This window comes from Sycon ciliatum, chromosome 13, assembly GCF_964019385.1.
Source record: "Sycon ciliatum chromosome 13, ocSycCili1.1, whole genome shotgun sequence".
Taxonomy (NCBI): domain Eukaryota; kingdom Metazoa; phylum Porifera; class Calcarea; order Leucosolenida; family Sycettidae; genus Sycon; species Sycon ciliatum.
The window spans coordinates 6243009-6314509 of record NC_088655.1 but is presented as its reverse complement, the minus strand read 5'-3'; the positions used below and the strand labels follow the sequence as shown (position 1 = coordinate 6314509).

General features: G+C 50.8%; 6 protein-coding genes across 6 annotated transcripts in view; 1 reads left to right on the top strand and 5 right to left on the bottom strand.

Moving 5' to 3' along the window:
- Positions 1-700: 700 nt before the first annotated feature.
- LOC135829103 (uncharacterized) lies at positions 701-1111 on the top strand. The gene has a single exon (XM_065341510.1). It carries the CDS (start codon positions 701-703, stop codon positions 1109-1111), a length of 411 nt encoding a protein of 136 aa, XP_065197582.1.
- A 3203-nt stretch (positions 1112-4314) lies between these two features.
- LOC135829102 (uncharacterized) lies at positions 4315-5505 on the bottom strand. The gene has a single exon (XM_065341509.1). It carries the CDS (start codon positions 5503-5505, stop codon positions 4315-4317), a length of 1191 nt encoding a protein of 396 aa, XP_065197581.1.
- Positions 5506-38777: 33272 nt separating this feature from the next.
- Positions 38778-42320, bottom strand: LOC135829101 (uncharacterized). Its single transcript, XM_065341507.1, has 5 exons — positions 42138-42320; positions 41532-41998; positions 40611-41184; positions 39155-40552; positions 38778-38783 (listed from the first exon to the last, which is right to left on the bottom strand). The coding sequence occupies exons 1-5, from the start codon at positions 42318-42320 to the stop codon at positions 38778-38780; spliced, it is 2628 nt and encodes an 875-aa protein (XP_065197579.1).
- Positions 42321-46941: 4621 nt separating this feature from the next.
- Positions 46942-48129, bottom strand: LOC135829100 (uncharacterized). The gene has a single exon (XM_065341506.1). The coding sequence runs from the start codon at positions 48127-48129 to the stop codon at positions 46942-46944; it is 1188 nt and encodes a 395-aa protein (XP_065197578.1).
- Positions 48130-69975: 21846 nt separating this feature from the next.
- Positions 69976-71016, bottom strand: LOC135829098 (uncharacterized). Its single transcript, XM_065341504.1, has one exon. The coding sequence runs from the start codon at positions 71014-71016 to the stop codon at positions 69976-69978; it is 1041 nt and encodes a 346-aa protein (XP_065197576.1).
- A 274-nt stretch (positions 71017-71290) lies between these two features.
- Positions 71291-71501, bottom strand: part of LOC135829097 (uncharacterized) — a 1239-nt gene continuing 1028 nt past the window's right edge. Inside the window, exon 1 of the mRNA XM_065341503.1 lies at positions 71291-71501. This exon is cut by the window's right edge and continues 1028 nt beyond it. Coding sequence (XP_065197575.1) covers positions 71291-71501 — 211 coding nt within the window.

The window sequence follows — 71501 nt, the reverse complement described above, 5'->3', positions numbered from 1 at the left end:
CTGTGTGACGCTAGGCAAACGACTGTGCAAGCGTCGACTATTAGTTCAATGTGACAACGAAATGGTCTGCACAATCTGGCGCACAGGAATCTCAAGGTGCCCAGAAATCATGGCACTTGTCAGGATTGCGTTGCTAGCGGCTGCCAAGCATGACATGGTTGTGTTTTTAGCACACATACGTGGTGTTGACAACGTTCTTGCTGACCGTTTGTCCCGGCTGCAGGTCGAGAGCTTCCGGAAGCTACATCCCCAGGCGTCTCCTGTCCCCATGTCGCTAGAAGTCCAGCAGCTGACATGCCTACTGACCACACCATGGGCCTTATCCTTGCGGGAGTGACAACAAGTACCGCCCGGCCGTATGCTGCCGGCGTGACAGCATACGAGAGGTACGCCAGCCTGTACCGTGTCGCGCCATACCCCATTCAGGCCATCCGCATAATGGATTTCCTAGCATACATGCCATCCGAGTGCCGGCTGGCAACTATCAAGGTCTACCTCCATGGCCTCCGGCATTACTTCGTGGTCAACCACCTGTCGTTGTCCCCGTTCCAGGAGGGGCAACTGGACCTGCTGCTCCAGGGTATCGCCCGCAACTAGTGCAACACCTCCATGCAATCCAGGGCTTCCTGTCGCACTCCGGTCTATCACCAGCCGACCAAGCCATGCTCTGGAGCGCTATCACACTCACTACTACGCATTCATGCGAGACAGCGAGTACGCATCTACCGACCCGCAGAAGATGTTGACGCAGGAACGCGTCTGCATCCGGGAAAACGCAGTGAGGCTGGCTGTCCCATTCTCCAAAACAATGCAACTGGGAGAGGGCAGCAATGTGACGGTCGGCGCCACCAACAATAACACCTGCCCGGTAGCCGCATTGGGGAAGTACGCACAGCTGCGCCCCCAAGTACTGGGAGCCTATTTCCGCTACCAGTCTCGCCAGCCGCTTCGCCCCTCGGACATGAACGACTTACTCCGCCGAGCTCTCCCTAGCCAGAAGATCTCCAGCCATAGCCTGCATATCGGTGCAGTAAATGCCGCCGGAAGGAATGACCTGCCACCTTACGTCATCCAAAGGGCCGGCCGATGGCGGAGCAACGCTGACCTCTGATACATCCGTCTGTCAGAATCGGACATGGAGCCAATCGCGAAGGCACTGGTGACCGCGTGAGTACATGCACCGCCTTCCTAGCACTATCAGCTTCCTGAGTGACGGCACTGCCCTCTTGACACTATCTGCTGTATGAGTGACAGCACTTCCCCCTAACACTACTCGCTATAGGTCGTGGTGACCACACTGCCCCCATAAGCACTGCTGGCAGCAGGAGCGTCTGCACTGCCCTCCTTGCACTCCTCTCTGCACGAGTGCTCTTGCTCTCCCGTGCTGCTCTCTGCATAGTTGATGGCACCTGCCCTCTTGACACTAACTGTTGTAGACTCAAAGTTATGTCCTTGAACATCGCTGTACACTTTCATGTAGTTTCCATGTTAAGGTCAGCTAGATTGGGCTCACGCCTCCCCCAGCAATTTCATTTTTCGGTGGCATTCAAATGGAGTGGGTGGCTGCAAAGCACCCCGTAAGCCTTTGAGCTGACACCCAACTCTAAGTTACCAGCCCCTCTGCATTCGCCCAACCATGCAGATGTTCGGGTGTAAGCGTAACCCCGTTAGCAGCCTACTTACGCATCTGTTCTACCATGTGGAAGTGCGGTGTAAGCCTAACCTTGTTAGCGGTCCCCTCCACATTCGTGCTATCATGTGGTGGCCTGGGTGTAAGCCTAACCACATTTCCCCACATGAATTCCAGTCTAGCCTAAACCTTGTCTTCTATATTGTGTGTGCAATGGGATGTTAACCCTTGTTTAAAGAGCCACAGGTAGCCCTTGGCAGATCATGCTGGCATAATCTTCGGAGTTTGCCTAAAAATAATGCCCTGCAATAAATGGACTTTTGAGACCAGAGAGTTAGCATAACCTTAAAATGCTGGCCGAAGATTTTTCCTCCATGCATATTTAGGCATGTTAAAGGAAATAACCTGATGAAACTAGGCCAGCAGTGAAAGGGTTGATGGGGTGTTGCCCGCGCTTATTTCCAGCTACTCAGGGCCGTCCCTCGGCCGCAGACTCTTGTAGAAGCTTGGCTCCGCCAACTTTCTGTTCTGGCAGTGTCAACCCGGCTGACCCTGAATCCTCTCTCGTACATACTTGGCTCCACCAACATTCTGCTTCGGCCGTGTCTACGCATTTCTCTCCGTAGCCTCTCCCTCCGATGGCCAGCACTCCCCGTACCGCAAGTTGCTGCGTGTTGTAGTTAATGTGTGTGTATGTGTGTATGTGTGTGTGTGTGTTTGTGTGTGTGTGTTTATGTGTGTGTTTTTGGATGTGTGTGTGTGTGTGTGTGTGTGTGTGTGCATGCATGCATGAGTGTTTTGTGCGCATGCATGCGTGCGTGTGCATCAACATGTGTATGACTGTGGGTATGTGTGTACATGTCTTGTCTTTAATTTTGCTGCTACTTCCAGAATGGGAACACACCATTACATGATGCAGCACGGAAAGGTCATGTTTCCGTAGTAGAATGTCTTCTCACTTTCGGACATTCGTTGGAACGAAAGAATAATGTAAGTCAGATTATCCATGATGCATGCTCGTTTTTATGAGCAGAAAGAAGAATTACGCAGGTAAATACTTTTTTGCGAGTAAACTTCCGTGCCTTCTCTTCATGTTGTGACACACCTTCTCCCGTACATTCTCTCCTTCCGCATCAACAAGGTATTATAGCGGCACAAGCAAATGAGAGCAAGAACAATGACGTATGTATATGCATGATGTATATTGGTCACGTATTAATCAGCGTTGTTTTTAGCTATTCTGCTTTGACCCGGTTTTGTCACTACATTGCTGATCATAATTCATTGTGAAAATAGCGTAGGACAAAATGTTCCGAGTTATGACCAACTGTCCGCCAACGTAACCAGACCTTATACAGTCAGCGAGTGTGACAATTTTTTATTTTATTTACAATGAACACAGCTCACAGGCAAAGGCAAAAAATTGAATAGTGGGCTTGCACACGGTCGAGTCTTGCAAGATGGGATCGGGCTTCTTAAATCCAGATGATGGGGCAGTACTCCATCACTGGGCGCACAAAAGCATTGTAAGCTTGGATGCAACCGGGCGCCTCTAAAAGATGGAAAGCCTAACACAAAACGCCGAGTCGCTGTGTTGCCGGGAGGGCTACGGTACAAAGGTGGCGCCGGAAGGTAAGCTGACCATCAAAACTGACGCCCAAGATTTTGAGCTCCACTTGTTCCCTCAGGTTAGATCCGTTGAAATCAATCTGTGGCATGTTCCATTGGGTGCGGTGGACGCTGACAGTCAGTGCTTGGGATTTGGCTGGTTCAAATATCTATCTTCCATTCTTGACCCCAGAGGGAGATGGTGTTGACTGCTAGCTGGAGGACTTGGGTGGTATCTTGTTGGATGGTGGGGGTAATGTTGGCATGCAGTGTAGTGTCGTCTGCAAATGAGGCTAGGTCAGCACCGGCTGGTAGGTGGTCCTCGCAGTCGTTCACGTATATGAGGAAGAGATTCGGACCAAGAATACAGCCCTGGGGGACTCCAGCCTGAATTGGGAGCCTTGAGGATGTCTGGCCACAAATGACCATTTGATGGTAGCATTCACTGAGGTAGCTGCTGAGCCACTGGTGCAGTTGCCCACGTAGGCTGTAAACGTTGGACTTGTGTAGCACACCGGGGTGTGATTAGCGATCAAACGCCCCGGCTTTGTCAATGGCGAGTATGCGTGCTGCGTCTTTCTCCCTGGCTGTATGCAGCCACCGATGGTGGAGGCTGGAAAGGAGGTCGGCTACACGATGGCCATGGCGAAATCCAAACTGTATTGTGGAGAAGACGTTGTTCGACTCGAGGAAATTAGTTATTGTTCTGTTGATAATTGCTGCTCGGGCTCCAAGCTGGCGGTGACGACATTCACCTTCACTGGTAGCGACTCTTCCTCGGTGCACTCTACTGTTGGTCATATTGGCCAGGCGGGACCATGCTGCCAGCTCGATTGATGCAGCTCCTTCAGTGTCGCACCACGACTTGCCAGGTCGGCCGGGTTGTCGCTGCCTGGACAGTGATGCCACTCCATTCCGAGGCCGTTGGATACGTCCTGGATTTCGCTGACCCGGTTGGCGACGTACGTTCGCCAGCGATGGGGTTGGCCGGCGGTCCACTGTAGCATCGTCATCGAATCCAACCAAGCGTGCGTCTCTTTGATAGGCAGGCGCACCTCTCCTGCGACGAACTGCAGCTAGCGACTGCCGACAAATGCTGCCTGCAGCTCCATCAGTGCCAGGGTCTGCTGCTTCATCGGAGCAACCTTGGCTTTGCTGAAGATCAGCTCGCTGACTCTGGGCCACATGGCGTAGATACAGCAGCCGAACCCGCTCTCAGAGGCGTCGAAAAACAGATGTATCACTGCTTCGGCGCTGCAGCTGAGGTAGCGCGGCAGTGGCTGGTGCTGCAGAGCTGTCCTCTCTCCCCACCATCGCCGGATCAACACCTGCATGCTTGCAGCCATCTGGTCATCCCACCCGACAGCCTCCTGCCATAGCTCCTTGAGGAACAGCTCTCCCTGCAGGACGTACGGCGACGCGAACCCGAGAGGGTTGTATAGGCTGGCCACGCAGTGCAGCAGCTGGCGCTTTGTCGTCGGATCGTCACAGTCTGGAGGCACCGGAATGCGAAGCGAATCCTCTTCGCCATTCCAGCAGAGACCGAGCACCTTGCCGCTCGACTGCACCTCGTCATCTCCAAGCGAAACATTGCACTTCCACTTCCGCAGATCCATGCCCGCTGTCTCCAGGGACGCGGTGCCGATCTTCTTGAACTGGCGTGCCGCGTCATTCGTTTGCACGCTGGCGATGCAGTCATCGACGTACAGACTGTCGCGCAACCGGCCAAAGACGTCTGCCTCGGTCGGCGTGGCATGCTCCAGCGCGGACTCCTGGTGCGTCCGCAGCACTGCTGTGAGCAGAAACGGTGAACAATTCACCCCGAACGGCACCCTCGCCAGTCGCCAGACCTGCATCTTGCCTGACGCATCGCTCCACAAAAATCGGAGATAGCGCCGGTCGGCCTCCTTCATACCGATCATATCGAAGGCCTTCCTGATGTCGGTTTGTACGGCGACCGGCTGTTCCCGGAACGGAATCAGCAAGCCTGCCAAGCTCGGTAGTATTGACGGGCCCGGGTCCAGCAGAGCGTTCAACGACTCGCAGCCGGCCTGTGACGCGGACGCATTGAAAACGATGCGCGTCTTCGTCGTCGTGGATTCGGCCTTGAATACTGCATGATGCGGCATGTAGTATCCCGCCGTCGACGGGTCCGGCTCAAGCTCGATCGCGCCCAGCTCACCGTACTCGCACAGAAGGACGTCGTCATACAGCGCCCGCCGGCCGTTGCGGTCGAGCCTTGCCATAAGTCGCAACGCCGTTGCCATGGTCTGCGCATAGTTGTCGGCTGGACGCTCCGCCGACTTCCAGAGCAGGCCGACTTCGTAGTGCTGTTCCTTCCGATCTCCACAGAGAACTGTTCACTCTTGTGCATGGTGTCTGCAGTGAACTGACCCTTGATGGATAGAGGTGCACCAGATGGACCAAGGAGTTTGGTACTGGATGGTGTGAGTACAGGGCGCTGTTCGAGATTCTGTTAGTGGAGTGCATGATACACGATACATCAGCACCTGTGTCGATCTTGAATATCAAATTTGTCGAGCAAACAGGCCGACTTACTGACCAGGTCAGTTGACTGGGAAGGACTGGTGTTGGATGACAGCTCTACCACAACACCCATGAGTGGCGACGGGGATGCAAGGATTCATTTCCGACAGCTCTGGCACCACGCGTGGTTGCTGGAGTGGAAAGACAGACGGCGGCGAAGTGGCCCTTCTTTCCGCATGAATTACACTTGCGACCAGATGCAGGACACGCAGAACGGTTGCTCTTGTGCGAACCAGCGTGGCCACACCACGGACTTGTTGAAGATGTAGTGCCGCTCTTCCTCTGCATGGACGGCGTTAATGCAGGCTTCGATGGAATGTCACTGCGCTGGAGACGACTCCTTGCATCTTGCTGCTTTCCTCCAAAGCGGGATGCAGCATTGACTTGCGGCCTGGCGGCTTGTGCTGCAACGTCTCCGGAGATTTTCTTGGCCTGCCTGGCCCTGAGAACTGCATCCGTGAGGGTGAGTTTTGTGGGCTCAATCTGCTGCAGCTCCTTGGCGACTTGACGATCCAGAAGGTGAGCCACGAGGCGATCTCGAATTCTGTTGTCCTTCTGGTCACCGAAGTCACAGAATTTCGCTACGGCGTGAAGTTTCCGAACAAATTCTTTCACGGACTCTCCTGGAAGATAGACGCACTGTTGGAAAATGGTCCTCTGGTGAAACACGTTCAGTGCTGGCGTAAAGTAAGCGTCCAGCTTCGTCATGACCTTGTCATGCTTGTCCTCGTCTCCAAAGGCGTCAAATACCAGTTGATCGAGGACAGTTTCGGCCTCTGGGGCCAGCCAGTAGAGCAACGTAGAGATTTGTGCTTTCTCGTCTTTCGCGTTGAGCTCTGAGGCGAGGCAATATCCCACAAACCTGCGTTTCCAAGCCGGCAAGGCATCTGGAATGGAGAAATCAAAGTCTGCAGGCGGCGCGAGCTTGGCCATTTCTACTCGAAGTGTAGACCTGGTTGACTAACTTTTGACACCATGTTGTGCCATGCACTGACATAAGGAAGTGGTTTATTTTACAGACAGATGAGTGTAGATAATCATAGTGAAGAGTCAGGGAGGCCATGCCCAGCAGAGCATGGAATCGTGTGTAGCACGGGGGTAGTGTGAGGTCACGTACCGTCTATACATGGCGACAGGCAGGGGAAGGACTATGTCGTGAATGGGTGAAAGGATAACATGCTACAGGATATGACACAAACCAAATGTACAAGCATGAGGAATAAGAAAGATGCATGACGAATTTAGAAAAGGGAAATTAAAGTTGCTGATGCGATTGCGGTTTGTGTAAATCTGCATGAAGAAGTCTCTGCTAAACTTGGTTGGTTCGATTTCCAGTGGCGTACTTTCTTGTCCTGAACAAAACCAATCTACCAACCCACATGGGGAGAACACTCGGGTATGCCAATGTTGCACCAGTTTTTTGTTCATTCCAGGCATCCGTGCTGTGCTTTTGAATTGCCTGTCGTTGGCAGCAGAGGGTTGGGCGTATTTTTGAGGCTTCTTGTATATTAAGTTCTTACCCTATCTCTCATGCCTTCGAACTTATCACAGACAATAACGACATTTTTGGGAGATAGTGTGCTGCTTTGAGTAACTTGTATTGTAATGCAAATGTTCAACAAGCTTGAAAGCAACGCCACATAACTGCCTGCAACTAGCTCGGGAATCCCCGCAATACACTTATAATAGTTGTGAAGTGAAATACCAGGCTATGGACAGCAGCTGGTTAATGAGGAGCCATACTCCTCTTGTAATGACTTGTAATGAGCAGGAACAAGTGAAGCCAATGCCCATTAGGAGGAGCAGAGCTAAATGTTCCAATCTACCGTATGGAAGACGATGTGATGTGAGAAATGGAGGGTGAAAACCTAGCATGAACTAGAAGCAAACAGTTATGTTGACGTTGCATGGATGACATCAGATAAAAAAGAAAGTGAAAGTAAGCAGTCATGCACATGCAAGAACAATGTCATTATGATTGGTGTTGTTGTGAACTACCCCGTCTACACTGGCAAACATGCAACACTCACAGCCCACTCGACATTGGACTAGTTACTTGCTTTTGCACCAGAAGGACTAAAACTAAAAGAGCAAGAGAAAAAGGATAAAGGCTTGTGCACCAAGATGACACGGACAAAATGGCGACCTACGTCATCGTGTGCACGCACAACAGTACTGGAAAATGGAAAACTGTCACGAACACAGTGCGAATTAATAATACAAAGCTCAAGAATAATTGACACGTAGTGATCAACCGCAAATATGTTTGTTATCAAGAAAGGAATAGAGAGAGAGAAAGAGAGAGAGAGATGAGATGGCAAAGACAGGTACTTGGCCAATCTATTACACCTCTCCCTCCAGACGTCACTAATCAGGAACAATATCGCATTGGGCGTCGACGGATAGCTGGGGCATGGAGATCATAGGGTGGGACCAAGTCAATGTCTCCGCCGTCAAATTCCAGGGCGACGGCTTCACTATCACTAGCGTCACTATCACTGTCACTCTTGGCAGGACTCGGCTAAGCGCTGTGGACATCAGTAGTAATGTAAGGCAATTCAAGTCACCCCTCCCTTTACATCCTCAGTGTTCGGTATTACAGGAGCTCAGTCTAGCTTCAGCAGTCAAGGTTGACCACTGTCTCTGCGCCATTGACATGGCTGATCACAACGGTTGATGTTGACACACTCTTCTCCACTTTCCAGCCAGGCTCAAATGGCGGGAGCAGCTTCTGGTGACACCCGGGGCGTTCGAACAGTACTGTATCACCGAGAATGTAGGTTGACTGTTTGCTGCTGCGTGGTTGTGGAGGGCTCGATGCAGACAACTCTCTCTCCACAACATCGCGTACATGGGCAGCCGATCCATTCAGCTTGTTAACCCACTCGCTCACCCCAGGGGCGCCCAGGCACGCTTCCAAAACTAATGACCGGGGCTTCTAGGCTCACATTGCGCACATAGGCGACACTGTTGTCAAAGAATACGACCGGGAACAGTAGTAGAACAGCAGGAGGTCGAGCTCCCTCCTCCAGTCCGATACTTTATCTAGTACTTTCCTCATCAGCGTTATGAGAGTCCGATTCATGCGCTCCACGCCGCCTTGCAACTGTGGGTGATGAACTGCTCCCGTCTTCACACGCACGCCGAACTGGGTGAGGAGGGCCTGGACAAGAGTATTCTGGAACTCAGTCCCGTTGTCCATTCTAGTCTTGTCGGGCGATCCCCACCTGCAGCAGATACTAGTCATGCAGCGCTCCTGCACGACTAGCAGCAACGTGTCGCGTAGTGGCTTTACATCGACCCGCTTGCTAAATACATCAGCTTACACGAGTGCACAGTGGTATTGTCAGCTGCGGTCTGCGCCAAGCTCTAGTGTGTCAACTTGCAGCACACTCGAAGGGCGACTGAAGATATCTGGGTCAGTAGGTGGCACCGTCGCTCCACCGCGTCCATTTGGTGCACAGCACGCTTGCCAGTCATGGCAATATTCTTGGCAGCGTAAGTTCATACCTGGGAAGTAACAGATGCCGCGCAAAATTTCGTACATCACTGTCCAGCTACCGTGCTCGGACATATAATGCGCTTCTTCCACTACACGTGGTATCAGGGATTCTGGGATGATCGACATGGTCACATTCCCGACTGCCAGGAGCTTGAAGCTGCGAAATAACTCTCCATCATCCATAACAAAGCGGGTCTCTGATCCTGTTGAATGGCTTTACCTCGACTCGTTTGCCTAGCTTGACGGCGGACAGTACAGGCATCAGCTGGGGAGATGCTCTCTGCACATGATGTACTTTATCGCGCGTGATGGCTTGTCCCGTTGCATCGTAAACTGCGCTAGCGTTGGGTGCAGTTTAGTCGTCTGGTCTCCATCAGGTCAGTTGTCACTTGTAAATGATGTTCAATGAGCACATTATGCAGGCCTACTACGCGAACACGGCATACATTCTCGGCAACTTCACATAGCAATCCAAATGCAGCCTTGGAGTCGGTAATGAGCTGCATTGATTCCATGCCCCATTCAACAGCCAGTGACAAGCCACGCGTTGCCACATCGAGTTCTGTGACGTTGATGCATTTCCTGTCGTCGCCATCACATAGCCACTTGCCATCCTCAGTGATATCTCCATTGCGTTTCAGCACAACACCAGTTGCCAGGTCAGACGCATCGCAGTAGACTGCCCAGTTGCCGTCAGACGTTGATAGCACACGCCAAACTCCACGTGCAGGATCACCACATGCCATATGCTCAACTACTTCCTTGGCACACCGTACATTGCCTTACAGAAGTGGATCATCCTTCCCAGTAGTTGTGCTTGCCATATGCTTCAAGTACGAACAAACGGGTTGGGGCCAGGCGCATACTGGGTAGTGACTGGTCAGTCGTCCGGTCCACTGGAAGGCGCTTCCCTTTGTCAGGAGAAGCTCAAATGCAAGATGTATGCCATCTCGCCTCAACCATCTGGCTCTGGTAGCAGATGTCGACAGCTGCAATGCAAAGACTCGTGCAGTAGACAGTAGCTCTGGTGGCTTTGTGGGCAGGCTGTAGCGCGCCAGTTCAGCAGCTACTGCTTCTCGTGTCGATGCTGGCGTCAGCACATCATCAACATAATTTTCCACCTCAGGCCAAGGCCGTGTAACATAACTTTCTGGGCAATTGCTAGCCCAAGGCACACTCGCGTCATCACGGACAGCTTGTCACGACTGCCTGTTAGTGTTGAAAAGCAGGATCGATGTGCACTTGCAGGTAAGCCTCGTGTATGTCGACGAGCTCATACCGCTCTCTGACTTTCCGCCATTAACGAATCTTCTCCGTACATGCGGGCGCGTCCGTACCGGGCCTGGACTGGATCAGGATATTCAGGCCATGGTAGTCTAGGCACGGACGTACTGGAGTGTTAGCCTTGTGTGTCTGGCTCTTCGTCAATAGTGGAATGAAGGCTCCAACGCATCCGTGGGTGGCATCATCAAGCTCTACTAGCCAACCTTTATCTACCCACGAGTCCACTTCTGCACAGAATTGAGCCTGTAGACCATCGAACAGATCTCTGCGTGCGTACTGGCAAATGACTGAGCCGATCGGCCATGTTGACGCTTGTCCGTCCGTCCTTCCAGCGCCACTGCTCGGTGTCTTCATCCCACCGGATTAGACCGTTGTCGGCTTCCAGCATTACCCCTATATCATCCTTCGTAACGGTCACATGACATAAGGGGTGTTCGCCGGCACACACGGTTGTTCCTGTGATGCCAGAAGTTGCTGTGCCCGGGCCAAACTTAGCAGGGTTTAACTCACCTGCTTCGTCGATGCCAGCAATTAGGTCTGCGCAGAGATGTACATATGCGCCAACAGCTACGAGTGAATTGACAACACTTGATTTCACATGCACGCGTGGAAGAGACACAGGTCCATCCTGACAGTGAAGCTGGAGGTCTGTTTCAACTAGGATCTCAACAGGGTTGCCATCCAGGGCCACCACTAGTGTCTGTCGGTCGATTCCGTATGAAATTTTGGCGTGCTTGATAGATTTGCACTGTAGTCTTAATTAATTGAGGAGCAAGAAAAGTGTTGTATGAATGCCAAAGGAAACGAGCCAAGAGAAAGAGAAAGAGAAGGAAAAAGCAATAAGGAGAGACAGATGTGTTTATGGAAATTGATAGATACGGTACAGTCCGCTAAGGGACGTTTATGAGCAGGTACACTGAACCTGGGAGACGTATACAAATACGGGGGTGCATAAATAAACTCTACCGTACGGGAAATGTGCACAAGGCAATCTGAGGTCATGCAAACTGTTGTGTTATGTACGGACATAAGGAAGTGGTTTATTTTACAGACAGATGAGTGTAGATATAGTGAAGAGTCAGGGAGGCCATGCCCAGCAGAGTATGGTATTGTGCGTAGCACGGGGATAGTGCGAGGTCACGTACCATGTATACATGTCGACAGACATGGGGAAGGACTATGCCGTGAATGGGTGAAAGGATAACATGATACAGGATAGGACATAGGACTCCCCCTTTTTTCAAAATGTGAAAAAGAGAAAAACACAACAGCTGGGAAAGAAACTGTTATTGAGCAACGGCAAGACAGATACATGTAAGGGTTGTACATAGCCAATCACATAGAACAGAACTATTCAATGTGCGGGCTAGCAATAGCATGACGCCAGAGAGAGTTACATGGTACCGATCAATCTCTGCGGTGGCTGGATGTTGTTGCGAGCACGGAGAGTTGGCTGTGACGTAGACGCAGGCTGTTGATGCGGGACTAGCGCGGCCGGTGGTACTGCTGACACCGGTCCGGGAGGAGTCACTGGCAGAACCAACTTCACAGAAGACCGGATGAGGTGGCAATGTTGTAGGAGCGATCGGTGAGTTGCTCAACCACTGTACCCTTGCGCTTGTCGTCGACCCACACTTTTGCTCCCAATGGCAGAGGGGAGAGCGACTTGGCTGCTAAGCATTGATCAAAGTGATCTTCTTGGCGATGCTTAGCCTCCTGCTCCTTGGTCCGGAGAGCGGTGATGTCTGGCCAGAATGGTTGCAGGAGATCAGGTGGGCACGGAAGATTGGTGCGGAGCCTGCGGCCGTATAAATGTTCGGCGGGCGAAAAGCCGTTGGCCAGGGGTGTAGAGCGATAGGCTAAGAGAGACTGCTGTAGATCACCTGGCACAGGTATCGTCACGGGTTTGGAACCGCGAACGAACTGCCTCTACGCTCCTCGCCACGCCACACAACACAAGAACAGTACAAATTGTTAGAGAGCGTTTTCTCTGACTTCATTTCACAAGGCGACTGGAGAACTCATAATTATTATCAGCCAACTAACACTGACAACGAACGACGGACGACTGACACTGAGACAAGACGAAACAACAGAATATATTATAGTGAAGGCGTACAACGGGGACAAGACAAGCAAGTGTGTACCAACGGGGACAGAAGACGGTGCAGCCGCATGTACGCAGGAGTCGAAAACAGCGCAGCAGCATGTACCACGACTCAGCAGCATGTACAAGAAAGAGACACAAAAGCAGCCACATGAACGACAAAGAGCTACACGTGCAACCACATGTACAACGAAGTGACACAAGCGCAGCCACATGTACAACACAGGGATGAGTCGTTAGGCAGTCTGCACGCCGCGTTCTGCTTTGCCGTTGCTTTGAGGATGCTTTGGGCTGCTGGTCCGATGCGTGATGTTGCACGACAACATAAACTGTGCAAAAGCGTCGAAAGCAAACTGTGGCCCGTTATCGCTAACGAAGATGTCCGGATAGAGTAATGACGGCTCGTGATGTAGTCGACGAGAAACAAGCGACATCAATTTAACAGGAGGAAGAGTCGACGGTGATCAGGTACTGGTGGCCGTCGACATCACAGAGATCCGATGCGATACTCTGCCACGGACGCTCGGGGAACGGAGTTGTCTGGAGTGGCTCTGAAGACTGATGGAGCTGCTTGATACAGGTAGTGCACTTGGCGACGTACGCTTCGATGTCGGCAGAGATATCTGGCCACCAAGACGAGAAGCGGTCACGGGCTTTACTCTTTGTGACACCTTGGTGACCATCGTGCAGCTTCTGGAGGATCTTAGGCTGTAGCACGGACGGAACAACCAGGCGAAAGCCGTGGCACAGGACACCCTGCATGTGAGACAACTGGCTTCGCTCCAGATGGAACGGCTTGAAGTCGTCAGGAATGGTAACAGGCCAGCCATGGATCACGTAGCGCATCACACTGGATAACACGGAAGCCTTGGCTAGGTCAGCGAGAACGGACGGACTTGTGAGATCTTCGGCAGTAGTTGATAAAACCATGCCTATGTCGTCTTGCAGAACATTGTGAACTGAAGCCGATGCTGGTGCTCGTGAAAGCGTGTCAGCCATCACCAGATCCTTGCCGGGAACGTGTATGGCATGGACTTCGTACCGGAGGAAGCCGAGCAACATTCGTTGGCATCAGATGCGAAGCTTGTCCAGGTCTCTGGTGTTGATCAGCGGCACTAGCGGCTTGTGGTCCGTCTGCACGATGAACCAGGGAGCGCCGAAGAGGTACTGGTCTAACCTTTCGCACGTCCACACCGCTGCGAGGCATTCCTTTTCTATCTGCGCATAGCCTTGTTCCGTCTTGGTCAGGGAATGGGAAGTCTAGGCCACTGGGTGCCAGTCACCATCGTGCTTCTGCAGAAGAACACAGGGCCGTAGCAGGCGGTCCGGCAGGTCCGGCAGCTGCCGGACCAATATTCGGCCAAAAAAAAAAAAAAAAAAAAAAAAAAGGGAGCTCACAGATGTGAGCATGCAGTACAGCTCAGGATGTCCACTCGGTACCATTGAAGGGGATGTGTGCAATAAGTAGTATAGAGGTAGTAGCTAGAGTAGAAATAGTAGTGCCGGTAGTAGACCTACATGTCATCAGGAGTATGACCCTGCTGAAGGTCATGTGGACAGTCATGCCCGTGAATGTTTCTACACTGTACTTCCTGAAATGACATTTCAGGAAGTACAGTGTAGAATTGTATTGATTCTTTTCTTCCTCCAATTCTTTCTAGATAGGGTTTGTACGAAAGATATTCCATTGCAATATCCTTTCTCCTCCTCCAAAGGTCCATTTTGGTTCTTTTATCACAAGCATTTAGATACGGTAGCTATGCCTTCATAATCTTCAACAAGTTCTGTTTGGACGGATACAACATGCTGATGCCCTTTTTCCTGACTCATGCCGAACGTCCTTCTTCCTTTTCTCGTCCTATGCCACCCTGCATGGTCACGATAACATGCATGTACATGTACATCGTACATACACGTACAATCTTCGCGCTATGATCCAAGCTTGCAGCCTATATCAATCTTATCTTCTGAAAATTGTAGTCAAGTTGCTGTCTGATGATCGGTTAAAACCGTGAAACTCAGAGTTACAGAAGAAACGCTTTTCGTCCCTCTCAAGTGTGTGCACGTACAATCATGTACATTTTGTACATGATTGTACGTGCATGTACTATGTACATGTATGAGTATGGGCTCGGGGGGGGGGGGGGGGGGGGGGGAGCATCGAAGTCGTATCTTGCGGACCAACCCAAATGGGGCTGCTACGGGCCTGGAACACCACCAATGCCATAGCTGCTGGCATCTGCAATGACCATGATGAGATGCTTAGGATTATAGTGCACTAAGCACAGGGCTGAAACGGCGAGCTCTTTCAGCCGACGGAATGCGTCCTGCTGCGGGGAGTCCCGGAACCATTTAGTGTCGGTGTACGGGAGCTGACGTAGGGGCGCTGAGATCGTAGCCAATTCCGGGATGAATCTGGCGACGTATGTGAACAGACCCAAGGCACGGTGGAGCTCAGGAACATTGATAGGCTCCTTGAGTTCTTCAATGGCGGAAACTTTGCTGGGGTCGGTGTTGCGGCCCTCTGGCCATGGTAGACAAGATTTCCTTCCAACCATGACTTGTTCTTGTTCTTTACCAATTGAAAAAAAACTGAATCTGCAAGAGTCTTGAAAAGCAAAGAGCGACACGTGTACATGTAGCCTCAAGCAGAAAAGCTGGCAGCGCAAAAGGAAACATGAAGCCAAAAGAGATGCCTAGCTCTGACATACATCGTAGAGGTCACTGCGCATCCGGTGCATGCACTGCACCCCAAAGATGCAGGCACGGCGCCCTAAGAAGTGACGACATCAATAAACTGCATGGCATGATGCAGATAGAGCGATAGTGTACCGAAACTAGTATAAAATACAAACAAAACAAAAATAACTGAGAAAAGCGAAAATAAATAAATCGAAGAGAAGAAGAGAGAGAGAAGAGAGAAGGAATTTTATTCTAATTACTTATAGCTGGACAGATATTGTCAAGGAGACATGCAGATACACAATAGAATCGACTCGACTGCATGTAGAGTAGCTGCCTCTAACTGCAGCAGAGTGGAGCACGCAGGTACGTGATCAACTCGGGAAAAGTGACAAGTGAGTGAAACAAAATACAAATTAATTCGAACAAGCAAATACAATAATTTTGAATTCGTGTGCAAGTGTCTGTAACACCACGGCTGTAACAGGCGGGTTTCACACCGGACCCGCTGATGATGTGTCCCAGGTCCTTGACTGACGACTGCTTGAGGTAGCATTTGTCGGGATTTAGAGTGATGTCGGCGTCGGCAAGGACCTGGCGCGTTGTGTCCAGCCGGTGGTCGTGTTCAGCTTCGTTAGTGGCGTGGACCAGAAAATCGTTCATGAATACCTCATAAACTTTGACGTGGGACAAGAAATCCTGCAGACGTCGCTGGAAGATCTCCAGTGCAGAGGTTATACAGAATGGCATCCGGAGGATTTGTAACCGACCCACAGGCGTGATGAACGTGGTCAGCTTCGATCCAGACTCCGTGAGGGGAAGCCGATGTTGGCATCCAGTGTGCAAAAGACAGTAGAGCCGGCGAGCCTAGCCAGGGTGTTCTCAACTGTCGGAAGAGGAAAGTGCTCGCGCTTCACATTGCCGCTCCATTCCGCAGATCCGTACGCGACCATTAGGTTTACGTACCGGCACCAGTCAGAGTGACCTGTTTCCCGGACGATGATGCCCATTTCCTCCAAATGCGCGAGCTCAGTCTAGCTTCAGCAGTCAAGGTTGACCACTGTCTCTGCGCCATTGACATGGCTGATCACAACGGTTGATGGTGACACACTCTTCTCCACTTTCCAGCCAGGCTCAAATGGCGGGAGCAGCTTCTGGTGACACCCGGGGCGTTCGAACAGTACTGTATCACCGAGAATGTAGGTCGACTGTTTGCTGCTGCGTGGTTGTGGAGAGCTCGATGCAGACAACTCTCTCTCCACAACATCGCGTACATGGGCAGCCGATCCATTCAGCTTGTTAACCCACTCGCTCACCACAAGGGCGCTCAGGCACGCTTCCAGAACTAATGACCAGGGCTTCTAGGCTCACATCGCACGCATAGGCGACACTGTTGTCGAAGAATACGACCGGGAACAGTAGTAGAACAGCAGGAGGTCGAGCTCCCTCCTCCAGTCCGATACTTCATCTAGTACTTTCCTCATCAGCGTGATGAGAGTCCGATTCATGCGCTCCACGCCGCCTTGCAACTGTGGGTGATGAACTGCTCCCGGCTTCATACCCACGCCGAACTGTGTGAGGAGGGCCTGGACAAGAGTATTCTGGAAATCAGTCCCGTTGTCCATTCTAGTCTTGTCGTGCGGTCCCCACCTGCAGCAGATACTAGTCATGCAGCGCTCTTGCAAGACTAGCAGCAACGTGTCGCGTAGTGGCTTTAAATCGAACCGCTTGCTAAAAACATCAGCTTACACGAGTGCACAGTGGTATTGTCAGCTGCGGTCTGCGCCAAGCTCTAGTGTGTTAACTTGCAGCACACTCGAAGGGCAACTGAAGATATCTGGGTCAGTAGGTGGCACCGTCGCTCCACCGCGTCCATTTGCTGCACATCACGCTTGCCAGTCACGGCAATATTCTTGGCAGGGTAAGTTCATACCTGGGAAGTAGCAGATGCCGCGCACCATTTCGTACATCACTGCCCCGCTACCGTGCTCGGACATCCGATGCGCTTCTTCCACTACATGTGGTATCAGGGATTCTGGGATGATCGACATGGTCACATTCCCGACTGCCGGGAGCTTGAAGCGGCGAGATAACTCTCCATCATCCATAACAAGCTGGTCTCTGATCCTGTTGAATGGCTTTACCTCGACTCGTTTGCCTAGCTTGACGGCGGACAGTACAGGCATCAGCTGGGGAGATGCTCTCTGCACATGATGTACTTTATCGCGCGTGATGGCTTGTCCCGTTGCATCGTCAACTGCGCTAGCGTTGGGTGCAGTTTAGTCGTCTGGTCTCCATCAGGTCAGTTGCCACTTGTAAATGATGTTCAATGAGCACATAATGCAGGCCTACTACGCGAACACGGCATACATTCTCGGCAACTTCACATAGCAATCCAAATACAGCCTTGGAGTCGGTAATGAGCTGCATTGATTCCATGCCCCACTCAACAGCCAGTGACAGGCCACGCATTGCCACATCGAGTTCTGCGACGTTGATGCATTTCCTGTCGTCGCCATCACATAGCCACTTGCCATCCTCAATGATGTCTCCCTTGCGTTTCAGCACAACGCCAGTTGCCAGGTCAGACGCGTCGCAGTAGATTGCCCAGTTGCCGTCAGACGTTGATGGCACACGCCAAACTCCACGCGCAGTGTCACCACATGCCATATGCTCAACTACTTCCTCGGCACACCGTACATTGCCTTACAGAACTGGATTGTCCTTCCCAGTAGTTGTGCTTGCCATATGCTTCAAGTACGAACAAACAGGTTGGGGCAGGCGCATACTGGGTAGTGACTGGTCAGTCGTTTTGTCCACTGGAAGGCGCTTCGCTTTGTCAGGGGAAGCTCAAATGCAAGATGTATGCCATCTCGCCTCAACCATCTGGCACTGGTAGCAGATGTCGACAGCTGCAATGCAAAGACTCGTGCAGTAGACAGTAGCTCTGGTGGCTTTGTGGGCAGGCTGTAGCGCGCCAGTTCAGCAGCTACTGCTTCTCGTGTCGATGCTGGCGTCAGCACATCATCAACATAATTGTCCACCTCAGGCCAAGGCCGTGTAACATAACTTTCTGGGCAATTGCTAGCCCGAGACACACTCACGTCATCACGGACAGCTTGTCATGACTGCCTGGTAGCGTTGAAAAGCAGGATCGACATGCACTTGCAGGTAAGCCTCGTGTATGTCAACGAGCTCATACCGCTCTCCGACTTCCCGCCATTAAGGAATCTTCTCCGCACATGCGGGCGCATCCGTACCGGGCCTGGACTGGATCAGGTTATTCAAGCCATGGTAGTCTAGGCACGGATGTACCGGAGTGCTAGCCTTGTGTGTCTGGCTCTTCGTCAATAGTGGAATGAAGGTTCCAATGCATCCGTGGGTGGCCTCATCAAGCTCTACTAGCCAAACCCTCTCTACCCACGAGTCCACTTCTGCACAGGGTTGAACCTGTTGACCATCGAACAGATCTCTGCGTGCGTACTGGCAAATGACTGAGTCGATCGGCCATGTTGGCGCTTGTCCGTGTATTTCAACCAATACACTACTTGTCTCTTGTCTACCAAACCTAACATGGCGCAGTGAACTACTAGTAACCTGAGTACGGAATATTTGACAGCCTGTAGTTGTCCGTGAATTCTGTAGCCTTTTTTTTCAAACAATCGATCGTGTAGCATAGGTTTCTTCTAGTTGTTTAATTTGTAGAATTTGTAGAATTGTCGTGATGGCGGAACCTGGAAGTTTCCCGATCAGTGCAGAAATTGCATCCCTGCTCGCCTTTGGAACGACTATGATGTGTCTCAGCAGCTCACCAGCCAAAGTCATGAGACTGGGGTGTCAGCTCTTCGTCAGGCGTTTGATGCGGGCATTTGGCGTTTCAAGCTCGAAGATGTGATTGTCGTCTCCCACAATGCCGATGCTCCTGAGATCATCAAAGGGTATATCGGACCGCAGCGGAACCCACTCCTTGATCAGATTGCTTTTTGCAACAGGAAGCAGCAGCGGAAGGAGTCGTTTGACTCATTCTTCACAGCGATGAGAGAACTGTTTTCTCCATTGAGCCACAGCTGCAGCCACTCACTGGAGAGAGAATGAGATACAGGTCTGCTATTGTGGAGGAGCATGCGCGGCTTGATGTAGCGGTCAGTGGTTTGTGGGGCAGTCGTTTTGAGCGTACTTTACTTGATATACGGGTTTTTAATCCTCATGCACGCTCAAATCGATCTGCACCACACACCACTGTCTATCGGCGCCATGAAAAAGAAAAGCGACGATGTTATGAAGAGAGAGTGAGAGAGGTGGAGCATGCGACGTTCATGCCTGTTGTGCTGTCGGCAAGTGGTGGCATGGGAAGAGCGGCGACATCACTCTATCGCCGAATCGCGTTATTGAGAGCGGAAAGGAGGAAGGAGCAGTACTCCCACGTAATATCTTACATCAGATGCCGTCTCTCATTTGCCCTGTTGCGATCATGCATCATGTGTTTGCGGGGTTCACGGGGTCTTTTCCGTGAGCGATCGGTTCGGCATCCGGAGTCTGCTGAGCTGGTTGTTGCTGAGGCCCAGGTTGCTCGCATGTGAGAATCTATAAATTGCAGCAGATTATTTTTATTATAAATACTGGACATGGATATTGAATTAAACTGTACTCAGTGACTTTTTACATTCTACAGGCTACGTTTTATTGTTGTTATTATTGCAAAGCTTTCCTTTTGATCTTCAAAATTTGAATAATAAAACACCTGGACCTGTCAAAACAAAAAAACAAAAAAAATGAGAGAACTGTTTGCGCATTTCGATTTCCCTGACATGGAGCTGTGTAGCACACGTACACCTCAGTTGTGTAGTACTTGCCCCCAGAGCCTCCGCAAGGGGACGGACGACATGATGAGGGACCGCATCGTACTTGGAATAGCCAACAATGCACACGCCATAAGCTCCTGGCAGCTCCGTCCCTCACCCTGGAAACCGCGGCAAAGATTTGCAGGCCTGAGGAAGCCGCACGGCAGACCAGAGACGGCATGGTACCTGCATCCGTAATTACCGTGAAATGGTTCTCGTACCAACGCCGCAAATCCGCTTTGGCGAGTAAGCCGAAATCTGCTCCAGCCGACAAGCCGGCGAAGTGCCCGCAGTGCGGACAATCTCAGCACACCAAGTCAATGTGTCCTGCCAATGGCAAAGAGTGGCTCGGATGTTGATGCTATTGGTGCTAGTCATCTCCGTAGACTTGGTGGTAGTGTCGTTGATCTGGAACCTAATTCCAGCCATGTTGTCGCCGTGAACGGTCAGCCATGGACCAGCTTGGGAACTGTTCCCCCCAGGGTTGTCACTCGTGATGTCCCGCACACCATTTGTCTACATGTGTACGACGAGCTCAGTAGCGCATTGCTATCGCGCTCATTGCTAAAGGCGTTAGGTTTCTTGCCGCCTAACTGGCCACAGATCGCTTCAGTGACACAAGGGACATCCCGTTCTGCAGAGCAAAGAAGCCCTACACCTGTGTGTATCCGCCAGGACCTCCTCGGCGAGTTCGCTGACGTGTTTGAAGAGGACACAGTCCGACCGATGGACGGTCAGCCGATGCACATCCAACTCGCGTCTGATGCCCAGCCGTTCAAGTTGAACAATGCCTGTTGGTTACCTTACGCCTATCATGACCAGGTTAAGCTCCAGCTGGACAAGATGGTCGCAGATGGCATCATCGTACCGCTCTCAGATCCAACGGAGTGGTGTCACCCCATCGTCATAGCAGAAAAGAAAGGCACTACAGAAGTCCGGATGATGGTGGATTTAACTAAGCTTTACAAGCAAATCGCCCGGCCCGCTCATCCCATGCGTGCACCTCGCGATGTCGTCTCCAACCTTGGTAACGCCCACTATTTTACCAGGCTGGATGCTTGCTACGGCTACTGGCAGGTCTCTTGGACGACAAGTCCAGAATCTTGACTACATTTATCACACATTGGGGCAGATATCAGTACCTGCGGAACCCACAAGGTCTGATTTCTGCTGGCGACGAATTCAACCAGCAGATATACGCTTATACGCTCAGCGTACTGTTCAATACGACGTTCGTTCTACCATACAACGGTCGCATGACAGTACGTTGCTCTTTGTGATTATTTTCCATAAATTGCGTTTATTATATCTTTCACAATGAGTTCAGAGTTTTACTGCTAGAGGCAGTTTTGCCGTTCTAGAGAGAGAGAATTGTTAATAAAGTTAGTTTAGAGTTGTTAGGTTGTTTTGCCTCCAGGCCCGCTACAGTATCACCCTGTCAGCCAAGAAGCTTGCATTCGCCGAGACCGAGATCAAATTCTGAGGCTACTTGAGAAAAAAGTCCGGCTGGAAGATAGACTAGGAAAAGACCCGCGCTATCACCGACTTCGAGATCCCTGCAAATCGCACTGACTTGCGATCATGCATGGGTCTCGTCAGTGCAGTGATTTCAGCTCAGCCATCGCCGAATATGCCGTGCCTCTCCATGGTCTACTAAAGGCCAATAATGAGTTTCTCTGGCTACCCAAGCACACAGTCGCTATGAACGCTGTGAAGCAAGCACTAGTTGACCCACCAATATTGGCCGTCTTCGGCCCGGCAGCACAGACATGTCTCGAGTGTGACGCCGCTAGAACCAAGGGTCTCGGATTTGGCCTCTGGCAGTGCCTGAACAACTCGTGGCGCCTCATTCAGTGCGCCAGCAGATTCATCACCGACACCGAATCCGGGTTCGCAATGATCGAACTGGAGATGTTAGGTGTCGCCTGGGCCATTCGAAAATGCTACACCTATCTTGCTGGCATGTTGTTTCATGTAGTTGTTGACCATCAGCCCCTTGTTCCAATATTGAACACATACACACTGGACCAGGTTGAAAGCCCTCGGCTCCAACGTCTGATGACCAAAGGCCAACGCTATCAATTCGACGTCTCGTGGCGTAAGGGCTCTGAGCATGCCTATGCTGAGGCCTTGATGTGTGCTCCAGTGCAAAACCCGGTTGCCGATGATCTTCGGGGGAGAAGTCGCCTTGCTATCTGGACACGCCATCCGTGCATGCCTTCAGCAGGATGACTCCGGATCAGCGCTATTTGTTTTCCCGTTCCATTGGCTCCACAATGCCGATAGGTCTGATGTTCATTACGTACAGATAGTCTCGCCGAGGATGAGTGATGACATCACAGCCCTGATCCTTGCCTCCCCTGTCTGCCGTGAGCTCTAACGTTTGCAGCAGAAGGAGCCATTGATGCGCGAGCCACAGCCGACATTTCCATTGGAGTATTCCTGCGGAGATCTCTTCTCCTGCCAAGGCTGGCAGTTCCTGGTATATTCTGACCATCTGTCCGGCCGGCTGTGTGTAGCTCGAATTGGCCGTACCGATACTTCCCATGACATCAGCTGTCACTTTGGCGCTGGTTCGCAGATGTTGTCATACCGCGCAAGATATTCACAGATGGAGGCCCGCAGTTTGCCTGTTCCCGTGTACGTGAGGTCTGCAAGCGTTGGGGTGTGGAACAGTGCTTTTCCACCCCACACTACCCTCAATCCAACGGCCACGCGGAATCAGCAGTGAAAGCAGTGAAAATGCGAAGACGACCGGGAATGGAGATCTGGATGTAGACTCCTTCCAACGCGGCCTGTTGGAGTGGCGCAATACTCCACGCTCCAATGGCAGCAGTCCCGCCCAAGTGTTGTTCGGCCAGTCTCTCCAGTCGTTCGTGTTCTCCGACCGTGCTAGTTTTGATCGGCACTGGATTGCATCTGATGACGCTGTGGACTCTGTAGACCCGAAACACCATTATGACAAATCGGCACGCTCTCTCCATTCTCTATGGATTGGCACCCACATTGATGTTCAGCACTACCAGACCAAGCTGTGGTCCATGTGTGGCGTCATTGTAGCAATTGGCAGTCGGCACGACTACCGTAAACCGCCCAATATTCGCGTCACTAATTTTTTCACGATTTCTTATAACCAGCGAGTTTGGGATGGCAAAAGTTCGCGAAGCACTGGGGCCACTTACATACACCCATTGTGAAGTTAGATTTCGCGATGGTTAATATTCGCGTTATGCTCTTCTCGCAAAAATAGTGAACATTAATCCGTCGCGAATATTAGGCAATTTACAGTACTTCGTCAAGATCCCTAGTGGTCGTGTCCTATGGCGTAATCGCCGCTTTCTCCGTCCGTATGTTCCCCCTGAGTTGACTTCGCTAGTCATATCCCTTCCCCAACTTCATCAGTACGTGTACCTACTGACGCCGCTACCCAGCCCGTCCGTCGTAGCACTCGTATTCGCAAGATGCCAGACCGTCTCACCATTACATCAATGCCTGGACATTTATATGTGTGACACTGTTTGTCTGTAGCATTTGGTCTCATCTTGCCATCATGCCTATGTAGACCCGGGTGCTCGAATGAGAGACGGGGTACCAAAACAGAAAAAGCCTGAAATTGTACCTAAACTTGTTCCGATTTCGTTTAGTTTTCCGAAATACCATCAACATACGGCCCGATAACGGTATGCAAAATTTCAGCGCTGCCCGGTAAACGGTTTTTGAAATACTCGCGACCCACTTTTTGCTGGGTCCTTGATTCGAGGATGTGGGTCTCCTGTACGGTGCTGCCAAAGACCTGCTGAATCTGCGGCTCCACTGACCATCTCGCTCTCAAAAACGAAGTAGTAAGTTACTACTCCCTGCCCTCAACTGCCATACCAAGCGTAGACGATGGCAGACCCGTGTGCTTGAATCGGAGACGATCTGACGAGTTTGCTGTTTCTGATTCGAGCACCCAATTCTCAATTAAATAATCCGAAGGAAATACGACAATTTTACTGCGTACAGTAGGCTGTGTTGTAGCGCACCCAGGTTCTGAATTCCTGCTGGGTGGGTCAAGCCAGACTCTCTTTCCTGTTCCATCGCCTCTCCAAAAGTATATTCTGACATTGTTGAGATTTACAGATGAGAAATTTCACACCTGTCAAATCGTTTCTGATTCGAGCACCCGGGTCTATGTGATTTCATATTGTCTGCGTATGGAATGCCAGCATCACCAGGGATTGCATGGAAAGACACGTGGGTTTCTTAGACTAGGGATGACGGTTGCTGCAAACAAGAACCCAACAGTGGTCCTTGGAAAGCATTTCGAAACCTCTTCCTCCAGAACTAAAAAAATTTCAAATGAAAAAGGCTGGGAAGTACTAGTACATACAGACTCAGTACATGAACATCGCGTCGGGACCGTGAACACACAGGAAACTTGATCACGTCCTGAAGCAAACCATGCATGCTGGTTGCATTCCGAGTGTGCAGAGCGTGCATAGCATCCCCCGTCTCAACACCCCTCGCTTATTGTGCAAAGGGTCTATCCTGATGACGCTTCTTGGGCGTGGCGACTAGATGAGCCAAGACGAATCGTCGATTGATTCTCACGACGATTGCACATGAGACAACCTGCTGGTGAGGCGCTGGTATGCAGGGGTATTTCTGACGAATACGAGAAAACGTAGTTTAGGAGACTCCGGGTGAGACGATCCACTTGCGACATCAACTAATTACTTGTACGAGTACGTTCTCTCCACCATTTTCTGCCCTCAGCTGCCAGCCGAATTGCGCGGGGCGACACGCTCGATCTCCAACACGACTGGGGATTACTGCGAGCGGAAAATGCGCCTGGATCGGCAAGGCACGGGGCGGAACCTGAGAACAATCTGCCGGCATGCTGCTCGGCAAAATGTTCTGCGTGAAGATACTGGGACTGGAAAAATTGCCGGTTTGTTTGCCAGCCAAGTGAAAGAATCGAAAGCTGTAGCTAGCCGACAATGCCGGGAGAGCAAGAAACTTACAGGACAAACTGACGGAAAAGTTGAATGTTCCGTGTGACGATACGTATATACCAGGACTGGAAAACTGCAGATTTGTAAATTCAGACGTTTTCTCTGGTTAGATTGTCCAAACTTCGATTTTCAGTGCATCAACCATCTTGAAGATCGCCGCCATTATCACTCAGAGAGAAGACATCGCGCTCAGTATAGGAGGTGTTGTGCTCTTTGACCCTCCATAGTTCCTCTGAGAGAGTGTCTGGGAGATAGGTATATTTGTAGATTGCCGTGGCACTGTTTTCCTGGACGACATTCAGCCATTTCTACTGTCTTCTTCAACTTGATTTATTTCGAAAAAATGTTCTTTTCCACGGTTTCTGCACTGGACGAGTTTGGGATCGAAAACCTCACCTGCGCAGATTGGCTGCACAGTTCACGCGCTGAGATCCCTACCTCCAGTCCTCGATGTCGCAGTTTGACGGGCGTACGAAGTTACAATGATCTAACAGGCCGAGAATCGCCGCAGCCTTCCGGTTCCCACACCAGCCTGCTCTGCCCTGACCGCCTCAATGCCTAAGGCACACTCCGTAGGTCAACTCGAGGATCCGACTTCTACATCCAGTGCCTCCGTGGCCCACGTAGCTCCGAGTCCGACTTCGAGCTCCACCGACCCGCTCATACTATTGTTGTTGAGCAAAATTTCGGACCAGCTAGCTGATCTACAGGTCCACTCCACAACTTCTGCTCCGTCGCCACGGGCGTATAGTGATGACACTCGAGCTCCACGCAGCCGTGGTCACCGCGTTTTTCATCGAAGCGTGTCCGTGTCGGGCCAAACTCGATTTCCTGGCGATAGTGCGGGTTCGAATCCTAGGTCCTAGGCATGTCTTTAAAAAAAAAGCTTAGTTGGAATGCAAGTGTCTTTCCTTTTTTGCCTAGGTCATCAAGGTGGTAGACGGCGTCGTATTACCCTCGAATACAAAGAGAAAGTTTATTTATTTCGCTCAGGGCCTACGCTATGTTTTTGGCCTAGGTCATCATGCATGTTATTCGAACAGATGGAAACATTTTGCAATACAATGATGTAGCCGATCAGTTCGTTTTGGCATGGTTGGGCATTGTAGCCATCATGGTCGACGTAAAACACTATTTACATACACAAGCTCGGGGAGCAAAGGTCTCTCTGTCCCCCGAGCTGCCACATACCAACTAGACACAAAACTATGCACTTCACCCGAGCTGACTTGCATGCTTGGCTTTTTTCACGAACCCAGACAAAAGGATTGGTATAATTATTATAACGCATGTACGGATTCACTAGACTACACCCGCAAAAGAGATGAAGGGGAGAGCTGTTGTCGAAGAACTGCAAACGTTAAAGATGCCTGGCCCTATCTCGTACCTGTAACGTACCGTACCATCAAAGACAGCCGGCCACAATATTCAAATAGTGCTTTCAAATGCAAGATCATGACGTGAAGCAACTTGGAAGAATGAGTATGTATGCGAAGTGTATCGGGGAATGCATGCAGGGCGTTAGTGCATGTTCGAATCCTAGGTTATGTCTTGAAAAAAAAGGAGAAATGGAAAATTTATAACAACCCTATGCTTTTTTTGCCTAGGTCATCAAGGTGGTACGCGGTGTCGTATTACTCTCGAATGCAAAGAGAAATTTTATTTCTTTCGCTCAGGGCCCTACGTTATGCTTTCTTGCCTAGCTCATCATGCATGTTCTATACAACCCAATAAATTCTGCAACTTTTTTCAAATGGGTCTAAGTAACCCGCCTCCTCCACCCCCCCCCCCCCCTGCCCGCCCCCCCCCCCCCTCCCCAACCCCACAGGGTTGCTGAACTGCCTTTAATAACTAAATGTGTGTGTGTGTTTGTATGTGTGTGTGTGTGTGTGTGTGTGTACGCTTGTGTGCATCTGTTCACATGCACATCCGCGCACAAGCGTGTATGTGTGTGTATGTGTATGTATGTATGTATGTGTATGTATGTATGTATGTGTATGTATGTATGTATGTGTATGTGTATGTGTATGTGTATGTGTGTGTGTGTGTTTGTGTGTCCATGGTTTGTATTCATTAACGATGCTACTTCCAGAATGGTAGTACACCATTACACCTTGCAGCATCCGAAGGTCATGTGTGCGTACTAGAATATCTACTTAATGCTGGACATTCATTGGAAGCGAAAGCTGCGGTAAGTCAGGATATCCCTGGTGCATTCTTGTTTGGGTGGGTGCAGAAAAGAAGGATTACTGTACTTTCACGATTAGATCCCTCTCTTGAATAGTGCTCTATGTTGAATAGTGCTCTATGTTGAAGAGTACCTCAGTCTCTAAGAGCACATGGAAAAATATATAGCCCTCTATTGAACTGTGCCCCCCCCCCCTCCCTCCCCGGGCTTGTAACTAAGCGCATGTGCACGTTTGGTGTTCCAGGACATGTGATAAGAAATCACGGTCGTTCTGACGTAATGTGCTGACACTTCCCGGACATACCATTTTTCCACAGAAATCTTTGAAAGACAACCCGTTTTAAAATTCTCGACCCAACGATAAAAGACTCCGGGAAGCTTTTGAACGAACAAAATTAATTTTCTCTGCCAACCGCACACAAACATTGCACCTAACCACTTCACTCCTGCGCGTTCATCTTTGCATCTCTCACACTCCATGTTGAAAGGTCCTTGTCGCGCTCAGCAGTCCACTTGTCAAAATTGGTGGCACGCACAGCGCAGAGCTTCGTGCCATGAGGAGGGCCATCGTGGCCACCTTTTCTCTTCCCAATCTGTAAGGACTAGAACTGATGTCAGAAAATGCGAAATCGGCATTCTTGCACATACTTCTCCCACTATCAGTTAATGTACAGTGGGCAAAGCAAGCGTACGCGCAATGGTCATGTCAATTGCTAGCGAAATACTCATCGCAATGCAATTCCCTCAAATTTTATCGTAGAGCACTGAGATTTTGCAAAGACCTCTGGATGCCCGTAGCCTGATTTGGTCATAGCACCTGGCTGGCTAGGGACGCGCAAAAATGGGCAAATCCCCAGCTGAAATGCATTTTACAAGCTCATAATACAGCTTGAGATATAGCCCGACTCCAGGACCTTGGGTCGCGTTCGGGTTTCTTCAAGGCGACAGCTGAGAGTTTTCTATTGCTGATAGATCGCTCGAGGAGGTCAAGTATTCGCGAAGTTAAGGAAGTTTGGGAGTCGTTTTTTAGTCTCCGATCAATCGGACACTATGTCTGTCGCAGGGATATTTCGGCTAGACAACGACCGAAAAGGGTCGGAAAATGTCCAATGTCCGACTGTTATTTCAAGGACTGATGTTCTTCTGGTAATGTTCTTGTCTATGTCATTGAACTGGTGGTTTCGGGATCAAAATCGCAGTTCTTGTTGCCATCTCTGTTGATTCTGGATAGTTTACAGTAATTTTACCTTCTACCAACCCGTCTCCTCAAAGAAGCAGCACCAGAAACTTCAGAATCCCTGGCTGCCCTCCTGAACTTGACCTTTTGCACCCGGAGAAATTCCCCAAGACTGGAAAGATGCCACGATCTCCCCCAGGAGACCTCTCCTAGCCAACAAACTACCGGCCCATCTCCCTGCTCAGCATAACCTAAAAAAACAAGAAAAAATTGTTCACTCGCGCCTCTACAAACACATCTCACCGCACTTACCTTCTAACCAATCCGGATTCAGGGAGAAAGACACAGAGCTGCAACTTGCTCGACTGGTGCATGACATTTCGGAGGCTCGTGTCTCGGGAAATCAAATTAAAGCTTGCTTTTTTGACCTGAGCAAAGTCTTTGACAGAGTATGGCATCAGGGCCTCATGGCCAAACTCAAGCACTACGGTATCCAGGAAGCAGCACTGCGATGCTTCTCAGCGTACTTGATTGGGCGTAAGCAGCGAGCGCGAGTTGAAAGCACAACATCAGCCTTCCTCCCCATCCCGGCCGGAGTGCCTCAGGGCTCAGTCCTGGGACCACTGCTGTTTCTGGTGTACACCATCAACCTGCCTGCCGCTTGGGAGAACGCCAGCGCCAAGTCCGGCCAATTTGCTGAGGACACAGCCCTCGTCTGCTCCAGCGGCTCTGCGTCACACTGCCAACTGCAACTGCAGAGCAGCGTGTCAGCCGCCGCTGGATGGTTGAAGCGCTGGCACCTCCTTATCAACACTGTAAAAACGATAGTCTTCACCTTCTACAACGGAAATCGCCCCCCTCGCTATCTCCCACACATAGAGCGCAACAATGCACATTTTATAAATGTCCTGCAACATCACCACCTCGGCATCATCTATCAGCACGACCTAAAATGGTCAGCCCACCTTGACTTTGTGCTGAAGAAAGCCGTAAAATATTTTAATATTCTCTTTGGGCTCAGATCAACTCTACACTCTAAATCTCTCTCTCTCTCATTTACAAAACATAATATCCTGCCTATAATTTATTATGCATGCATTGCTGTCAGCCCACTCTCAATCACAGCCCTTGACCGTCTTGAGCGAATCCAGCGCAAGGCGGCCAGAATTTGCCTCCGTCTCCCCCTCTACACTGGTCTGAATCATTCATCATTGCTCCATCGGCTCAAATGGCCGACAATGTTCTCTCGCCGCAAAGTGAAGCTCACCCTTTTTGCACACTCCATATAATACGAATATGCCCCACAACACATACACATGCTCAACACCCCTGCTCAAGTTACGGCCCAGTATAGCCTTCGACACGCACGCACTTGGCACCTCCCACCCACCAGAACCGATCGCTGTAAAGACTCCCCACTGTACAAGTCCCTAGAATACTACAATGCCCTCCTGCTTGCATTCATGACGTCTCCTCTCGACCTGCTTTCAAACAAGAAATCTGCTCACTGCTAATTAACTCATTCTGGTCCTGCAGCGCTCACCCTCTCCCATACTTGTAAAATTCAAAGTGATGTAAATCACTTTCCGACTGCATAACCCACAGCCCCACCCACAGCATCTCACCTTCTCATAAACGTATCCCTTATTGGCGATGGTGCCATCGTGAGAATAAAGAATTCTAAAAAATGGGTACTGTTAAGCACACTGAACTTGGTCTGATGTGCAAGTATAGTAGAACACTGGTGTTATGTTATGACGTAATGTAGTACAACTTTAGCTCTTCTGTGTATGCACTCACGCATTTCTTTGAGAGTTTTCTCTGTCATTTACAGATTTCATCTTGTTAGTTTTTCTTCTTCGTGTATTCCAACCAATACACTACTTGTCTCTTGTCTACCAAACCTAACATGGCGCAGTGAACTACTAGTAACCTGAGTACGGAATATTTGACAGCCTGTAATTGTCCGTGAATTCAGTAGCCTTTTATTTTCAAACAATCGATCGTGTAGCATAGGTTTCTTGTAGTTGTAGAATTTGTAGAATTGTCGTGATGGCGGAACCTGGAAGTTCCCCGCTCAGTGCAGAAATTGCATCCCTGCTCGCCTTGATGCATCAGCAGATGAAAGCGGCCGAGGCTTGCGAGACTCGCCTCACCATACTGGTTGAAAATGCAACGCGCGACAACCAGGGACCGGGCAGCACCTCGACAACTGACAATCAGAAACCAATTTCTGTCAAGCGACCAGTGTTGCTCAGCACTGCAACCATGGCCAATTTCAAGGCATGGGAGGAGGTTTGGAACGACTATGCTGTGTCTCAGCAGCTCACCAGCCAAAGTCATGAGACTCGGGTGTCAGCTCTTCGTCAGGCGTTTGATGCGGGCATTTGTTGTTTCAAGCTCGAAGATTTGATTGTCGTCTCCCACAATGCCGATGCTCCGGAGATCATCAAAAGCGTATATCGGACGGCAGCGGAACCCACTCCTTGATCAGATTGCTTTTTACAACAGGAAGCAGCAACGGAAATAGTCGTTTGACTCATTCTTCACAGCGATGAGAGAACTGTTTGCGCAGTTCGATTTCCCTGACATGGAGCTGTGTAGCACACGTACACCTCAGTTGTGTAGTACTTGCCCCCAGAGCCTCCGCAAGGTGACGGACGACATGATGAGGGACCACATCGTACTTGGAATAGCCAACAATGCACACGCCATAAGCTCCTGGCAGCTCCATCCCTCACCCTGGAAACCGCGGCAAAGATTTGCAGGCCTGAGGAAGCCGCACAGCAGACCAGAGACGGCATGGTACCTGCATAAGTAATTGCCGTGAAAAGGTTCTCGTACCAACGCTGCAAATCCGCTTTGGCGAGTATGCCGAAATCTGCTCCAGCCGACAAGCCAGCAAAGTGCCCGCAGTGCGGACAATCTCAGCACACCAAGTCAATGTGTCCTGCCAAGGGCAAAGAGTGGCTCGGATGTTGATGCTATTGGTGCTAGTCATCTCCGTAGACCTGGTGTTAGTGAAAGTAAGCAGTCATGCACATGCAAGAACAATGTCATTATGGTTGGTGTTGTTGTGAACTACCCCGTCTACACTGGCCAACATGCAACACTCACAGCCCACTCGACATTGGACTAGTTACTTGCTTTTGCACAAGAAGGACTAAAACTAAAAGAGCAAGAGAAAAAGGATAAAGGCTTGTGCACCAACATGACACGGACAAAATGGCGACCTACGTCATCATGTGCACGCACAACAGTACTGGAAAATGGAAAACTGTCACGAACACAGCGCGAATTAATAATACAAAGCTTAACAATAATTGACACGTAGTGATCAACCGCAAATATGTTTGTTATCAAGAAAGGAATAGAGAGAGAGAAAGAGAGAGAGAGAGAGAGAGATGAGATGGCGTTGACAGTTACTTGGCCAATCTATTACACCTCTCCCTCCAGACGTCACTAATCAGGAACACTATCACATTGGGCGTCGACAGATAGCTTAAGGCATGGAGGTCATAGGGTGGGACCAAGTCAATGTCTCCACCATCAAATTCTAGGGCGACGGCTTCACTATCACTAGCGTCACTATCACTGTCACTCTTGGCAGGACTCGGCTAAGCGCTGTGGACATCAGTAGTAATGTAAGGCAATTCAAGTCACCCCTCCCTTTACATCCTCAGTGTTCGGTAATACAGGAGCTCAGTCTAGCTTCAGCAGTCAATGTTGACCACTGACTCTGCGCCATTGACATGGCTGATCACAACGGTTGATGGTGATACACTCTTCTCCACTTTCCAGCCAGGCTCAAATGGCGGGAGCAGCTTCTGGTGACGCCCGGGGCGTACAAACAGTACTATATCACCGAGAATGTAGGTTGACTGTTTGCTGCTGCGTGCTTGTGGAGGGCTCGATGCAGACAACTCTCTCTCCACAACATCGCGTACATGGCCAGCCGATCCACTCAGCTTGTTAACCCACTCGCTCACCACAGGGGCGCCCAGGCACGCTTCCAGAACTAATGACCGGGGCTTCTAGGCTCACATCGCACGCATAGGCGACACTGTTGTCGAAGAATACGACCGGGAACAGTAGTAGAACAGCAGGAGGTCGAGCTCCCTCCTCCAGTCCGATACTTTATCTAGTACTTTCCTCATCAGCGTGATGAGAGTCCGATTCATGCGCTCCACGCCGCCTTGCAACTGTGGGTGATGAATTGCTCCCGTCTTCACACGCACGCCGAATTGCGTGAGGAGGGCCTGGACAAGAGTATTCTGGAACTCAGTCCCGTTGTCCATTCTAGTCTTGTCGGGCGGTCCCCACCTGCAGCAGATACTGGTCATGCAGCGCTCCTGCAAGACTAGCAGCAACGTGTCGCGTAGTGGCTTTACATCGAACCGCTTGCTAAATACATCAGCTTACACGAGTGCACAGTGGTATTGTCAGCTGCGGTCTGCGCCAACTCTAGTGTGTCAACTTGCAGCACACTAGAAGGGCGACTGAAGATATCTGGTTCAGTAAGTGGCACCGTCGCTCCACCGCGTCCATTTGCCGCACAGCACGCTTGCCAGTCATGGCAATATTCTTGGCAGCGTAAGTTCATACCTGGGAAGTAGCAGATGCCGCGCAACATTTCGTACATCACTGTCTAGCTACCGTGCTCGGACATCTGATGCGCTTCTTCCACTACACGTGGTATCAGGGATTCTGGGATGAACGACATGGTCACATTCCCGACCGCCGGGAGCTTGAAGCTGCGAGATAGCTCTCCATCATCCATAACAAGCTGGTCTCTGATCCTGTTGAATGGTTTTACCTCGACTCGTTTGCTTAGCTTGACGGCCGACAGTACAGGCATCAGCTGGGGAGATGCTCTCTGGACATGATGTACCTTATCGCGCGTGATGGCTTGTCCTGTTGCATCGTCAACTGCGCTAGCGTTGGGTGCAGTTTAGTTGTCTGGTCTCCTTCAGGTCAGTTGCCACTTGTAAAATGATGTTCAATGAGCACCTAATGCAGGCCTACTACGCGAACACGGCATACATTCTCGGCAACTTCACAAAGCAATCCAAATACAGCCTTGGAGTCGGTAATGAGCTGCATTGATTCCATGCCCCACTCAACAGCCAGTGACAGGCCACGCATTGCCACATCGAGTTCTGCGACGTTGATGCATTTCCTGTCGTCGCCATCACATAGCCACTTGCCATCCTCAATGATGTCTCCATTGCGTTTCAGCACAACGCCAGTTGCCAGGTCAGACACGTCGCAGTAGACTGCCCAGTTGCCGTCAGACGTTGATGGCACACGCCAAACTCCACACGCAGTGTCACCACATGCCATATGCTCAACTACTTCCTTGGCACACCGTACATTGCCTTACAGAACTGGATCGTCCTTCCCAGTAGTTGTGCTTGCCATATGCTTCAAGTACGAACAAACGGGTTGGGGCCAGGCGCATACTGGGTAGTGACTGGTCCACTGGAAGGCGCTTTGCTTTGTCAGGGGAAGCTCAAATTTAAGATGTATGCCATCTCGCCTCAACCATCTGGCACTGGTAGCAGATGTCGACAGCTGCAATGCAAAGACTCGTGCAGTAGACAGTAGCTCTGGTGGCTTTGTCGGCAGGCTGTAGCGCGCCAGTTCAGCAGCTACTGCTTCTCGTGTCGATGCTGGCATCAGCACATCATCAACATATTTGTCCACCTCAGGCCAAGGCCGTGTAACATAACTTTCTGGGCAATTGCTAGCCCAAGGCACACTCGCGTCATCACGGACAGCTTGTAACGACTACCTGGTAGCGTTGAAAAGCAGGATCGACGTGCACTTGCAGGTAAGCCTCGTGTATGTCAACGAGCTCATACCGCTCTCCGACTTTCTGCCATTAACGAATCTTCTCCGAACATGCGGGCGCATCCTTACCGGGCCTGGACTGGATCAGGTTATTCAAGCCATGGTAGTCTAAGCACGGACGTACTGGAGTGCTAGCCTTGTGTGTCTGGCTCTTCGTCATTAGTGGAATGAAGTTTCCAATGCATCCGTGGGTGGCCTCATCAAGCTCTACTAGCCAAACCCTCTCTACCCACGAGTCCACTTCTGCACAGGGTTGAGCCTGTGGACCATCGAACAGATCTCTGCGTTCGTACTGGCAAATGACTGAGCCGATCGGCCATGTTGGCGCTTGTCCGTCGGTCCTTCCAGCGCCACTGCTCCGTGTCTTTATCCCATCAGATTAGACCGTTGTCGGCTTCCAGCATTACCCCTATATCATGCTTCGTCACGGTCACATGACATAAGGGGTGTTCACCGGCACACACGGTTGTTGCTGTGATGCCAGAAGTTGCTGTGCCCGGGCCAAACTTAGCAGGGTTTAACTCACCTGCTTCGTCATAGCCTATGCTGACACCTCCGATGCCAGCAATTAGGTCTGCGCAGAGATGTACGTATGCGCCAACAGCAGCGAGTGATCCGACAACACTTGCTTTCACATGCACGCGTGGAAGAGAAACAGGTTCATCTAGACGTTGAAGCTGGAGGTCTGTTTCAACTAGGATCTCAACAGGGTTGCCATCCAGGGCCACCTGTCGGTCGATTCCGTATGAAATTTTGGTGTGCTCGATAGATTTGCACTGTAGTCGTAATAAATTGAGGAGCAAGAAAAGTGTTGTATGAATGCCAAAGGAAAAGAGCCAAGAGAAAGAGAAAGAGAGAGAGAAGGAAAAAGCAATAAGGAGAGACAGATGTGTTGATGGAAATTCATAGATACGGTACAGTCCGCACAGGGACGTATATGAGCAGGTACACTGAACCTGGGAGACGTATACAAATACGGGGGTGCATAAATAAACTCTACCGTACGGGAAATGTGCACAAGGTGATCTGAGGTCATGGAAACTGTTGTGTCATGTACGGACCTAATGAGGTGGTTTATTTTACAGACAGATGAGTGTTGATATAGTGAAGAGTCAGGGAGGCCATGCCCAGCAGAGTATGGTATTGTGCGTAGCACGGGGGTAGTGCGAGGTCACGTACCGTGTATACATGGCGACAGACATGGGGAACGACTATGCCGTGAATGGGTGAAAGGATAACATGATACAGGATAGGACATGTCCCTGTTTTTAAAAAAATGAAAAAGAGAAAAACACAACAGCTGGGAAAGAAACTGTTATTGAGCAAAGGCAAGACAGATACATGTAAGGGTTGTACATAGCCAACCACATAGAACAGAATTATTCAATGTGCGGGCTAGCAATAGCATGAAGCCAGAGAGAGTTACATGGTAGCGATCAATCTCTGCGGTGGCTGGATGTTGTTGCGAGCACGGAGAGTTGGCTGTGACGTAGACGCAGGCTGTTGATGCGGGACTAGCGCGGCCGGTGGTACTGCTGGCACCGGTCCGGGAGGAGTCACTGGCAGAACCAACTTCACAGAAGACCGGATGAGGTGGCGATGTTGTAGGAGCGATCGGTGAGTTGCTCAACCACTGTACCCTAGCGCTTGTTGTCGAACCACACTTTCGCTTCCAATGGCAGAGGGGAGAGCGACTTGGCTGCTAAGCATTGATCGAAGTGATCTTCTTGGCGATGCTTAGCCTCCTGCTCCTTGGTCCGGAGAGCGGTGATGTCTGGCCAGAATGGTTGCAGGAGATCAGGTGGGCACGGAAGATTGGTGCGGAGCCTGCGGCCGTATAAGAGTTCGGCGGGCGAATAGCCGTTGGCAAGGGGTGTAGAGCGATAGGCTAAGAGAGACTGCTGTAGATCACCTGGCACAGGTGTCGTCACGGGTTTGGAACCGCGAACAAACTGCCTCTACGCTCCTCGCCACGCCACACAACACAGGAACAGTACATATTGTTAGAGAGCGTTTTCTCTGACTTCATTTCACAAGGCGACTGGAGAACTCATAATTATCAGACAACTAACACTGACAACGAACGACGGACGACTGACACTGAGACAAGACGAGACAACAGAATATATTAAAGTGAAGGCGTACAACGGGGACAAGACGAGCAAGTGTGTACCAACGGGGACAGAAGACGGTGCAGCCGCATGTACGCAGGAGTCGAAAACAGCGCAGCAGCATGTACCACGACTCAGCAGCATGTACAAGAAAGAGACACAAAAGCAGCCACATGAACGACAAAGAGCTACACGTGCAACCACATGTACAACAAAGAGACACAAGCGCAGCCACATGTACAACACAGGGATGAGTCGTTAGGCAGTCTGCACGCCGCGTTCTCCTTTGCGGTTGCTTTGAGGATGCTTTGGGCTGCTGGTCCGATGCGTGATGTTGCACGACAACATAAACTGTGCAAAAGCGTCGAAAGCAAACTGTGGCCCGTTATCGCTAACGAAGATGTCCGGATAGAGTAATGACGGCTCGTGACGTAGTCGACGAGAAACAAGCGACATCAATTTAACAGGAGGAAGAGTCGACGGTGATCAGGTACTGGTGGCCGTCGACATCACAGAGATCCGATGTGATACACTGCCACGGACGCTCGGGGAACAGAGTTGTCTGGAGTGGCTCTGAAGACTGATGGAGCTGCTTGATACAGGTAGTGCACTTGGCGACGTACGCCTCGATGTCGGCAGAAATATCTGGCCACCACGACGAGAAGCGGTCACGGGCTTTACTCTTTGTGACACCTTGGTGACCATCGTGCAGCTTCTGGAGGATCTCAGGCTGTAGCTTGGACGGAAAAACCAGGCGAAAGCCGTGGCACAGGACACCTTGCATGTGAAACAACTGGCTTCGCTCAAGATGGAATGGCTTGATGTCGTCAGTGTAGTATTATTCACAATATGGACAAGGAGACATGGACGAGTAAACTAATGAGGAGCAAGAAATGCACAACCAGTAGGTAATTGAAAAACCAGAGAAGTCCCGAGCCAGTGAAGCACATCAAAGTTCTGGCCTACGGGAAACGGCCTGTGTGACGTACATACAGCATGCAACGCATACAGTCATAAGTGTACAGTAGTGTACGCATAATAGAGTCCAGATATTACAACAGTCAGGAATGGTAACAGGCCAGTCATGGATTACGTAGCGCATCACACTGGATAACACGGAAGCCTTGGCTAGGTTGGCGAGAACGGATGGACTCGTGGGATCTTCGGCAGTAGTTGATAAAACCATGCCTGATGCTGGTGCTCGTGAAAGCGTGTCAGCCATCACCAGATCCTTGCCGGGAACGTGTATGGCATGAACTTCGTCCCGGAGGAAGCCGAGCAACATTCGTTGGCATCAGATGCGAACCTTGTCCAGGTCTCTGGTGTTGATCAGCGGTACTAGCGGCTTGTGGTCCGTCTGCACGATGAACCTGGGAGCGCCGAAGAGGTACTGGTCTAACCTTTCGCTCGTCCACACCACTGCGAGGCATTCCTTTTCTATCTGTGCGTAGCCTTGTTCCGTCTTGGTCAGTGAAAGGGAGGCGTAGGCCACTCGGCGCCAGTCGCCATTGTGCTTCTGCAGAAGAACACCACCAATGCCATAGCTGCTGGCTTCTGCACTGACCATGATGGGATGCTTGGGGTTATAGTGCACTAAGCACGGGGCTGAAACGGAGAGCTCTTTCAGCCGAATTCGTCCTGCTGTGGGGAGTCCAAGAACCATTCAGTGTCGGTGTGCGGGAGCTGACGTAGGGGCGCTGAGATCGTAGCCAATTCTGGGATGAATCTGGCGACGTATGTGAACAGACCCAAGGCACGGTGGAGCTCAGGAACATTCATAGGCTCCTTGAGGTCTTCAATGGCAGAAACTTTGCTGGGGTCGGTGTTGCGGCCCTCTGGCCGTGGTAGACAAGATTTCCTTCCAACCGTTACTTGTTCTTGTTCTTTACCAAGTGAAAAAAAAACTGAATCTGCAAGAGTCCTGAAAAGCAAAGATCGACACGTGTACATGTAGCCTCAAGCAGAAAAGCTGGCAGCGCAAAAGGAAACATGAAGCCAAAAGAGATGCCTAGCTCTGGCGTACATCGTTGAGGTCACTGCGCATCCGGTGCACTGCGCTCCAAAGATGCAGGCACGGCGCCCTAAGAAGCGACGACATCCATAAACTGCATCGCATCATGCAGATAGAGCGATAGTGTACCGAAACTAGTATGAAATACAAACAAAAACAAAATAACTGAGAGAAGCGAAAATAAAGAAATCAAAGAGGAGAAGAGAAAGAGAAGAGAAAAGGAATATAATTCTTATTACTTAGAGCTAGACAGATATTGTCAAGGAGACATTCAGATACACAATAGAATCGACTCGACTGCATGTAGAGTAGCTGCCTGTAACTGCAGCAGAGTGGAGCACGCAGGTACGTGATCAACCACGGGAAAAGTGAAAGGTGAGAGAAACAAAATACAAATAAATTCGAACGAGCAAATACAATAATTGTGAATTCACGTTCCAGTGTCTGTAACACCATGGCTGTAACATTCTCCCCCCGGTAAGGCAACCCGGGAGGCTTATCAATTTAAAAAAAAACATAACAGACAGTCTGGCAAAAAGCGGCAAGTCTAAACATCGGCTTTTACGACAAACCATAAACAAGTCACCAGTGTCCGCCGCCACACGAGAGTTCATACCTGCTTGTGTACGTCCAGCTTACACAACCGAGCTACTGGCCTGCGGCATGTACCCATCTGAGTCTTTACATCCACAACACGTACACGACCATCCTTGCCGGGGTGAGTGGCGACGACTCTACCACGAATCCAACTTCCTGGGGGTAGGTTGCTGTCGGCGATGATGACCACATCATCCATTGCCAAGTCAGCTGCACTTGCATGGTCCTTGTGCCACTTTGTTCGCCGAGACAGCTCTGGCAGGTACTCTTTCACCCATCGCTGCCAGAACATGTCAGCTAAACACTGAGCTATACGCCATCCCTTCCGCAGGCACAAATCAGCATCAGTACTGGCGGTGATGGGGTGGTTGGGACTGGACGTGCTGATCATTAAATGACTCGGCGTCAATGCCTCCGGATCATAAGGATCAACAGAAACGTGTGTCAGTGGCCTACTGTTTACAAGGACTTCAGCCTCTGCGAAAGCTGTAGCGAGCACCTCGTCGGACGGCGTACGCACATCCATGATGGCCCGGAGGGCACTCTTCACCGAATGCACCAAACGCTCCCAGACTCCACCCATGTGCGGCGCGGCTGGCGGGTTGAAATGCCACTGGATGCTGTGCAGTGTCAGCTCTGTGGTGAGTTGATCTTGTTGCAGGGCCGACAGTGCTGTCGACAGCTCCTTATCTACTCCATGCAGGTTTGTGCCATTGTCGGAGTACATCTTGGCGGGGTGACCACGCCGGGCTGTGAACCGCCGGATCGCCATGGTAAGACTGGTTGCGATTTCCAGATGCACTGCGCGGGTAACGAGGCACGTGAATAGCACGCCACAGCGTTTCTCATAACGTCGTCCCACCTTCACTGTCAGAGGACCAAAGTAGTCGACTCCTGTCGTTGCGAACGGACGGATGTTGGGCGTGAGGCGCGAGGCTGGTAGGTCGCCCATCATCGGCACTTGCGGTTTGCGGCTTGCATTCTTGCACTTCTGGGACAGTATCCACAAGAGCTTGACTGCGGAGCGACCAGTCAGGACCCAGTAGCGCTGGCGGATCTCATTCAACACCAGCTCTTGACATTGGTGGCCAGCGGCTTGGTGGTAGTGCTGGATTAGTAGCTTTGTGAACGGCTGCTCAGGGGCCAGGACAACAGGTTGTTTCGTTGAGTGGTTGAGACAATCGGCTTTCGCCAAACGACTCCTGAGTCGGAGAACTCCATGTTTGTCCACCAGAGGTGTCAGTTGTCGTAGTCGACTATTGCTTGGTAGAGGTTGTCTGTTGTCCAGTGCATTGATGTCCTCTGAGAATGCCTTGGCCTGAGCATTGCGCCACAGTAGCGGTTGTACAGCTTCGAATTCATCTGCTTCAATCTGCGGCGACGACTTCATGTCGCTCTTCTGGCCTCTGGCTGCTGCCTTGATGTTGTGCACGAAACGCATGAACCTGGCTGTGGTGCGTACGAGTTTCGCCCACGATGAAATTGGTAGCCTCAGGCAGGGCTTCGCTGAGCTGTGTGGGCGGCTCGACATGAACGGTTAGAGTAGCGAACTCGGACTTCCGCTCTGGGTCAGTGGTGGCTGTTGCTGGGGGCGATGGCTGTTGTGGCCACTCACACTTGAGTGTTCGCAGGAATGAAGGGCCTTTGCACCATCTTCCCTCACAGAGCTCTTCAACAGAGAGACACCGAGTAGCATCATCGGCGACGTTTTCTGCTGTCGGCACCCAGCGCCAGTCCTTTGCCGTGCTGTGTTCTAGGATCTCTTCGATGCCAGGAGCCACAAATGGCTTGTGCTGCCGGGCATCGGACTGTACCCACTGCAAGACGGTTCTCGAATCGGTCCAGAACCCTGTAAGCTGCCATTCGATTCTGAGCTCTTTTCTCAACATCTGGGCAAGACGGACGCCGCGTACGGCTGCTTGCAACTCCCGACGTGGGATAGACATGGGCTTCAGTGGTGCCACACGTACCTTGGCTGATACTAGGCAACTCTCGATGCCCTCCAAATCTTCGGCACTGAGGTAGGGAGCTGCTGCGAATGCTTTCGAACTTGAATCACAGAAGACATGCAGGGATCCAGGGATCCAGGGATCTTGACTTAGTAGCACCTGGGCAGTGCAAACTTGTTGAAGTCGAGTAGCTGTTGGCACCACGAACGCCACCGAGCTAGTAGACTAGTTGGGAGCTCATCATCCCAGCCGATGCCACTGAGCCGTACGTCCTGCAGCAATACTCCGGCAGGCACTGTGACCCCAGCTAACAGACCAAGTGGATCAAACACGGACATGTCGTGACTCAGGACCGCTCTTTTGGTTGGGCGTAATGACGAATCGGACAGCTGGTTGAGGCGTGATGGATGCACGGTGAACAGGAAGCGGTTACTGTTCGGGTTTCACCTCGACCCTAGCGCACGCTCCACTGGCAGCTCAGTGTTGGCGGTGAACGTGACGTCACCCACGGCGCGGAGCTCTGGGGCGATGCTCTGGAGGACAGTGTGCAAGCTGCTCACCCAGTTACACACCTTGAATTCACCACGAGCTTGAACTTTGATGTTCAGAGCCACCATCTTGGTTGCCTCAGCTTCTGTACTGCGGCTATCGAAGTAATCATCTATGTAGTAGTCCTCTTGGATAGCGGTGGCCGTCTCTGGGTACTGAGTAGCGAACTGCTGTGCGTTGTGTTTAATCACATACTGCGCTGATGCGGGCGATGAAACAGCACCGAAGATCATGGACTGCATGCAGTATTGCTCAGGGTCGCCATGGCGGCGGTTACCATGCCAGAGAAAACACTGTGCCGACTGGTCGTCTGCCCGGATATGCACTTGGTGGAACATCTCTTTGATGTCTTCGCCGAAGGCTACCTTGAATTGTCGAAAGCGGAGTAGGACACCAACCAGAGAATTAAGTAGGTCTGGATCCTGGACTAGCGCATCATTCAGACTTGTGCCAGCGATTTTGCAGCCGCGTCGAAAAAAATCTCAATTTGCCGGGCTTGTTGACTTTGTACACCCCGAAGTGCGGTAGGTACCAGGTAAGGCCGCTGATGTTGGTAGCTTCATCGGGTGAGAGCTTGCGCGCGTATCCCTTTTTCAGGTAGTCATTGACCTTGGACTCGTACTTGGCTGCAAATTCTGGCTGGGCATCCATCTTCCGTTCCAGGTGACGGAGGCGACCGAATGCCATGTCATAGCTTCCTGGGAGCTGTGGTCAGTCCTGCTTCCACAGCAGGCCCGTCTCGTAGCGGCCATCGATCCATTTGCTCGTATGTTGTAGCAACGTTTCAACGTGAGCAATCGCTGACGACTTCAGTGTTTCTGCGCACAGCTTTACGCCAAAGTTCTCTACGGTGAATCTGTCCTCGACCAACTGGTTCAGAGTGTCATGGTCGGACTTCTCCCACATAGTCAGCGTGATGTGCGGGTCCACTCGGTTGCGAAGCTGTCCGCAGAGGCTGCCATGGATGACCCAGCCGAGTTTGGTCCGGGATGCCATGGGAGCATTGGGCGGTCCCTCAATAACTTCCCGTGCCACAGTCAGGTGGCCGTGGTCCTGACCAATCAGCAGTTGCGTTGGTGAGCCGTTACACTTCGACAGGTCAATACCGTGCAAGTGGCCCCACTTGCTCTTGACCTTGTCCAGATCGACCGGTGGCGCTGCTAGAGTTAGGCCTTGCCTAGTCCGCACATTGGTGAGGACGAAAGATGCAGAGCTGCTAGTACGGATAGTGAGGTTGACTCTCTCAGTCGCTCTGTCCTGCTGTGTGATGCCGTTGGTCCACTTCAGGGACAGAGGGTCACTGGGCCCAGTAGCGCCTAGGCGCCGTGCCAGGTCTGCGTTGATCAATGTCACTGTGGATGCCTCGTCGAACAGTGCTGAGGTCTCAACTGTTCCACTGGGTCCTTCCAGTGTGACCGGCATGACACGGAGCAATACATGATTCCGTGTGGCGGTTGCGCTGACAGATTCCGCCGCATCGGTGGACTCCGTTGCATCGGTCGGCGCTTCGTCAGCGGATATATCATGGGTGGCATTCATCACGTCTGACCTGGGGGCGTGATGAAGCAGAGGGTGGTGTGGCTCCTGACAGCCATCTACCTCACACTTTTTGCTTCGAGAGCAGTCTTTCAGCATGTGGCCGTGGTTTAGGCAGGCAAAGCAGAGGCGGTTCTCTCTACAGATCTTCCACAGCTGACGGATAGGCTTGCCACCAACCTCCGAGCACTTGCGGATGTCGTGCTCGCCTGTTCCACAGCCATCACAGGATTTCTTGCCATCGCGTTTGCTTGACGGCTTGGTATCAGCTGGATCCCTGGTGATTGTGTAGTTCACCTCTGGACGACGACCTGTCTTGTCCGGCACTTGAGTTCCGGTACGTGGTACGTACACATGTGCGGCAGCTTCTGCTATTTCCAATAACCATTTGGAGAATAGAGCGATACTGATGTCACCCGACGTTGACGACTGCATCACTTTCCCCCACTGCAGCCGCAGACTTGCTGGTAGCTTGGAGACAAGCTCCTGGCGGAGTTGCGGGTTATATAAGTGTCCGACGCTGTTCAGCAGACTCATTGTGTCGACGAGTGTCTGGACGGACGTAGTGAAAGCCATTATGCCGTCAAAATCATCATTTCTGATGGTGCTGAAGTACCTGGCTCTCTGGATCAGGGCGCCGATCACAAGCTCGGGCCTGCCGAAACGGAGTTCAAGAGTACGAAACACTTCGTTGATGTTGTCTGGTACTGCTAGCAGTCCAGACACGGCGTCCTTGGCCTTTCCCCGCAAACATTTCTGAAGGTGCACGAGATTATCGGCATTTGAGAACCCACACTCCGTTGTGGTGGCTGAACAAAGGCCACTCCTCTGGGGCTCCGGAAAAGAGTGGTAGATCCTTTGCCATCGTCTGCCGAGCATGGAAGCGGTTGGTGGTCCTGGATTGTGGTTCCGGATGTGCTGGTGGTGGAGGGGGCACCTTCAGTTGGGTGGCCTGAGGAGGACCCTCACTCAATGTCTGGTGGATGGCCAGCTCAGAATGCACACGTTCCAGCTGCTGTTGCAGGAACAGTTCCCGGGGAGATGGTGGGTCACTGTGGGTCAGCACAGGTGTAGCCGGCATTGCTACGAACGGGGCTGCTGTCGCATTTAGCAGGACTGTCCGCCCTGGCACTGGACCATTTCTTGCTGGTGGCACAAACTGCCCTGCAGCCAAGAAGGTCACCTGGTGCGTGACAGGGTGCTGGAATTGGCCTACTGCCGGCGTTTTGCGCTGTGCGAACAGCTCGTGCGTACGCGACACACTATCCAAAGTTAGAACGGCGGGCTGAGCAGCATGTATACGGGCCGGACGCATGCAAAGTCGAAACGGGTAGACCGTGCTGCGCAAACAGCTCACGCTGAGGGGGCGCACTATGCTGTGGATCAGGCACGGGTCTAGTTTGTGTGTCAGGTGCACATGGCTGCGCAGCACTCTGGGTGTTTGGGAACGGCTGCAGCAACTTCACAACGCCATCGAGCATTGTCTTTCCCAAACCAAAAGTGAATTTATGTATTTCCAAAACACAAAATTATATGAATGGAAAACATGGAAAACCTCCAGTCAAGTACGCGCTGGTACTATGAATTGCCAGTACAGAACTGTCTCTCGTACCGCGTACATATGTATGACAAAAAACTCCACAGCGCGACACAGCGCCGCGGCTCGATCCCAAAGTGACAAGCGAACAGCATGCACACATCAAAAAAATGCACAATGTAGAAACAGAAATCTTTGAACAGAAACAATAACAAAGTAACTGGAATGTAAGATTGTTCATCTACAGATATTCAAAGACTTTCACACTCAATAGTGGTTGCACGACATCCTCCCCACCAAAGTCTTCTCAGGCGTAGCGAGCTGGAGGCCGAATTGTGCGCGTACGGGTCGATCTTGCAGGCGGGCCCGCTGGCGCTGGCTCTGATGACTGTGGAGCCTCTAGCAATGGCACCGCAACTGGCGTGACCGGCGTCGACAACTAGCACGGGTTCGTCCGCAGGCTGCTCCTCGACCACTCACACCGGGTCACGATCGCCCGAGGCGATCAGCTCCAAAGGAACCAAGCGCCGAATCGGACTCAGCACAGAAGAGCACTCTCCATTCTCCTTCATGACACGGACCTCAGCCACTCTGACTCGCCCGTCACGCCCAGGAAAGAGCTTGACGACTCTGCCCATCTGCCAGCGCTGGCGCCGCTTGTTGTCAGCAATGATGAGGACGCCATCATCAACCACGATCGGCGACGAGCGCCCAGCATGGTACAAATTCAAGGTGACCAGGTCCTCCTCTTGCCACCGGCTCGTCAGGTGTCCCGTCAAAGCAGTAACGTACTTCTGACGCCGACCCAACTGCTCGGCCGTCACGTGCTGATCGGTGACCTCCGCCGCGCCGGGCCAGAGCTTCCCACACAGCATCGCGGGCGAGAGAGGCGGCTCGGAGTCCAAACCGCCAACGTGTGTCAGTGGACGGTCGTTGACAGCAGCCTCGATCTCACACAGCAGGGTGCGCAACTCGCACTCCTTCACCAACGCCTTGCCAAGCACTTTGACTAGCGGGCGCTTCACGGCGGCAACGAGCCGCTCTAAAAACCCGCCGAACCACGGTGCCGCTAGTGGGTTGAACAGCCACTCTGCCGACAACGTCTTCGCCGCTGCTCGGAACGTTGTGCCGTTGTCTGAACGGATGCAGGCTGGCTCTCCCCACCGTGCTCAGAACCGCCGGTACGCCAGGAGAAACGCTATCTTCTCCAAGCTCCGCACCAGGTCGATGTGGACAGCTCGGGTGGTGCCGCACACGAACAGCACGATCCATGCCTTGCCGCCATCCTTGACATAGAGAGGGCCGGCATAATCCACTCCGCATAATCCAAAGGGACGCTGGTGCACCACGCGGTCTCGTGGTAGCGGTGCGGAAACTTCATCCGCGGCTCGCGCATCCTGCCGACGACAGATAACGCATTTGCTCTTCACGCTGCGCAACGCGCGTCTATCGCCAATGATCCAATACTGCTGCCGCGCAAGAGCTAGCACACTCTCGACACCCTGATGTAGTGACTTCAGGTGGAGATGGCGCAAAAACATCTCGGCGACGTGGTGTTTAGCGAGCAGGACCGGGTGCTTAGCGCCGTACGTCAAGTCGCTTGACGCCAGCCGGCCGGCCGCCAACTCGCATCACCCCGTCGTCGTCGATGAACGGCTGGTACTGGAAGAGCTTCGACTCCTTCAGCACCAGTTGACCTGCCAACAGCCGTTTGACTTCCTCCGGGAAGAGCTCCAGCTGCACCTTCTGGAACACGAGTGCCCTGGCTCGTCTCTCCAGATCTTGAGTCGACAACGGTGGGCGGCTCTGGGGACGCCAGCTCAGCAGACACTTGGCGACTCCCAGCAAGCGTGGCCACCTCGATAAGCGCGACCACCAGAGCTGCTCGGGCTCCAAGCTGGCGGTGACGACATTCACCTTCACTGGTAACTCTTCTTCGGTGCACTCTACTGTTGGTCATATTGGCCAGGCGGGACCATGCTGCCAGCTCGATTGATGCAGCTCCTTCAGTGTCGCACCACGACTTGCCAGGTCGGCCGGGTTGTCGCTGCCTGGACAGTGATGCCACTCCATTCCTAGGCCGTTGGATACGTCCTGGATTTCGCTGACCCGGTTGGCGACGTACGTTTGCCAGCGATGGGGTTGGCCGGCGATCCACTGTAGCATCGTCATCAAATCCAACCAAGCGTGCGTCTCCTTGATAGGCAGGCGCACCTCTCCTGCGACGAAATGCAGCTAGCGACTGCCGACAAATGCTGCCTGCAGTTCCATCAGTGCCAGGGTCTGCTGCTTCATCCGAGCAACCTTGGATTTGCTGAAGATCAGCTCGCTGACTCTGGGCCACGTGGCGTAGATACAGCAGCCGAACCCGCTCTCAGAGGCGTCGACAAACAGATATATCACTGCTTCGGCGCTGCAGCTGAGGTAGCGCGGCAGTGGCTGGTGCTGCAGAGCTGTCCTCTCTCCCCACCATCGCCGGATCAACACCTGCATGCTTGCAGCCACCCGGTCATCCCACGCGACAGCCTCCTGCCATAGCTCCTTGAGGAACAGCTTTCCCTGCAGGACGTACGGCGACGCGAACCCGAGAGGGTCGTACAGGCTGGCCACGCAGTGCAGCAGCTGGCGCTTTGTCGTCGGATCGTCACAGTCTGGAGGCACCGGAATGCGAAGCGAATCCTCTTCGCCATTCCAGCAGAGACCGAGCACCTTGCCGCTCGACTGTACCTCGTCATCTCCAAGCGAAACATTGCACTTCCACTTCCGCAGATCCATGCCCGCTGTCTCCAGGCACGCGGTGCTGATCTTCTTGAACTGGCGTGCCGCGTCATTCGTTTGCACGCTGGCGATGCAGTCATCGACGTACAGACTGTCGCGCAACCGGCCAAAGATGTCTGCCTCGGTCGGCGTGGCATGCTCCAGCGCGGACTCCAGGTGCGTCCGCAGCACTGCTGTGAGCAGAAACGGTGAACAATTCACCCTAAACGGCACCCTCGCCAGTCGCCAGACCTGCATCTTGCCTGACGCATCGCTCCACAGAAATCGGAGATAGCGCCGGTCGGCCTCCTTCATACCGATCATAACGAAGGCCTTCCTGATGTCGGTTTGCACGGCGACCGGCTGTTCCCGGAACGGAATCAGCAAGCCTGCCAAGCTCGGTAGTAACGACGGGCCCGGGTCCAGCAGAGCGTTCAACGACTCACAGCCGGCCTGTGACGCGGACGCATTGAAAACAACGCGCGTCTTCGTCGTGGATTCGGCCTTGAATACTGCATGATGCGGCATGTAGTATCCCGCCGTCGACGGGTCCGGCTCAAGCTCGATCGCGCCCAGCTCACCGTACTCGCACAGAAGGACGTCGTCATACAGCGCCCGCCGGCCGTTGCGGTCGAGCCTTGCCATAAGTCGCGACGCCGTTGCCATGGTCTGCGCATAGTTGTCGGCTGGACGCTCCGCCGACTTCCAGAGCAGGCCGACTTCGTAGTGCTGTTCCTTCCGATCTCCACAGAGAACTGTTCACTCTTGTGCATGGTGTCTCCAGTGAACTGACCCTTGATGGATAGAGGTGCACCAGATGGACCAAGGAGTTTGGTACTGGATGGTGTGAGTACAGGGCGTTGTACGAGATTCTGTTAGTGGAGTGCATGATACACGATACATCAGCACCTGTGTCGATCTTGAATAACAAATTTGTCGAGCAAACAGGCCGACTTACTGACCAGGTCAGTTGACTGGGAAGGACTGGTGTTGGATGACAGCTCTACCACAACACCCATGAGTGGCGACGGGGACGCAAGGATTCATTTCCGACAGCTCTGGCACCACGCGTGGTTGCTGGAGTGGAAAGACAGACGGCGGCGAAGTGGCCCTTCTTTCCGCATGAATTACACTTGCGACCAGATGCAGGACACGCAGAACCGTTGCTCTTGTGCGAACCAGCGTGGCCACATCACGGACTTGTTGAAGATGAAGTGCCGCTCTTCCTCTGCATGGATGGCGTTAATGCAGGCTTCGATGGAATGTCACTGCGCTGTAGACGACTCCTTGCATCTTGCTGCTTTCCTCCAAAGCGGGATGCAGCATTGACTTGCGGCCTGGCGGCTTGTGCTGCAACGTCTCCGGAGATTTTCTTGGCCTGCCTGGCCCTGAGAACTGCATCCGTGAGGGTGAGTTTTGTGGGCTCAATCTGCTGCAGCTCCTTGGCGACTTGACGATCCAGAAGGTGAGCCACGAGGCGATCTCGAATTCTGTTGTCCTTCTGGTCACCGAAGTCACAGAATTTTGCTACGGCGTGAAGTTTCCGAACAAATTCTTCCACGGACTCTCCTGGAAGGTAGACGCACTGTTGGAAAATGGTCCTCTGGTGAAACACGTTCAGTGCTGGCGTAAAGTAAGCGTCCAGCTTCGTCATGACCTTGTCATGCTTGTCCTCGTCTCCAAAGGCGTCAAATACCAGTTGATCGAGGACAGTTTCGGCCTCTGGGGCCAGCCAGTAGAGCAACGTAGAGATTTGTGCTTTCTCGTCTTTCGCATTGAGCTCTGAGGCGAGGCAATATCCCACAAACCTGCGTTTCCAAGCCGGCAAGGCATCTGGAATGGAGAAATCAAAGTCTGCAGGCGGCGCGAGCTTGGCCATTTCTACTCGAAGTGTAGACCTGGTTGACTAACTTTTGACACCATGTTGTGCCATGCACTGACATAAGGAAGTGGTTTATTTTACAGACAGATGAGTGTAGATAATTATAGGGAAGAGTCAGGGAGGCCATGCCCAGCAGAGCATGGAATCGTGCGTAGCACGGGGGTAGTGTGAGGTCACGTACCGTCTATACATGGCGACAGGCAGGGGAAGGACTATGTCGTGAATGGGTGAAAGGATAACATGATACAGGATAGGACACAAACCAAATGTACAAGCATGAGGAATAAGAAACATGCATGACGAATTTAGAAAAGGGAAATTAAAGTTGCTGATGCGATTTCATGATAAGTATTAAATTATATGCCCAAGGGGGTCCGAGTCTAGAGTCGTACTGCCACAGTATTCCCACCCAGAGAACGAGTGCGGGAACAATCAAGTGAATGATAAGAAATCAAAAAATACAGGAAAGAAGTACAGTATGAAACACTAGTAGCGGAAAGCGGATGATGCCCAGCGCAGCAAGTCAATCAAGCAAATGCGCAGGCTTAACACGATCAACAGAGACAGTCTGGTCCATACCATTGATACGCTGAGTGAAGTACTTGGGAGTGCGCTTGACCACGGGGAAAGGACCATCATACGGCGGGTGGAGTGGTAGCCGAACTGCGTCACGGCGCAAATACACTTCAGCGGCTGTGTCCAAATCGCTGGGCAGATAGACAGGATTCATGCTAGTACGGACGTGAAGAGGACGGATCTACCGCAGGAAGGTAGACAGATGAGATGCGTAATCACTGCGGTCGCTGGCAGGAGTCAGGGAACTAGATGGGAAGAATTCACCAGGAAGGCGCAGCGTTGTACCGTAGACCAGTTCTGACGTTGAACAGTTGCTATCAGGCTTTGTCGATGTCCGGATGCTGAGCAGAATAAGCGGTAGCGCTTCTAGCCAGTGAGTTGAGTCAGAGAGAGAGTCCGAAGTGATGACTTGACATGCCGATGTAATCGCTCAATTAAACCATTGCACTGGGGATGGTAGGCGGTATAGCGCTTACGCTGGTATCCCAGTAGCTTCATCAAACTGTTCCAGAGGGCCGACTGAAAATGAGCACCACGATCTGTGACAAGCGAACAAGGTACACCAAACCGAGCAATCCAGCCTGAAGCTAAGGCAGACGCAACAGTGGATGCAGTGGCATCGGGGATTGAATCGCCTCAGGCCACCGGGTGAATCGATCACTGCACGTCAAGAGATAACGATTTCCGTTGCATGAAGGAAGAGGACCAACGACATCGATGTGGATGGAATCAAAACGCTGAGCCGGCACAGGAAAGCTACCAATAGCAGAGTGGGTATGACGCTGGACCTTAGTTCGCTGGCACGAGTCGCAGGCCTTGGTCCAAGTGGCAACATCCTTCTGCATAGATGGCCAAACAAAGCGAGCAAAACCGGGTAGCACGAACACCAGGATGACGGAGACTGTGAATTATTATTATTATTATTATTTAACCCTAGGACGGCCACCACTTTCAGTACTCCTAGAACGGCCAAACAGTGTCATTTGACACCTGCATACATCTCCATGTCTAAGACCTATGATAACGGTTATTATAGTTTTTGTTTTCAGTGCTGGCTATCACTAGCGGCAGTTATGATGTACACAACACTTTAGGATTCACCCAGACACTATTGTTGGCTATATGCAACTAAAATACAATGTACGCGTGACGAAAAATGCGAAGGATGAACTCAATTACTGGCAAAACCTCAATTACTTGCATAGGAATTGCTTATAATCACAGAGGTACAATAACAAGCAATGTGTCAACGTCACTGGGCCCATGAGGAACTGATTTTTGGGAATATGTGCTTTGGAATAATCGGATTACTCGACCGTCACGATGAATGACACACAGTAACAAATACAAACATGGACTGACTATGAGCATCATTTTTTCACCAAGCTGACACATATGCTGCTAGACATGATTGCAAGATTAGGCTAGTAACGACTGCATTTTAGACTCTTTCAAAGACGTATACCCTTCTCTTCTCCTTGGCTGCCACTTAGCAACCAGACGCCATGACTATCTACAAGCTTATTGACCAGTGCAGGAATGAGCGTGTTCTGGATGTGCATGAACTAGCAAAGGTCTGGGATATTGTGAAGGCGTTGATGCCTGTCACATCTATTCATTTATGTAACCGCCTTGCAGGGGAACGCCTTCTGGAATAGTCTTTGTTGAGTAGATCCACCACATTCGATCGAAACGGTCAAGGACATATCTCGTATTTTGCTAGAATTGGACGATGTGGGGTGTCCTACTCTCACCATGTAAAACATATGGCTCTAGGTGGTCTACACTAGGCGGACCATTGATAATTCTTCCTACTTCTATCTCCTACATCTACCGTCTTTGCATCCTGCAATGTGATCTTGAAAAACAAAATTCAACCCGCGATTATTGGCAATGAAGTTAGATGGTAGTTCACTTCAATTTACCAGAGTGGTTAATACTGCAACTCTTTCTTCTCCGTCAGTTTCTTGACCAGCGATGCACTGATGATGAAGTTGTCAGTTATTACTTAGCAATCACCTTCTGCAGCATCCGGGGCCAATAAAGAGAGAGAAGGCATCCCAGCGGCTGCCTACCCATTTAGCCTGAAGCTGGGGAGGAAGAGGTTTGGTTCAAGAGCCTTATTAGCTCGTCAAGTTGTTAGAAAAGATTATCTACCCAGGACCATCATTGCGATAATGCGGTGTACCATCTCTAGGTTGCAGAGTTGCGATTCCTCTTCCTCAACACTATCCATTTCGGGATCTCCACCACTCCTGCCACTGTTTCTGACAATTCCTTGACTGGACTATCCCGCAATCCTCGTCCGCTCTCTGGAGGCTCGTAAACCTCATTACATTCTGAATCCACAGGTACTCAGGTGTAGACAGAACAGATCCACCACTGCCAATGGTCACTACACTTGAACATCTATCAAATGAAGATAAAGTTGGTAAATTCGCTTTCATGGTCCTCAGATTCATGCATGGTAATAGGCTACATCCGTTCTAGTACTTCCTTGGCCGTCAGACTGCGGTGGCTCCTCTGGGGCGATTTACAGGAAAATGAAAGGGAATGTGCAGTATCAAGGACATAAGCTGAAGGGTGTTTGTGTAATCTGTGCACTAATGTTTACCCGCCCCAAATTCGCGATTCTCGCCCGACGGTTATATGTTGATCATATATTCCGTCCTGTATTCAGCAATTTTCCTGCCCATGCACCTTTCTTTTGTCTGGTTGGCATACGAGCAACTCAATACGGCGGACACATTCGAAATGTGTTCATGTTGTTTCCATCTGGCTGCAATAATGGCTTTTCTTAGTGCAGGTGTCAAATGACACTGGTTGGCCGTTCTAGGTATACGTACTCGCCATTATGGTACCTCATCAATTAAAAATCAAAGGTTTATAGCAGACGAAAGAGGAAGCAAAATTAGGAATAGTCACAAGATTTGAACTTATTCTGATTAACCAGATTTCGGTAATTCCAAAGGTTTGACTCGCGCGGTGTCAAATGACACCGTTGGCTGTTCTAGGGTTAATATTATTTGAACCTGGTACCCTCTGCTTCTCAATCATGGTCTTAGACCATCCCACTATGCCTGCCTGCTTGGAAGGGGAAGGATTTTTTCCAGCCGTGCTGCGACCCACAGTTAATTGGGAACTCGTGGCCTGGCACGAGGAAAACATGGATGCAGTGAATGGGATTTTCGGTCTTTGACCACTTGCTGGTGAGCTGATCTACTCACCTCCCACCGCTTTAGGAGCTGCATCTGCGCCTTGATCCTTGAAGGGTGGTGGCATTCCTACGGATGCGGAAAACCCGGCTTCCAGCCGAGTCTCACGCGAACCGTGATTTTTTATTTTTTTATTATTATACGCACTATCGCCATGCAAGCGGGAATGCCTACTTCACTTGTTCCATTCAGGATGATGATAAAGAAAAAGACAAACAGAAAGCTCAGAATCTTGAGGAACAATGCTGCAGAGCAGAAAAGCTGTGATCGATAGGATGCGCTACAGAAAGGTGAAAATTATTACTTCATTGATAATAGCTGGTGAGTTGTCTCTCGAGACTGTGGATAGACACACATATATCATGGCGAAATTTATGCGGCACAAATGGGCGAGCTACACCGGTAGACACGTCACAGATAAGCAGAGAGGTACTGCCGGGCACTGGAAGACGCTGGAGCTTGAGTGGTGAGTCAGGCTTCGACATGTAGGTAGCCAACTAAGCATCAGTCTCTTGGGCAGTGGCAAAAGCGGTGAAATCAACAGCGTGCGATTGGCTAACAGCATCAACGTCAGGGCGGGATAGAGCATCAGCGACAGTATTCTCCTAGCTAATCATGTAGCGAGTGTCGGTCGCAAACTCGGCAATGTACAACAGTTGACGAAACTCACGAGAACTCACGTGAATGACGTGAAGAGGACAGATTAATAGCAAATGTCAGCTGCTTGTGGTCTGTCAGGATATGGAATGAATGGCCCTCCAAGTGATGCTGAAAATGCCGGATTGCGAGGTAGATACTTGGCAGCTCACCACGTCGGCGTCACCATGGCATTTGTATGTGGCGCGCAACGTGCGCGACATGCGACATTCGTTTGACGTCGCACTCGACGTGTCTTGCCAGAGTTTGCCTGGCTATATATTTCGATCCGTTCTGTGTTTGAATCATTCTTGTTTGCTCGTAGTGTTTTTAAACCATCCCACCTCCCTTTTCTCATCACTAATAACTTTGATAAAGTGAATAATTGAGGTGTTGGCCACGTTCATTTCCAGCTACTCAGGGTCGTCCCTCGGACGCAGACTTTTGTAGAAACTTGGCTCCGCCAACATTCTGCTCCGGCAGTGTCTACCCGGCCGACCCTGAATCCTCTCTCGTAGAAACTTGGCTCCGCCAACATTCTGCTTCGGCCATGTCTACGCATTTCTCTCCGTAGCCTCTCACTCTGATGGCCGGTACTCCCCAGAACCGCAAATTGCTGTGTGTTGTAGTAGATGTGCGTGTGTGTGTGTGTGTGCGCGCGCAATTGGTGTTCGGCGAGCTGCCTGCCCCCCGTCATCGTCACGGCCCGAAGAAGAGGTGGCGAGATGTGATGTCGACTGACCTTGCGGACCTCGGCATGACCACCTGGCTTGAGAGTTGCCAAGATCGTCCTGGCTGGAGACGAGTTGCGAGTAGCACTCAGCCGCCACAGCCCGCTCCTTAACCTCTTCTCTGTGTCCGTGGTCGCCCGTTTCGTCGACCAGGAGACCTGAAACGACATGCCAAGTTCTGCGCTCGCGTTCTCACTTGAACTTTACGACATTCGCTATCATTGCATACGCAATGGGCAAGATCAAGGTCAAGGTCAAGGTGTGTGTGTGTGTGTGTGTATGTGTGTGTGTATGTGTGTGTGTGTGTGTGTGTGTGTGTGTGTGTGTGTGTGTGCGTGTGTGTGTGTGTGTGTGTGTGTAATCCCAGCACTAGTTGCTGTGTCTAACGTAGCTGTTCGCTATCATTGCTTCTGTGTTGGGCAGGTCTGAGGTCTGGGGTCTGAGGTGTGTGTATGTATTTATGCGTGTGTTTTTGGATGTGTGTGTTTGTGTTTGTGTGTGTGTGTGTGTGTGTGTGTTGTGTGTGTGTGTGTGTGTGTGTGTGTGTGTGTGTGTGTGTGTGTGTGTGTGTGTGTGCGTTCATGCATGAGTATGTGCGTGGGTTCATGTGTGCGTGTGCATCAACATGTATATGCTCGTGGGTATATGTGGACATGGTTTTTCTTTGTTGTTGCTGCTACTTCCAGGATGGTAAGACACTATTACATATTGCAGCAGAGAAAGGTCATGTTTCCGTAGTAGATTATCTACTTAATTCTGGACAGTCGTTGGAACCAAAGGATGATGTAAGTCAGATTATCCCTGATGCTTTCTCGTTTTTGTATGAGCAGAGAGAAGAATTAAGCAGTTAAATATTTTTTGGGAGTATACTTCTGTGCCTTCTCTTCATATCGTGACGTACCTTCTCCCGTACGCTGTCTCCTTCCGCATCACCAAGGTGATATAGCGGCACGAACAAATGAGAGCAAGAACAATGAATTATAATGTATTATTGTGAAAAGAAGAAGGACAAAATGTTACGAGTTCTGACAAACTGTCCACTAACGTAACCAGATCTTATACAGTCAGTGAGCGCGACAAAATGGCACAAAACTGACAAGGTTTACTGAGACATTCGGCGACCTGACTCCTAGCTCCAACAATTCTCCAAGGTGCAAAGGAAAGCACAACGAAGAAGAGCACGAGCTACGCGCCACGGCAACAAAAATGCCTAAAGTTACTGGATGATGGCGAAAATAGTAAGACTCTTGGACATACCGGCCTTACTACAACTCGACGACGCAAAACAACTGACCACCCAACTTGGGAGTCTCAAGTTTATGTAATAAACATAGAAAGGGGAAGCTAACCAAAGACAAATTGTCTCAAACCGAAACGTCAATATCCTACTGAACTCCACTATCATGTAAATGTGATGGACTAGTTATGTACAACAACAATGCTCTCATGCGCGCACACAAGTGTGTACGCCTGCGTGTGTGGGCTCAACATTCCTGGACATGCAAGAGCACACACACTTACACACAACATGAGCCATGCCATGTTCATTGAATTTTGCCTGTATTTCACCTGATGATCAGGCATGAAAGTATACTAGTGGAAATTGTATTCTTGTCTCCAAGGAAATTGTTCATCAATTCCCAAAGAAATCTTCATTGATAATGATCCAGAACTCCCTATGCCATTGCCGGTGTTACCTTTACTCATCAGCTGTGTTTGTTTGTTCCTGTGTGTGTGTTTTTGCGCATGCATGGTTGTGTGCATGGTTGTGTATTTGTGCGTGTGTGTGTCTATGTGTGCATGCGTATGTGTGTGTGTGTGTTCATGCATATGCGTATTTTTATGTGTTTGTGAATCGTCATGTGTATGTGTGTATTTGTGTATGTTTATGTGTGTTTGTGTGTACGTGGTTTGTATTCATTAACATTACTACTTCTAGTCTGGTGGAACACCATTACACTGTGCAGCATGGAATGGTCATGTTTCCGTAGCAGAATATCTACTTAATTCTGGACATTCGTTGGACCCAAAGGATATTGACGTAAGTCAGGATATCCCTGGTGCATTCTTGTTAGCGTATGAACACAAAAGTCAGATTATATGGGTGTACATAGTGAGGTCCAGTGCATGTGTATCAGGTCTCATGTTCATCTGTTGTACGCACAATAATACATGCACAATTGGAAAACTTTTTCAAAGGAGAACAACAGTTTTCACTATCTTCAACAGCCTAGACAACACTATTGAGTACCTTGGGTCACCTCGAAAATACTTATAAGTGTCTTGATGAGATTTGGTGTATGTTTTCATGTGAAATCGCACTGAACACAATTATGGTTCTGTAAAGCAACCGGCTACTAGATTGGAATTCTTTGGTACTTTGTACACCTGCACAATGTTACACTTCCAGTGGCAGGTAAGATAGTTGGACAGCACAATCAGTCATGTCTTTGTGCGTAACCCGTACAATACTGGTGGTTTGTGTAAATCTGCATGAAGAAGTCTCATCCAAACTTGATTGGTTCAATTTCCAGTGGCGTACTTTCTTTTCCTGAACAAAACCAATCTACCAACCCACATGGGGAGAACACTCGGGTATGCCAATGTTGCACCAGTTCTTTTGTTCATTGCAGGCATCCTCGCTGTGCTTTTGAATTGCCTGTCGTTGGCAGCAGAAGATTGGGCGTATTTTGGAGGCTTCTTTTATATTACTTCCTCCGTTAAGCAAAACTTCGTTGCGTTTTTACAGTTCAGTTCAAATCATTCCATGGCTACGAACACGCTTTGCAAAGTGGAAAAAAGCAGCATATGAAAGATATATAATGACAGATGAAACACAGCTCGTTTCAAAGCCGTCCAGTTTCACTCTTCGATGACGACTTACACTCACTGATGACATCGAGTCTGGAGCCTCACTGACTTTCACCTCCAGCGCTGCCAGCTTTTGTACCGCAGCATTTACAAATTGCCAAGACACGATTTGATCGTGGAGATCGCCAAGTTCTTCGCTCGAACTGTGAGCTTGATGACCTCCACGGTGGCGCTGGTAGTTGTGGCCACTCTCCGGAACGCCATGGAAGGAGCCACACAGACGCAAACAAACGCTCCCCATCTTCGCAGGGGTGTATTCGTGCCAGAACGTTTCCACACCCTGAAGAAGCTCCTTTTAGGTTCCTTAGCCACGAGTGACACGGCTGTCTACAGGCTGTGGAAGAACGCCAAGTCGTCGAGGTTGAGATCAGGATTTTGCGCCGACTGCATGACAACATGAATGTCGAACATTTTTGATTTCCCCTGCGCTGCAAACAAAAGTGCATTGATTATGGTTGTGTGTGGATGCGCACCATCGACTCGTGCTAGTACAGCAGTGCCTGAGCGCTGGCCGGCTCCTGGATACTTCTTCGAGCCAGCGGTATTTCAAACTGTTTCTCACTTTCGTACTTTGGTGTCATGCGCGCACGCCTGGGGTTGTGTTCTGGTGACATCCTGCCGAGAAACGGTTCTGCTTCGCCGATTTTTTCAAAGGACTCCACGCTTTGTGGAGGTTCAAAAGCCTGTCAGAACAATGGACGACAACTCGGCTACCCTATGTAGGGGATAGATCACTGACATGTATGTCTAATACCGACAGAAATATCATGACAAGAACACTAAAAACGCAACGAAGCTTAGCGGAGGTAGTAAGTTCTTACCCTATCCCTAATGCCTTCGAGCTTATCACAGACAATAACGACCTTTTGGGGAGATAGTGTGCTGCTTTGAGTAACTTGAATTGCCATGCAAATGTTCAACAAGCTTGAAAGCAACGCCACATTGCTGCCTGGAACTAGCTCGGGAATCCCCGCAACACACTTACAATAGTTGTGAAGTGAAATACCAAGCAATGGACAGCAGCTGGCTTATGAGGAGCCATAGCTGACTTGTAATGAGCGGGAACAAGTGAAGCCAATGCCGGTTAGAAAGAGCAGAGCTAAACTTCCCAATCTACCGTATGGAAGACGATTTTATTAGAGAAATGGAGTGTAAAACCTAGCATGAAAAAAAAGAAGTAAATTATCGTATCCGTTCCCGAAGGGAACTCACGACGGCCGCTAACACCCGATAAACCCTAGCGGCAGATGCAGCGCCTAACGGTGGGGGTGAGTGGATAAGTCTCACAACCACTGGCACAAGTGCCGAGAACGACCCTATTAGCTGCATCCATGTACCCCTTGTGCCTGGCCACAAGTTCCCAGTTGACTGTGGGTAGCAGCACGGCTGGAAAAACCGCTCCCAGGCGGGACTTGAACCAGGTACCTCTCGTATCTCAATCATGGTCTTTGACCAACCCACTGTGCCTGCCTGGTCTAGAAGCGAACAAATATGTTGACGTTGCATGGATGGCACCACAAAAAAAGAAAGTGAAAGTAAGCAGTCATGCACATACAAGAGCAATGTCATTATGGTTGGTGTTGTTGTCAACTACCCTGTCTACACTGGCCAACATGCAACACTCACTGCCCACTCGACATTGAACTAGTTACTTGGTTTTGCACAAGAAGAAATAAAACTTTTAAAAAATTAAAAAAAATTCACGGTTTGCGTCTGCATCTGCATCTTCGCAGCTGCATCTGCGCCTTGATCCTTGAAGGGTGGTGGCGTTCTTGCGGATGCCGAAAACTCGGCCTCTATATATAAAACTAAAAGAGCTAGAGAAAAAGGATAAAGGCTTGCGAACCAACATGACACGGACACAATGGCGACCTACATCATCATGCGCACGCACAATAATACTGGAAAAAGGAAGAACGTCACGACCACAGCGCGAATTAATAATACAAAGCCTAACAATAATTGGTACGTAGTGATCAACAGTAAATGTGTTTGATATAAAGAAAGGAATAGACAGAGAGATAGAGATAGATAGAGAGAGAGAGAGAGAGATAGATAGATGAGGTGGCGTCGACAGTTACTTAGTCGATCTATTACAACTCTCCCTCCAGACGCAAATACTCCAGAACAATATCGCATTGGTACTGAGTCACTGCCTCCGCCGTCAAATTTCAGGCCCCAGGCTCCACTATCACTAGTGTCACTCTCACTGTCACTCTCGGCAGGGCTCGGCTGAGCGCTGTGGACATCCGCATTGTCTGGTAATACAGGAGCTGAGTCTAGCTTCATAAGGTCAATGTTGACCACTTACTCTGCATCATTGGCATGTCTGATCACAATGGTTGATGGTGACATCATCTTCTCCACCTTCCAGGCACGTACGCAGGGTAACCTCTAGAGGGTTTCCAGCCGAATCACAACCAATAAGTTTTAAATATCTCAGTTGAGGCGTAGTATTAACTGTAGTTAACACGCACGTAACGATCTCTCAGCGCGTGTTGACTGTAGTTAACACGCACGTAACGCTCTCTCAGCGCGTGGCCGCCTGCGTTTACTGCACATAGCACTCCACATTTGCCCGTAGCTACTTCAGACTGCATTCCACATCTACTCGTAGCGCTGTCGTTGAGCTGTAGTGCCGCTCACACGCGATGGTCTGCCATGGCGCGATTATCGGTGACACTAGGCTCGCCGTTGCTGTGGATCCATGGGACTGCCATGGTGACTCGCTGATCATGGAAGCTGATGGATTTCTCAACGATCTGCTCAGCCAGCTTCTCTGCAGAGGTGATGTAGGTGCCTTCGTGCTTCATACCGACTGCCTCCAGATTCCAGAAATTCTGGACCAGGCTGTCTATGCTGCATTCGCCGTATAAAGCATGCACATAGTTGACGGACAACTCGTCATCACTGGGTGCACTGGGCGTTGGGCCATACACACCCATCCCAGTGGCGTCTTGCCGGCAATTGGTCCACTGCTGCTGCTTCTGTACTCCGCGAGTGATGCGTGGGCATCAATGACGTCCAGACTGATCAGGAGGTCGACCATGGTGCTGGAGATTTCGGGAAAGTCTATGAACTTCAGATGCTCATAGCTGGACTTGTACCGGCTCCAGTCGACGACCTGCGTCTTCTTGGTCACACGGTCATATACGCATGCCTTGAGCGGGTATGACACTGTTCCATCAATGGATTCCATCTGCACCTTGACCAGTTCCCGATAGCTGGAGGTCTGCTGTGCACCAATCGTAGATGTGTTCAACATGTGAACTTCACCTGCCATGTCCAACTCATGGGCTACATCCTCCCGTATGAAGTTTACAGTCGAGCCCGAGTCCAGCATGGCCGTACAGATTGCCGACTTGCCAGTTGGGCCAATAATCTTCACTGGCACGGTAGCGAAAGCGGTCGTCTGTGGCACGCTGACACTAGCATGGTGAGAACTTTCCTGCCGAGGTGCCGGAGCTGCTGACCGCATCGTAGCGGGATTCTGCGCTGCAGCTTGTTGTGGCTGCACTGACTTGCTGTAGTGCCGAAATGAGTGGTGCCTCTCTCCACAGTGGGAACGTTCCAGCTTCTGGCACTCACGCGCCAAGTGGCCATGCTCCAAACAACAGCTACACAGCTTGGCACGCTTGGCCAGGTCCCAGCGGCGCTTGGTTGTCAGCGCTCTGAATTCCGGACACTGTGCTGTGGCATGGCTCTTGCTTAACTTGGCACACTGCTGAGTACTGAACTCCACAGCATACACAGCAGATGACCTAGGCTTTGGCGGGACCGCAGGAGGTGTCTTGTTCAACTTCTCTGTGCCGACTGTCACCAAGATGTCATCGGCTCGCGTTCTGGACCCGTTTTACCAGCCAGAACGACAATGTGGTTGCGTTGCATTTGCTGTCTGGATGTGGTTCGTAAACTCGTATAACTACACTTCTGGGTAGCTTCTCCAGCGCACTTAGGAAAAGCTCCCTACCAGGGGTCTCTCCAGCCAAGTCCAGGTTCATGAGTACATTTTTGAGCTTGACAGCAAATTTCCGCAGGGCTTCTGAATCACGGTCTGCGATTCTGGGATGGTTCAGGATTGCCTTCTCCTGTAGTGCCAGGTGGCGGTCTTCTCCCCCATACCACTGGTCAAGTTCTGCCCAAACAGTAGCGTATGTGCCTGGCCCGTCAAACATCTGGGCCACAATGTCCTAAGCCGAGCTTCCTTGGAGCGCCTCCTTTAGCCTAGCCAGCTTATAATCGCCGGATACGTAGCGATCCTCATCCACCAGCCGCTTGAACGATTGACTCCACCGCACAAACTGTTGCGCGTTTCTGCTAAACTTGGCCAGCTCTAGCGGCTTCAAGTGGTGTAAAGCACTGACCCCATGCGGGCGTTGCATACTGACAAGCTAATCATGCACATGAGGCTCCACAGCAGGTTCCGGATGAGGAGACCACTCAGAAAGTCTACTCATTGGAGCACTATAGCCAACTGACGTTGCTCTGCTGCTCAGACTCCGTGGCTTCGGTGGTGGTGTCGGCCGTGTGTGTGGTGCTGGGATAGGTGGCACAGGCCGCATGTGCGGTGGTGTAAATGGTGGCACAGGGGTAACCTGTTCTGCGACTGCTGATTGTTGGCCTGATGCCACTTGGCCAGAAACAGACTCAACAGGTGAATCCAAAATCGCCTCAGCAGCAGCCGTCACACCAACACTTTCCTTATCAAACTTCGCCTCCCACTCGTCCAACTCATTCAGCAGTTGTTCACTCTCTTGGGATCCCAACATACTGCGCATAATTTCTAAAACCAAATTCAGCTCTGACCGTACAAATTCCAATTCACGAACATCAGGCTGCAAATATCGGCGAGACGGCAAGGAGCAAGCAATCAGTGTTCGCAAGCGGTTACTTATCCGCGTGCGGCGTCTACGAAGGTTTGTTCTGCGGCGAATCAATTCTTTCCAGCGGTCCTCAAGTTCCTCAACAGGAGTTTCACCCACGCTCGTACCATAATAGCGTGGCGTAAAACTACGAGGCACAAACTCTGGTGGTGGCGGAAACGCCATTACCATCGCTGACACTACCAGTCGAAACCTGTCGGATCCGGCTCGAAGGACCAAATGTTTCACCGGTTCCCTCGCAAACCCACACTGACATTAGACACAACCATTGGAGGCATCGATCTATTTAGAAGACTGTATTACCAAACATGTTCTCAAAACACCATTGAAGAATCTAACTCAAAAAGAACAAAGAACGGAGAGCTGGGGACGCACGTACCCGGCCCTGTACCGGACACACAGCCAAGGAGGATGACACCGTAGCGTCCTCTTGCTTGATTGGCAAAGAAAACAGCAAGCAAAGAAAATCGGTCAGCGGGCGTAGTTCAAACATCTTGAACGCAAAGCAAAACATGTGACAGAAAATAATGCATGATGTCATCTGTACTCACGCGGACATGCAAAAAAGGTCAAATCTACACAAAAGCGAGTGGCGCAAGAAACAGCACAAATACATAATAATTCAAACAGCGAAGAACTAGAAAGGCAGATTTCTAATTATCGAAGAACAAGAATGTATCGTAGAGTCCCAGCGCAACTGCTGGAGGATGCTGGCACCCACCAGACAGATGGTGGCTGCCCCTGCCAGAGAGATAGAATGAAAACTGAAGCAGAGGAGCCACATTACAAATAGTGAAACGCACAAGGTAAGAATAATCGAGCAGTGTCCAATTACGACATACGGAGTAATATACATGTTAACGAAGACAAACACTAACAAATGGAGAACGTTCCAACACTAAGCCAAGTGTGAAGACGTACTGGAAAGGACCGAATTACAATATAAGTGATAACAAAAGTGCATGTTAGACAACGTGGAAGACCGCGTAATTAAACCAGAACTTTGAGACTAGAGAAGCTAGAGTGAGAAGCTCCATGAAAAACAATACTGGAGGAGATGCAGCTGAAGGGACAATGAGCGTCACCAGGCCATGAGATGGGTACTGTGATGTCACGCAGAGGAGAGATGACAGGACACGGGAGGGGACAACAAAGAAAGGAGCCCAGAGTGGTGCTTCATCTATCAAAAGCCATCTGTCCACGCATGCTTATTGTCGGGAGTACTGTCACGTGGTAGAGGTCCATTGCATTCGGCTGTGTCGGTTGAAGAAGCGGTCACGTGGTCCTGGGTGCCCAAATCACCTGGTCACCACGCCAGCAGGTGACAACTTTCACACTAAGGTTCAACTCGAGTTCAACTCGAGTGACAGGACTGCACCCAAAAAAGGTCAAACAGGCTAGTAAGTTGTACCCTGCAGGCACGGTGACCAGGTGACTGGTGTACGCAAGAGCACGTGACCGCTTGTTCAACCATGTTCGATTGGGAATAAAGGAGGAACGCCGCATCGCAGCCTTTTCGGACAAAAACCAGTCGACTCAGCGCCCAAAAAATTACAACATATGGGCCAATCGCGGTCATCCGTGCTTTTATAAGTACGAAATGGCACTTTTAGTGACATTTTGCATACAAATCCCCATCTAGTAGGGCGCAGTCACCCAGTTTCGGTGGAAGTGCGCGAGTTCGATTGGGATTCAAGTAGGAAGGGAGCGTCTCAGCTTCCTCGGACCACGACCATTCGACTCAGCACCCCGAAGACTACAACTGGTGAAATTTTAATTTTTGCCTTAACTTCCCCTTTAAGAAATCAGACATAGACGATAGTCATCAGTATAGTCATCGGCATGACCACCTGGCTTGACAGTTGCCAAGATCGTCCCGGCTGGAGACGAGTTGCGAGTAGCACTCCGCCGCCACAGCCCGCTCCTGATCCTCTTCTCTGTGTCTGTGGTCGCCCGTTTCGTCGACCAGGAGACCTGAAACGACATGCCAAGTTCTGCGCTCGCGTTCTCGCTTGAACTTTACGACATTCGCTATCATTGCATACGCAATGGGCAAGATCAAGGTCAAGGTGTGTGTGTGTGTGTGTGTGTGTGTGTGTGTGTGTGTGTGTATGTGTGTGTGTGAAGCCGATTGCTGAGCAGTGAGGGGCTTGCCACTGTGGAGATTGTGGGAGTTGGTTTCGCAGCAAGGGTGGTCTAGCTGTTCACCGCTGTTCCGCACCTCAGCCTCAGCCTCCTGAGCCCCGGCAAGTCTATGTGCAGGATGCCTGCTGTGCTGCGCACTGTGCTGTGTGTGCCCGATTTCGGTCTGTGCAAGGCAACGGTCGTCACTGGTGCTCGAGGACTGGCCCGCGCCCGACTGCCCAGCAGCGTAATTCGTTCAGCCATGTATGCGTGTGTTCTCGCCGGTTCCGTTTGCCCCACCATCTCCGGCGTCATCAGGCTGCGTGCTCCATCTTCCTCTCTGACGCCCCTCTGGGGCCCACGTGACCCCTGTGGCAGTGGCTCTACAGGACAGGACAGGACAGGTGTGTGTGTGTGTGTGTGTATGTGTGTTTGTGTGTGTGCAATCCCAGCACTACTTGCTGTGTCTAACGTCGCTGTTCGCTATCATTGCTTCTGTGTTGGGCAGGTCTGAGGTCTGGGGTCTGAGGTGTGTGTATATGTTTATGCGTGTGTGTTTGTGTGGGTGTGTGTGGGTGTGGGTGTGTGTGTGTGTGTGTGTGTGTGTGTGTGTGTGTGTGTGTGTGTGTGTGTGTGCGTTCATGCATGAGTATGTGCGTGGGTTCATGTGTGCGTGTGCATCAACATGTATATGCTCGTGGGTATATGTGGACATGGTTTTTCTTTGTTGTTGCTGCTACTTCCAGAACGACAAAAGACGAAAATGCTCTAGCTCTGTTCCCTCTTCCATTAACTTCTAGATTCTCGCTCCACATATACTGGCATACACAGAGACATAGACAGCAATAGCGACAACACACAAAGTGAAGGGTAGTTGGCCGCAGCCAGATGTGACTCAGAAAAAGCAAAGCGCGGCGACAACGAGGAAGAAGGCAGAGAGATGCAAACATAACAGGGAGACTGACAGAGAGAATACATGACAAAACGAGTAGGCTATGATGTACACAAAGTTGCTCATAGTCCAAGGAGCTAGCACCCTGATCTGGTGCAGTACCTCCCAGTTCAGTGATGAGGAACAACCCACCAAATTCAGTGTGAGAGCATGTAGGGTGTGAATAGTAGTTCAGGTGTCAGGAACTGGCCAGCCAGGACTTGACCATATCGAAGGATAGTGGCTGCTTCGGTGAAAAGTTGAGCATTGCTGGCCGCACTGTAATAACAGGTAGGTGATAGTGATACTTCCACGCAGTGCACATGAACAAGGCATCTGATTATCAAACCTGACTGAACAGCAAGTGGCGACTGTAAATATCACATAATATTATAGCAGATATATCGGTTCAGTTTGGGCTGAACAGAATCAATCCTCCCATAGCCAACCCCTGAAGTACTCTAAAGCAGGGAGTAGAGAAGAGAAAGGAGAAAGAACAAGCAGGATAAGCACACAGAACAGCAGAGTAAGTCATCTGGATGCAAGAATCATGTACAGGGTTGTGCCACAAACAGACTCGGGACAAGTGAAAACCGATAGGGCCGGCATGATTAAGTTCACAGCATAAAATTGTTGGAATTAATCCAGGAATATTCACACAGTGCCGCCAGGCCTCACACAGAACACAAAGAGCCCATGCAAGAAGCCAGTAAGTTAGGTCTGATCTGTTTTGCAAAGTGCACGTAACACCTGTCCAATATGACTAGTACAGTGGACAAAATTTGACTTCACACAGTATAGAATGAACTCCTCCAGTAAGACATTTTTACTGGGATATAGCTGACACCACACAGTATGCAAAACACTCCCCAATAGGACAGATAATGATACTGGAACTCAATATTTTACTCTTGGTGACCGAAATGTATAGCCGGTAAGATCATTCTACTGGGACCCGTCCAACCTGGTACATGGCGAACGCATTCATTCATCGCGACGATCATACAGACTCAACTGACATCGCACATTGCACAATACGTCAACTACATGTAGTAAGACATTGATATTGGGAGGTAGCGGACATTACACAGTACCCAATGCACCCATAGAGACTGTTATACTGGGACCCGTCTGACATCGTATAGTACACAATCTGATGAGCGAATGAGACATACTGGAATGAACTCCTCCAGAAAGACATTTTGACTAGGACACAGCTGACCCCACACCGTATGCAAAGCACTCCTCTAATGAGACATACTGATACTGGAACTCAACATAATATAACTCTCGGTAAACAATACGTACATCCGGTAAGACCATTCTACTGGGACTCAACCCAACATTGTACGTGGCATAATGCACTCATTCGTTGAACCAATCGTACAGAGACTCAACTGACATCGTACATTGCACAATACGTCAACTAGTAAGACATTGATATTGGGAGGTGGCGGACACTGCCGGGCTGGACGTGCCTTACGTTGATTGGTGCATAAGGCGTTCATCCAGTGAGACAGTTATATGGGCACTCATCTGGCGTCGCACAGTGTAGAACGCAATCATCCCGGGCGAAAGATCTAGAGGGGTTCGTCTGGCATTGGACACTGCGCAGTGCACTCTTCCAATAAGACAGTTATACTGGGCATCCTCCGTCATCTCGCAGTGCACAATGCACTCTTCCAGTAAGACAGTTATACTGGGAATCCGCAGTCATCTCGCAGCGCACAATGCGCTCTTCCAGTAAGACATTTATACTGGGAATCCGCAGTCATCTCGCAGCACACAATGCACTCTTCCAGTAAGACATTTATACTGGGAATCCACCGTCATCTCGCAGCGCACAATGCGCTCTTCCAGTAAGACATTTATACTGGGAATCCACCGTCACCTCGCAGCGCACAATGCACTCTTCCAGTCAGGCATACCGGGATTCGTCAGACTTCGCACAGCTCCCGATGCACTCCTTCGGTGAGCCAGTTATATTGGGACTCATATGACATTGTATAGTGCATAATTTGCTCGTCGATTAAGACAGTTACACCAGGAATCAACACTGACACTCAGCGCACAATGTACTCATCAAGTAAGACAGTTCTGGGATAGCACAACGCACGATGCGTTCATCCAGTGAGACAGATACAACAGGACATGTTCACCAACACACTATACGAAGTACACTCATCCAGAAACACAGTTTTACCACACAGTGCATAATGTGCTTGTCAATTAGGACAGCTACACCAGGAATCATCGCCGACACTCAGTGCACAATGCACTCATCAGGCAAGACCGTTGTAACATAGCACAACGCACAATGCGTTCAGTAAGACAGATACAACAGGACTTGTCCGCCCGCACAGTTTGCGGAGTAGTTTGGAGTTGACAGGAGGGTATGCACATCTAAACCACACCTTGTCAATGAACCGTTCTTTCTCAGTTTTTAACGACCACACTCAGCAAAAAGAAAACAACAACGAAGCACAACGACACACCAACGCTGATGTGGCATCATAAAATCCCGTACCGTGCACGCAGGCACTGGGTTGCAACAGAAGAAAGACGCGCTGCAAGCGTGCCAAGCAGCGAGTGAGTACGCAACGCTGTACTAATGCCAGTCATGGCAACGGGAGATAAATAATTATGCAGATCGATCCGCGCATGGTTTGATCGAGAGCAGAGTACGAAAAAAGCACACATTCAAAGTTCAAACTGTGCAATAGAACCAGAAGAGGAAAACGAAAATGAACACTTGTCGTGAAGTGAAGTGCTTCTGTCCAAGGATGCTTGCACCCGACGGGGTGGCAGCGCCCCTAGTCAGACAATACAAGGCAAACGAAATAGAAATTAGCTGAGTCACAGCGCGGTACTCCGAAACGAAAACCGGTGAGTATGTAAATATTAATTGTTTGTACCTGCTGTACAACGTAACAATTGCTAAAATTCGTAATGTATTTTCAAACTAGCACTCGGAGAATTGTAGTGTGAATGTACCACACGATTAGAGTAACAACGACAAAGAGATACTCTTCTAAACACGGAGCACACTCATTCCGAAACACAGTTATGCCACCAGCACACAGTGTGTCATACGCGCGTTCACAAAGATAGCTTCGCTTACACGAATTTGTAGATTCATCCACAGCCGCACAAATATTGCACCGACGCTGTACAATGGATGTACTGGAAGCGGAACTAGTGTAGTACCCTACCCCGCAAAAGTATTGGAATTTCAAACATTGCCTGTAGAGGTGTAAAGAAATAGCACAATTACTACAAGCTGGAGCATATTCGATTGTACAACTACGCCTGACCAGATACAGTTAAGAAAGCACTTTATACCACACTCTACAAATCGGGCATGGTTGGCGGCGCTAGGAAGAGGAAGGGAGAGACAACATCCATTATATTACAGAGGATGCTTGGAGTACAGAAACAAGTAATTTCATTCACGACCGCAACAAAGCTCGAGCGGAGCCGACTGGAGTACACTACGACACCAATCTGTCAAACCTATGAGAAAAAGCATACAATAAAATCAACATATCTGGATAGTCACTGGCGGCAAGCCACAAGCCACAATGCAGAGGACAATGTTACCGGGCTTGATGTTGCGGCTGCGTCGAGACCATTGCTGAAGCACATTCAGCCGAGGCACTATTATTTTCTCGAAGCCATCGCCGCCATTCCTCGCGTATGAGCTGTTGGAGGAGCCGCCAACGACGCTGTGGGTGCAACTCAGCGACTTCTTCGAGCGGCAGAGTCAGCTCGCACTGTCCATCTAGGAAGTGCATCAATGTTAGCGGTGCGGCATCATCCACGTCAATCCGGACAGCGGTCAACGGGCGCGAGTTGAGTAGGCCTTCCGCACTCACCATGGCAGTTACAAGTTCCTCATAAGTGAGATTGGCCTTGGACAGAGTTGCCATCATTGCGCGCTTTTTTGCCTTGACCACACACTCAAATACGCCGCCAAAGTGCGGAGCGAGAGGTGGATTGAAGCGCCAGTGAACTCCTTGGCTGGCCATACTTGCGGCCACTTCATAAGAACCTAGCGCCTGATCGGCTTCTCTTAGCTCGCGCTCTGCACCGACAAAGTTCGTCCCGTTGTCTGACACGACCTCAGCTGGCACGGCTCTGCACTTGCAGAAACGGGTGAATGCTAGCAAAAACGACTCGTTGTCCAGGCCATACGCCATCTCGAAATGACAGGCTCGGGATTGCAAAAAAGAGAAGACACAGAGGTACCTCTTGAGCTGGGTCTTGCCACGTCCTTGTTTTGTCCGGAACGGACCGGCATAGTCAACTCCCACTCTTGAAAATGCCCGGTACGGTGGAGCTGTCCGGAATAGCGGGAGCGGTTCTATCTGCTGCAAAGCCACAGTGGCCCACTTCTTCTTGCAGAGCTCGCAGTGTGCACGGTGAGATCGTGCGACAACCTTGCCACGGATGATCCAAAACCGCAGGATCAGGTTTGCCAAGGGGTGGTTTGGGCCCACACTGTGATCACACTTGCGATCTTCGGTGTCGTCTATCAACTGAGTAATGCGATGGTGCTGGGGCAAGATTATAGGATGCCGGGTATGCTCAGGCAAGTGGCTGGCAGTCTTCAGACGACCTCCAATGCGTAGCACACACGGGTAGTCCTTGTCGAGCACTGGATTCAGCCATAGCAGCGGCTTCCCTGACGAGCTGTTCGGAATAGCGGGAGCGGTGCTATCTGCTGCAAAGCCACAGTGGCCCACTTCTTCTTGCAGAGCACGCAGTGTGCACGGTGAGATCGTGCGACAACCTTGCCACAGATGATCCACAACCGCAGCATCAGGTTTGCCAAGAGGTGGTTTGGGCCCACACTGTGATCACCCTTGCGATCTTCGGTGTCGACTATCAACTGAGTAATGCGATGGTGCTGGGGCAAGATTATCGGATGCCGGGTATGCTCAGGCAAGTGGCTGGCAGTCTTCAGACGACCTCCAACGCGTAGCACACACGGGTAGTCCTTGTCGAGCACTGGATTCAGCCGTAGCAGCGGGTCATTCGCTGCAAGGGACTTCCCTGACGTCAGCTGCCAATACGAAGCGGGATAGCTCTCTGCTTGTGCAATCGCATACCAGTGACATTCGACACGCTGGAGCTCATCAGACTTCAGCTCCACAGAGTCGACTGCTGTAACTGCTGCTTCCGGATCCCCTCTCGTGCTAGCATGACGTCGACGACACCGGTTGATGAAACGGTAGCACCAGGCCATCAATCTTACTAGTCGTTTCCATGACGAGTAGTTGTCGGGGTGGAGACGAAACACCTCCGCTGAAACTTGCTGCACAGCGAACGCCATCACTTGCGCTCGCTTTACCATTCCGGGCAACTCTTTTGGCACGGTTATCTGACGAGAGGGCAACTGATTGTGCTGCTGGACGAGGAACTCGGGGCCCCTGCACCATACTGATTCACTGGCTAGCTTGGCTGCTGTCAAGCCTCTGGTGCCCTTGTCGGCTGGGTTCAGCTTTCCAGGAACGTGGTTACACTGGCTGCCAGCTAAATACTCTTGTACTTCAGCTATCCGGTTGCCCACGTCGACTTTAAACTTTCTGCATGGTGTTCTCACCCAACGAAGCACGTTCATCGAGTCGGACCAGTAGGTGGCATCAGCATTCGGCAGATCTAGCGCGTCATTCACTGTCTGGGCCAGGCAAACACCAAGCATAGCACCCTTCAGCTCCAGCTTCGGGACATGGACGCGCCTTGGCGAGTGCTAGCGTCACTCGCACATTGCCATCTGGGTACTCAGCACGAACGTACACGTTAGCGGTGTAGGCGGCATCTGAAGCATCCGTGAACACGTGCAGCGACAATGTAGCGACAGACGACTCGCGACCCGGACACTTGAAGCAGCTCGGCGCACGGATCGGCGCCAGATCTCCCAGCTCGCTAAACGAGGATGTCCATCTCCGCGTGTGCTCAGCGTCCAGTGGATCATCTCAGCCCACCCCGAGGATGCACAGCTCCTGGAACATGACACGAGAGCGAATCGTGAAGGGAGCTAGTTGTCCGCGTGGGTCGAATATAGATGCCATCTTACTCAGTACGGCTCGCTTGGTCAGCTTCTCTGTTGCAGACGGCTTGAACTCAAAGGCAAAGGTATCATCCTCTGCCGACCACATCACGCCTAGCGTCTTGACTGATGGTAGC

Bases quoted from the DNA above. Each gene is read 5' to 3' on its own strand.
- LOC135829103 (XM_065341510.1), top strand. From the start codon at position 701: ATGCGAGACAGCGAGTACGCATCTACCGACCCGCAGAAGATGTTGACG.
- LOC135829102 (XM_065341509.1), bottom strand. From the start codon at position 5,505: ATGGCAACGGCGTTGCGACTTATGGCAAGGCTCGACCGCAACGGCCGG.
- LOC135829101 (XM_065341507.1), bottom strand. From the start codon at position 42,320: ATGGCATTCGGTCGCCTCCGTCACCTGGAACGGAAGATGGATGCCCAG. The intron at 41,999-42,137 runs GTCAACAAGCCC...CGACAATTCAAG, and splicing joins CGCACTTCGGGGTGTACAAA to GTAGCCTTCGGCGAAGACAT. The intron at 40,553-40,610 runs GTGGGCGAAACT...CACAACATCAAG, and splicing joins CTGAGGCTACCAATTTCATC to GCAGCAGCCAGAGGCCAGAA.
- LOC135829100 (XM_065341506.1), bottom strand. From the start codon at position 48,129: ATGGCAACGGCGTCGCGACTTATGGCAAGGCTCGACCGCAACGGCCGG.
- LOC135829098 (XM_065341504.1), bottom strand. From the start codon at position 71,016: ATGCTTGGTGTTTGCCTGGCCCAGACAGTGAATGACGCGCTAGATCTG.